Source organism: Arachis hypogaea, chromosome 15 (genome assembly GCF_003086295.3).
Source record: "Arachis hypogaea cultivar Tifrunner chromosome 15, arahy.Tifrunner.gnm2.J5K5, whole genome shotgun sequence".
Taxonomy (NCBI): Eukaryota; Viridiplantae; Streptophyta; class Magnoliopsida; order Fabales; family Fabaceae; genus Arachis; species Arachis hypogaea.
In genome coordinates, this window is record NC_092050.1 from 108,962,733 (window position 1) to 109,034,821 (window position 72,089).

The 72,089-nt window shown below is 38.6% G+C and overlaps 1 pseudogene; it reads left to right on the plus strand.

Moving 5' to 3' along the window:
- The first annotated feature begins 16,052 nt into the window (after nt 1-16,052).
- Nucleotides 16,053-44,928, plus strand: LOC112748692 (uncharacterized; annotated as a pseudogene).
- The last annotated feature ends 27,161 nt before the right edge of the window (nt 44,929-72,089 follow it).

The window sequence follows — 72,089 nt, forward strand, 5'->3', positions numbered from 1 at the left end:
CTTGGGCATCGTGGTGTTTTGACCCATGATCCAAGGAACGGTCGGGTCAAGGGCAATCCTCGCCTTGACTGCATCCCAATCAAACTTCATAAAGCGCATATCTTCCTCAGCTTTCTGATAACCATCCGGCTGATCAGATTTAGGCAGAAGCTTCAGAACATCTTCAACTGCCTCTTCAGTGACCAGAATCTGCTTCCTCCTAAGGTTCACTGCATCTAGGGAAGTCTTGAAGTAATTGCAGTAGAATTCCCTTACCCAAAATGCATTGACCTCAGACAGGTTTCTCTCCAGAAAGAACCAGCCTCTTTGTTTGATCTGATCAGAGGTGTATTGCTGGAGTTCTCCTGGGATCTTCAGAGTCCTCTCCAGGTATAGGTTCCTGGAGTTTGCAAACACCGGATACTTCAGATCATAGTATCGGTTTGCAAACTTCACTGGGTCATTAGCAGGGAGCAGCTGGTCGGCCTTCTCCTGCAGGGTGAAGTTTTTCTCCCGCCGGGAGGCATCATGCATGAGGTCTATGATAGACATAGATGATTCTCCTCTTTTACGTTTGCCAGTGGTAGCCTTTCCTTTTCCCTTTCTCTGGGAATCTGACATCCTGAAAAAGAGAAAACCAGGATATAGTAAAAATAGGAAAACAAATAGGCAAATAGTCAAAAGAAACACAAAGTGGCAAATGAGAATTAGAATGAGGTAAATTAGTTAAGTAAATGTTCATTAAGGATTGTATAGGAGTTAAAAGTTCGAAAGAAAAAATCCACAATCCAAAATGTAATAGAAGTCATGTTAAGTAGGAAAAATTATCAGTATGCCATGGTTAGAGGGTTAAAAGAAAGTGAAAAACCAGAAAAAAGATTTTAAAAGGTTAGTTTAGTTAGAATTAAAAAAAAGATTTTAGGAAATTAGAATTAGTGAGTTAATGAAAAATGGGTTAAGGTAAGTGGCATAAGGATAAGTTTCTAAGTAACAAGCATTCATAATTAGAAGTGATAGGTAACTCATAACCAAACAAGGAAAACAGGTTGATGATGATTCAAATAGATATAGAAATAGCAAAAATTGGAATCAAACATCAAAAATGCAATATATGAACCAGGAAATCAAAGAGAATAAGAATGCGTGCCTGGCATTCATGAATGGGTTTGGGTAAAGCAGAGGAAACTAGATCTCAAAATGCCAAAACCAAAACATGAATGAAAATATTTTACAGAAATTTGGGCAGCATTCCGGCTAAAATTGGATTGTCCCAAAAAATAAACAGCAATCAAATAGTTCATATGAATTAAAATTAAAGCTTGCAATTACATATAAGGAATATAAACATGAAAATTCAGTGTAAAGAGCAGCAAGAAACAAGAAATCACAGCATATGAACATTACACACAGCAACAGTAGAATTGCAAATTTGATAAAATAGAAACATGAACAGTGCAAGTAAACAGGCCTAAATCTACTAACCACATCCTAGGCTACCTAACAACCTAAAATCCACTACAACATGCATATCTAACCAGCCTGAACATGAACATAAATAGAAAATAATGAAATAACGACTAAGGATAGAAGGGTGGCGTTCGTCGGAACCTAGTAGGCCGAATAAGGAGAGTAGGCAGAAAGGTGGCTGGGGGTGGTGGTGACGGCGTCTGGCGCGGCGGATGGCGGTGGTGGGAACGGCTGTTCGGGGCAGGGGGGAAAGAAGGGATGGGTAATGGGGTAGGGGGTAAGAGGGGAAGGGAGGGGGTAGGTGTGTGTGGCGGATGGGGGGGCGCGGCTGGGACGGGCGGCGGCGGTGGGTGGTGGTTGCGAAGGGGGCAGTGGCGGAGAGGGGGGAAGAAGAAGAAAGAAGAAGAAAGATGGGGGAGGAGGAAGGGGGGTAGGTAGCGGCGGCGTCTGGGGGTGGCGGTGATGGTGGCTGGATGGTGGTGGTTGGATTGGAGGGGAAGAGAGGGAGGAGAGGGTTTCAGGAGGGGGGCGTGACTGATAGGGTTCGCGTGGTTGGGGGTTATAAATTTGAATCCACGCGACCGCGTGGGGCACGCGGTCGCGTGGCTTGAGCGAAATGGGGGGTGACGCGATCGCGTGGGTGACGCGATCGCATAGAGGGCAAAAAAGATTGAATGACACGATCGCCTGACGCATGCGATCGCGTCGCTGGGATTTGTGCTAAACGCACAAATCCAGCGTCGTTTCAACGCAACTCTCTGTCTCCTTTAGGGTGTTCGTGCAATCCATGCGACGCGGTTGCGTCGGCACTCACGCGGCCGCGTGGGATTGACATTGTGCAAGTGACGCGATCGCGTGGATGATGCGATCGTGTGGATCATTTATGCGAAACGCACAATGGCCGCACGATTCCAGCCTAACTTTCTGGATCTTGGATCTTTACGCCGATCTCCAGGTCACGCGGTCGCGTGGGTAGTGTTTTTCGCAATATGATGCGATCGCATGAGTGATGCGGTAGCGTCGCGCACCTTTTTTTTTATGCAGTATGCAGAATGCAATGATTAATATGAATGCGATGCAAAATTCCAGGTTCAATAAAATAAAACTTGAAAACAAACAAAACGAAATAAAAATTGAAAAATGAACGATCATACCATGGTGGGTTGTCTCCCAGCTAGCACTTTTAGTTAAAGTCCTTAAGTTGGACATTGGAGGCGCTTCCTGTTATGGCGGCTTATGTTTAAATTTATCCAAAAGTCTCCACCAATGCTTGGAATGCCAATTGCCTCCGGGGTCCCAAACTTGGCATGTAAAGCTCCTGAGCAGCTTCAAACAAATTTTTAGGCTCCCGGAATGACGAATGTCGGAATAGATTCCAGGATCCCAAACTTTACTTTTAAATCCGCCTCCGTCTTGATCTATATTTTTCCATCCGGGCAATTTAGAAAGTAGATTCTCACCATGGTGACCAAACGTTTTCCGAGATCCATTCGATTGAATATGATACCAATTCGTGCACTTCAAGTTGAAGCGTGGAACCTTATTGAACCTTGTGCACCAGCTCTGAGCACGAGCCATTTCCCTCTTACTCTTAAAGCCGCAGAGAGCTCTAAGATGGCCATCTGTTTCAAGCAAACCGTATTCAAGTGAAAAAGTAAAGTTAAAGGTCAAGGATTGTACCCACTTGAAGCTTGTATTGGGTGGTAATGGCCTTGGGGTAGGTGTTTTCGGTGGTTCTGTAAGTTCTACTCCCTTGTGCTCTTCTGTGAATTCCTCCACTTCTTTGCAAGGTTCTTCAAATGCATCTGTGTCCTGGTCAAAGTCTTCTGTGTCTTCCTCATCACTCGAGTCATAGATTGGAGGTTGAGAGAAATCTACCTCTGCATCATCTTCGTATCCATTTGGGGAAGATTCTTCGATCTCAGAGTATTCACTTGCGGATGCAACTTTATTACTAAGAGAACTTGACTTGTGACTATCATCATCAGGGGAATTTGTGTCCTGGGTTATTCCGTCTAGTTCTTCATAAACGACTTGCCTTGGGGATTGTGCACTGTCCTCCTTAGCATCAACTGCAATGTCCTTGACGGAGTTCTCCTCAGCTCTGAATTCCCATGGAGGTTCAGCGTCTCCTAGATCTTCAACCAACTCTTCTTCTTGCGTAATGACAGCTTCTTCTACTTGTTATAGTACGAATTCATTCTCTGTCGTGTCCACTGGAGTTTCTAGTATTTTCTTCATGCTACGCTCTTCGTTATATTGTCCACATAGGGCTGTGGTTGGTCCTTGAATGTTTGAATGTCTAGAAGCTAATTGAATTACTGCTTGCTCCAATTGTTGAATGGTTGTTTGAAGTTTATTTACTGTTTCCTTAAGGCGAACCTCTGATTCTCGGGGTGATGGATTTGGACATGATACATAGGAAAGTGGTGGTGCTTGGGAGTGATTGGATTGGAACTGGAGTAAATAGGGATCATGTGGTGGCGAATGGCGAAGAGAAGCTTGTGAGTGTGGTGGATCGAGGTTATGTTGAGAGGATGGTCTATAGGCACGGGGTGGGGCTTGTTGGTAGTTACAAGGTTGTCCACCATATCTATCAGCTGGGTATGCATTGTAGAATGGTCGTTGCCCATGATATCTTGGAGGGTGTTGTTGCCTAAAGGGTTGATTAGATCCTCTTGGCTCCATCCATCCTTGATTGGTCTGACCTTGATGCAAATTCCTGCTGTGGCTTCTATTTCCTTCAACAAAGTTAGAACCAAACTCAAAGCGAGAGGGGTGAGAGTTCATAGTAGCAAATAAAATTAAAAAGGAAAAAACAGAAATAAATAAACAAGTAAAAGAAAAATATTTACAATAACCAATAATAAGGCACACGTTAGCAGTTCCCCGGCAACGGCGCCATTTTGACGAGAGGAACTTTTACGTGGTCTAGAAAATTGCGGATAAATCCTCGTTGCAAGTATAGTTTCTAAACCTTCAAAAATCCCTTTGTACAAACGTTTTGGTTGTCACAAGTAACAAACCCCTAAATAAATTGTTAACCAAAGTATTCAAACCTCGGGTCGTCTTCTCAAGGAACTGCGGGGAAGTATGTTCTTATTATTGGTTATGGAGATTGTAAATTCGGGGTTTAAAGAATGAGGAACAATATGACAAATAATTTAAATAGCAATTAAAATAAATAAATACTGTAAAGCAAACTTTTCGAAAGGGATGAAAAATTGGAAGTCCAAATTAGTTACCTGATGTGCGGAAAACGATCTGACACAAAACTCACCGGCAAGTGCACCGGGTCGCATCAAGTAATAATAACTCACGGGAGTGAGGTCGATCCCACAGGGATTGAAGGATTGAGCAATTTTAGTTTAGTGGTTGATTTAGTCAAGCGAATCAAGATTTGGTTGAGAGATTTGTGATTTGCAGAATTAAAATTGCATAGAAAGTAAAGGGAATGGGTAAATTGCATGAAATTAAAGAGAACTGAAATTTAAAGTGCTGAATCTTAAAGAACAAGAAATTAAATGGTAGAAACTTAGAACGCAAGAAATGTAAATTGCAGAATCTTAAAGTGCAAGAAATGTAAATGGCTTGAATTGTAAAGGGAATTGGAAACTGGATTTGCAGAAATTAAACAAGGAAAAGTAAAATTGCAACAAGCAGAGAAATATATGATGACTTGGATTGAATCGGATCTAAAAACAGAATTGTAAATGAGCATGAAAAGCGTTAAACAGAGAAAGTAAAATGAGAATTCAGATCTCCGGACTCAAGAGACTAGATAACCAAGTCTAGATCTCAATGCCTTCCTAGATCCAACAAGAACAATTGCAAAGGAATTGTAAATTGTAAATTGCAGAGAAAGTAGAAGACAGAAGCAATTAACCAAAATGGAAATTCAATTATGCAGTAAAATGAAACAGAGAGATCTCAGGATGAGATCGAAACAGATTTCCTTCAATTCTCCAACCCATGATCTAAGACAAGAAAAGTAAAGAGTGCTGGGCAAGAACAAGGAAAAAGAGAAATCAATTCTCCTCCTAAATTCCCTTGAATTAGAACAACAATGCCAAGAAAATGTAAAGTGAGCTCTCTACTAAGTGTACTAATCAAAACCGAAAAGAAAGCTATCAGAAAACTTAAATCCTATGCTATTTATACACTTTCTTCAAATGGTCTTCAAGCCTTCAATTGGGCCTTTGCTCTTGATGGAATTGGGTTGATAGAGGCCTTGGTTGATTGCTCTTGGAGTTTGGAGAAGAACCGAAGTGAACCGGGTTTGGAATCATGTAAGCTTGAGTAAAAGTTTGAGTAAAAGTTTGAGGCAAACTTTTACTCAAACTTTTCATATCAGCCACCCTATTTTGCTGCTACCAACGTTTGAGCCAAAGTTTGGGGTCAAACTTTTGCTCAAACGTTGGCTCCCCCTTGCACACTCATGGCGCCAACGTTTGCCAAAAAGTTTGAGGCAAACGTTGGCGCAAACTTTTGCTCTCCAGGGTGTGTTGTTCATGGCGCCAACGTTTGCCAAAAAGTTTGAGGCAAACTTTTGCTCAAGCTTTTCTCCCAAAAGTTTGCCAAAAAGTTTGATGCAAACTTTTGCTCAAGCTTTTTGCCCAAAAGTTTGCACAAATGTTTGAGGCAAACTTTTGGTCAAGCTTTTTGCTCCCTGGTTCGTTTTCACTTATTCCAAAAGTTTGAGCTAAAGTTTGAGGCAAACTTTTGCTCAAACTTTTTGTCCTCTCTTCCTCCTAGCCATTCCTTCTTGCTTCAACCTTTCTCCAAGCTTTCTTCACCTATCATTAATAAACCAAACATATCAAAGCTATGCTCAAAATCATGAGATATTCATTCTTTCATAATATGTGACAATTATAGCATAAAACCTCATGAAATTGCATTAATTCATCTATGGTTGATTAAATCAAAGGAAGCATGAAAATCTACCAAATTGGCTTGCTTATGGCTCAAGAAAGTGCATAATTCAATTGAAAACAAAAGAAAAAGGCTAGTGAAACTAGGCTAAGATGACTTGTCATCACAACACCAAACTTAAAGCTTGCTTGTCCCCAAGCAAGAAAGGAATTATGCTCAAAGGTTCTTTCAAACAGAATGGATTTGAGAAATTACATGTACTATCCTGTGAGTGAAGTGATCAAGTGACAGTGGGTTGAACTCTAAATCATGTGCTCATGCAAGGGCCTCAGTGCTTACTAGTCCCTACATCTTGGGAGTCTTAGGTCTTAGGACTTTCATCCAAATGGTATCATAGAGATCTCTTTATATGTAATCACCTTGAAGCAGCTTATAGTTTCTTTGCTTTGGCCTTGACTCTTAGTGTCATGTCTCAAAGCGGCTCTTTAGATAAGCTTTCAATCAATACTCCCAAACCAGTTGGTTTTAAGGTATTAGGTGTTAAAGCACCCCTAAGGATTTACTTGCTCAAGCCTCTCTCTTTGACACAGTTCGACCACAAGCATTTACTAGGATAACAACTCTTTGAGTTCTTGTTTCTTTCTTCCTTTTTTTTTGCCTAGTAATTGATGCTCAGAGCCTTGGGCCATGTTCTTTTTGTTTTTGTATTTTCTTTATTTTCTTTTGTTTTGTTTGCTGCTTCTTGGATCAATAAATTTTTGAGAATCTCCACAACACTTCTTTGAACTCTATGTCCCGCCTATGAGCTCCCATGCAAGTTTTCATAAGCATGCAACCTCAATACATAATTATACAACTAGAACCACCACTTCTCCTAATCTTTTGCTTGCCTCAAAATTGTTTAATTCCTCAATCCTTCTTTTCAAAGAACTTTCATGTGATGCATTTTTTTGAAAATTTGAGTGCAAACAAGTTTTGGAGAGTATGATGTTGTAAATGATCAAGCATCTTGCTTATTGAATTACAGAAAAACTATACTATGCAGACAAGCAGGGGTATTATATCACTTTCAATCATAGCAGTATCTGATATAAAACAATCACTGAACAATACAACCTTTTGGAATCTACTTGCTGTCCTCCTCCTCATCATCCTCATTGCTGGTTTTAGCATTCCTCTTTCATTTCTTTGGGTGATGATGCTTAATCCTTCCAAAAGCTTGTATGACACTCTGCAATGATATTGAAAGTTGCTTGTTCCCCAAGAACTTGAAAAATGGTTAGCATGCATGATTTATTTGTGGGCCTTTGAACTTACTTTGGTGTGGGAACACCAAACTTAGTACCTTGCCAATGGTTCTCATGCATCAGATTAACCATGTGTGAAACTCTTTTTCTTTTTCAAAAGTAATAAAACTGAAAACTTAGGAAACAGCAGAATAGTTAACTCGTTTATCTAAATGCTTGAAGCTAGCATTATGCATAAAGTGAGAATGCGTTTCATGATGAAATTTTGGTGGAACACCAAACTTAGAATCCTTCATTCTCCCTTAGATTGTTTTGGTGTGCAACACCAAACTTAGCTTCTTGCAATATAGATAAAATTAATTAACCTTTTTATTAAAATAGCTATGAAAAGAAAACTACCTTAGGTTGGGTTGCCTCCCAACAAGCGCTCTTTTATTGTCACTAGCTTGACATCCTTCATTCTTTGATCATGGAGGCTGAAAATCATAGTGCCTCAGCTTTTCTTTTCTTACTGTGAACTTCCTTCCAGTCTTTTCTTTGATGATCTCTTGGTGTTCATATGGAAGGATCCGGTTCACAGTATAGTACTCAGATAATTGTGGAGGCACCTTCATTGGTTGGGTGTTTAATATCACTTTATCCCCTGGTGAGAAACTCTCAGTGGGGATTTTCTGAACCCCAACATTTCTCCCCTCTATCTCTTGCCTCTTTCCTGAACCTCCAAAATGTTTCAGGATCAAAAGGTGTGGATTTATTGCTCTTTCCTCCTATCACAAAATCAGAAACACAAATAGAACCAGAAACTAAAACAGAGCACTCTGTAACTTGAGTGCAGTTAGAGTTAGTAGAGACAAAGTCTCGAACAGTTAGTGGGTTAGTCAAAATTAGAGAAAAAGTGCTTGATCTAAACTACCACCTCACTTAATCATTGTCAATCTAATCAATCCCCGGCAACGGCGCCAAAAACTTGATGTGCGGAAAACGATCCGACACAAAACTCACCGGCAAGTGCACCGGGTCGCATCAAGTAATAATAACTCACGGGAGTGAGGTCGATCCCACAGGGATTGAAGGATTGAGCAATTTTAGTTTAGTTGTTGATTTAGTCAAGCGAATCAAGATTTGGTTGAGAGATTTGTGATTTGCAGAATTTAAATTGCATAGAAAGTAAAAGGAATGGGTAAATTGCATGAAATTAAAGAGAACTGAAATTTAAAATGCTGAATCTTAAAGAACAAGAAATTAAATGGCAGAAACTTAGAACGCAAGAAATGTAAATTGCAGAATCTTAAAGTGCAAGAAATGTAAATGGCTTGAATTGTAAAGGGAATTGGGAATTGGATTTGCAGAAATTAAACAAGGAAAAGTAAAATTGCAACAAGCAGAGAAATATAAGATGACTTGGATTGAATCGGATCTAAAAACAGAATTGTAAATGAGCATGAAAAGCGTTAAACAGAGAAAGTAAAATGAGAATTCAGATCTCCGGACTCAAGAGACTAGATAACCAAGTCTAGATCTCAATGCCTTCCTAGATCCAACAAGAACAATTGCAAAGGAATTGTAAATTGTAAATTGCAGAGAAAGTAGAAGACAGAAGCAATTAACCAAAATGGAAATTCAATTATGCAGTAAAATGAAACAGAGAGATCTCAGGATGACATCGAAACAGATTTCCTTCAATTCTCCAACCCAAGATCTAAGACAAGAAAAGTAAAGAGTGCTGGGCAAGAACAAGGAAGAAGAGAAATCAATTCTCCTCCCAAATTCCCATGAATTAGAACAACAATGCCAAGAAAATGTAAAGTGAGCTCTCTACTAAGTGTACTAATCAAAACCGAAAAGAAAGCTATCAGAAAACTTAAATCCTATGCTATTTATACACTTTCTTCAAATGGTCTTCAAGCCTTCAATTGGGCCTTTGCTCTTGATGGAATTGGGTTGATAGAGGCCTTGGTTGATTGCTCTTGGAGTTTGGAGAAGAACCGAAGTGAACCGAGTTTGGAATCATGTAAGCTTGAGTAAAAGTTTGAGTAAAAGTTTGAGGCAAACCTTTACTCAAACTTTTCATATCAGCAACCCTATTTTGCTGCTACCAACGTTTGAGCCAAAGTTTGGGGTCAAACTTTTGCTCAAACGTTGGCTCCACTTGCACACTCATGGCGCCAACGTTTGCCAAAAAGTTTGAGGCAAACGTTGGCGCAAACGTTTGCTCTCCAGGGTGTGTTGTTCATGGCGCCAACGTTTGCCAAAAAGTTTGAGGCAAACGTTGGCGCAAACTTTTGCTCTCCAGGGTGTTGATTTGTGATGCCAAAAGTTTGCCAAAAAGTTTGAGGCAAACTTTTGCTCAAGCTTTTTGCCCAAAAGTTTGCACAAAAGTTTGAGGCAAACTTTTGGTCAAGCTTTTTGCTCCCTGGTTCGTTTTCACTTATTCCAAAAGTTTGAGCTAAAGTTTGAGGCAAACTTTTGCTCAAACTTTTTGTCCTCTCTTCCTCCTAGCCATTCCCTCTTGCTTCAACCTTTCTCCAAGCTTTCTTCACCTATCATTAATAAACCAAACATATCAAAGCTATGCTCAAAATCATGAGATATTCATTCTTTCATAATATGTGACAATTATAGCATAAAACCTCATGAAATTGCATTAATTCATCTATGGTTGATTAAATCAAAGGAAGCATGAAAATCTACCAAATTGGCTTGCTTATGGCTCAAGAAAATGCATAATTCAATTGAAAACAAAAGAAAAAGGCTAGTGAAACTAGGCTAAGATGACTTGTCATCATTACCCTTCTCAATAATAAAGAAGATTGAATCTTAATTCCACTTAGTTAACCTTTGCTAAAGCAAAGGAAAGTCAAGGGATTAATTAGTTTGACCTTCGAATCCTTTTTATTTCTTAAGAAAAGATTGGGATTATTGAAAGTCAATTCAATTAGCAAAGATAACAGTTATCAATTATGTTGAGCTAAGATAACTCCTGAGTTACTGATTTCTTAACCAAGACCAAAAGGAAAAAAGTAAATTTGCTGGAATAAAAATGTCTTCAAATTGAAAGCAATGGTGACATAAATAAAAGAAAGCAATAATAAACTGAAATACCTCAAATAACATTAATTCAAATAATCTGGAACATAGAAGAATTCATAAATTAAATGGCAAAAGTAATAATCAACTAAAGTAATGGAATGAATAAAAGTGAAAGGGAAGCTTAAAGTAAAGGAACATTAAACCTGGGATCGAGAGTCACTCCTAAAATTAAGAGAAATCCTAAATCCTAAGAGAGAGAGGAGAGAACCTCTCTCAAAACTAAATCTAAATCATGAGAAGTAACTAAATTGGCAAGCCCTGTTTGAATGGATGCATTCCCTCACTTCATAACCTCTGGTCTATGCCTTCTGGACATGGAATTGGGCCGAAAAGGGCTTCAGAAATCGCTGGGAGCGTTTTCTGCAATTTTTGGTACGTGGCCTCTGTCACGCGTCCGCGAGGGTCACGCGGTCGCGTCATTCGCAGCTTTTCTTGTCACGCGGTTGCGTCAGTCATGCGGCCACGTCATATGTGTTTTGCTTAAGGCGTGCGGACGCGTCAGTCATGCGGACGCGTCAGTCATGCGGCCGCGTCGCTGTTGATTCGCGCTTGGCATGCGCCCGCGTCGCCCATGCGATCGCGTGGATGCCAGTTTCTCCAAAAAACTCCGTTTTGTGCTTTCCTTCCATTTTTGTATGTTTCCTTTCCATCCTTTAAGTCATTCCTGCCTTAGAAGATCTGAAACTACTCAACACACTAATCACGGCATCGAATGATAATAAGGGTAATTAAAATAATTAATTTTAAGCATAGGAAACATGTTTTTCACATACATCACATAATAAGGAAGGAGAAGTAAAATCATGCAATTAATATGAATAAGTGGGTGAAGGATTGAATAAATCACTCAATTTAAGCACAAAATATATGATAAAATATAGGTTTATCATTCCGCAATCGGAAAAAGGGCATACAAATTGGAACGACTCACGTAACAAACTACCGAGATCATGGAATGCCACAAATTTGCGGCGCTACTACTCAGAATCCAACCCCCGAGTTGGTAACCTAGGAAAAGTTATTTTTCAAGTATTTTCGTTCTTCTTATTTTGTTTTAAATTCGAGCACTCTTTCCTACCCAAACCAGAGGGAGGTTTTAATAAGGCCCACATTCTTTTAAACCCTCTAATAAAATTTTTCTCATTTTTTATTTTATTGGATTTATTTATTTTTTTAAGACGAGTAAAATCCAAAAATCAAATAAAATGGAAATTGGGAAAAATAAAGCGACTACCCTGGGGACCAATCACCCCAAAAGCCAATAAAATAAATATCCAAAATAATAAAACATAATAAAAACTACTCTACCACGAGACCCAAATTCTTCATAACGTCCCTAAAAGGCCCCAAAAAACAAAGTGTATATGCCGAATACACGGCTTACAAACTTAGCAAAATATTTTTTCACAAAACACTAACAAATCACTCAAGGTCCACAATCTAACCATCCTTCATGGTTCGGAAGGCCCCCATCACCAACGCATCCACATCGGGAGCCAACACCTGGAATTGAGCTTTTAAAGCCTCTTTGGTTGCTGAAATAGCTTCCTTGGCATCGGCGAGCAGGCCTTCCTTATCCTTCTTCAGTTGGGCGACCTTGGTCTTCATAGAATCCGCCTTGGAATGAGTGGAAGACGCCTCAAACACAACATCAATGGCCTGCTTCTAAGCTCGAGCTTGTTGGGAAATAAGCTTGGTGTCTCATTCAGAAAGATGCAGAATCTCCGAGCCATACTCCTCCGTATCCTTAACAGACTTCTCCCAGGCAGTCTCAGCATCCTCTAGCTACTACTTCAGTTTCTCAACCTTCACTTCAAAATGGCAAAACTTGCCATCCAAAAGGAGCACTTGAGTCAACATCAGCTCTGCCTTCGGCACAGTTGTGGCAAATTAGAGAAGGGCCTGATACACAAACTTAGCCTGTCCCGCAAGGTTGTAATCACAGAAGAACTCCTCAGTTCTTGGCAGGAGATGTTGATCAATAAAGGTCAGAGCATCAAAACCCTTATCCATCATGGAGGTAATACCACATCTTCTTGAAAATTCTCACCGTTACTCCCCTTGACAGGCCTCTTCCACTTCTTACCGAACTGGGGGACGGGGAACTCAACAATTTGACATCGGCACTAGCAGCCCCGATAGTAACCATATCTTGAGACACTATTTGTTAGCCCAAAACTAAAACAACTGGAGGAGTCGATGGCGAGGCCCCGTCACCCCTAACCTATAAATCGAGAAGATAAACAGCCTTCAACCTTGCAAATATCATCTCCTTGCCAACCATCTCAACTATAAAATCAAAGTAAAAATCACAAGTTATCAAACCAAAAATAAAAGCAATGAACCACAAACTCAAAAACTCAGAATAGGGAGAGACCTACCCGCAAAAGATCTACCTGCCTCGGGATCACCCATAACATCACGAGGATTTAGTGGCTTCACTCCAAATATTGCCAATAAATGTCAGCAATATCTTTGTTCGGGGGAGACAAACCCTCACAAGTCACCCTGCTCAGATAGGAAGCCCCTGTGCCAAAATTTTAATAAGTGCCAATTTAACGCTCGCCCTCCAGGGTCAACCAAAACAGGTGATGACCTCGATCGGGGAGAATCTTGAAAGACCCCGCCTTAATACCATGAAACAAATCTTTGAAAATGTCGAAAATCTAATGATTCGGCTGAGCCCAAAAGGAGATATTGCCCTTCCGATGCTTCCCCTCCTTGTGTGAAATAATACAAAGAAAGAAAAATAGAAAAACCTTAACCTGAGCTAGAACCTCCAAAAACTCACACACCAATTTGAAGGTTTGGATGGCCGTCCAACTATTCGGATGCAACTAGGATGGCACTGCAAAAACTTGATTTAGAAGGGCTATGGCAAATTCAGAGAAGGGCAACTGAACCCCTAACATTTTGAATAAAGGATCATGCACCCATATGCAATCGGGAACTCGAGGGGAGTGCAAGTTCAAATAGTATACCCTTGCATTCTCATCAGCGAGCACAAGCTCATACTGCTACTCCGTCACACCACCACCCATACGGCCCTCCGTCCCGAAGCTTTTGAAGATCGCCCTCACCCAATTGAGAGGGCGTACCCAACACATCGGAAGTTACCCAATGGTAATGATCAAGTAAACCCCCAGCCAGAAAAATTGGACCCAGGTTCTCCATAACCGTCTTCCGTTGTGCTACACCTATAGCCAAAGGGGGCATTACTGTTAGCCCACTCCCCAAAAATACAAAATGCATATAAATCCTATCCTATGTCAATCTCACATCAATACCCTACCAACTACTAAATTCTATGCACCAAAAATAGTGGGACCCCCTTGCTTACTAACACAGCCCAAAAGGAATACAGAAGTGCAAAACGTAAAATAGACTACCAGTCAAACCTAAAAATAGTAACCCAGAAGGCATAAAATGAAAATGACCAGAGAAACAAGTAATGGGACAGAAAATGGCGTACTTTTTGCAGAAATGTAAGCGCAAAAAGAAGCACAAAACACAAAGGAAGGAAATGTAGAAATGGAGCAAAAGTAGTGCACGAAATATAGAACGGAGTAAATAGGAAAGAAGGAGAAAAGCCTCTGAAAAATCAAAAGAAAACTCCCGATGAATATATAAGAGATAAGAAATAAAAGGGGAAGGGCAAATGTGGAAAAACACCTGTCTCTCTCACTGCGCATATTTAACACAAATTTAATGCCATCTCAAAAACTGCTAAACGGTCACTTCTCCGAAGAAGCGTAACAGACAGACGCGAAGTCCATTCGCCTACTCAATCCACCAAACTCACAACCTCACAAAGACAGGGGAAGCTCGAAGCATCAGCATCAAGACCTCGGCCCAGGAGTCCCTACACTCTTTGAACCTTTACGTACAGTCTTGTACAATATTATTTTTTGGTTCCATATGTTTGTGTTTGAAAATTAATTTTCTCTTTTTCTTGTAAGGTTATTTTTGTGGTAACTTTTTTATTATCTTACAGTTGTTCATAACATATCCAAAATAATAAGATAACACATAAAATATTTTTGGTACACATCCAAAATTCATTTAAATTCGTGCTTATACTTTGTTAACATAAATAATTTTTTAACAAATTCAAAATAATAAGATAATACATAAAATAGTTTTACCACACAATTAAAATTTGTTCAAATCTATGTTTATATTTTTCTTAACATAAATGATTTTATAACACATCTAAAATAATAAAATTGTATAACAAATAATTTTTTAACACATTTAAAACTCATTAAAAAATATTTATGTTCTTTACTTTCGTTAATTAAAACAAAGAAAAGTCATATATACTCGTCTTAAAATAGAAAAATTAATTTTAATAGTATTATTTTAATTTTAATATCATTGAAATATAATTTTAATTTGTTAGTTTCATTTCATTATGTTAAATATTCTAACTTTCAAGAGATATAATCTAAAATTTTAAATATATAAGAACAAATATTTAAGATATAATATTTAAAATTATTATTACAAGAAATAATATTTAATTAAAAATAAATTATAATAAATATCTAGTTACATCGTAACTTGAGAACTTGTCAATGAAATGTTTGGTCTCATGAAAGCTTCAAGGACCAAATTTGGGTAATTTTTTTTCATATGGAAAAAATTTTTGTGTAGTGCAATAAAATGGACAAAAATCGCAACCTGCATTTTACTCTTTTTTTTTTTTAGTTTATGAAACTAAACAAATGCAGCCTGTGTTTTATCTTTTTCGGAATTTTTGAATTTTTTTATTTTCTTTTGGCCCAAAATGCAGCCTGCATTTATTGTTTTCACTACAATATTTTTGGCCAAAGGTAACCCTTATTCGAAATAACATTTAACAAAAGTTGCCTTAGATAGAAAAAGACAACATTTTTTACAAGTTGCCTTTGAGTAAGGCAAAGATAACAAAATTTTTGGCCACCCATAAAAAGTGTTATCTTTGACATCTAAAACAACACTTAAAAAATGTTACAATATAATTTATTTAAGACAATATTTTTAAATAAAAATATAACTTATTATAAGGGTTATCAAAAAAATTGAATAAATAACATTTATAAAAAATTGCCTAAAATGATTTGTAGTTAAAAATTTTAGAGAAAAATTTTCCATCATATTCCCACCAATTATTTTTCAATTAAATAACTTAGAAAAAAAAAAGAAAAGATATGTTTGCTTTAGTTCATCACTTTCTTCAGTTCATCACTATCGTAAGCCCTAACATTTGAAACGAACCCCAACGGCGACACACCCTCCACGATCGCGGCTCTCCTCCACATACGATAGCAGGTCTCGATCGCGGTGCTGTCCACCCCAAACTGCAACGGTGCGGTGCTCCCTTCCACGGGCGTCGGCGTGTTGCTCTCCTCCATGGGCGTAGGCGCGGTGCTCTCCTCCACGATCGTCGGCGCGGCCATCTTCTCCACGGCTCCTCCTCCTCCTGTCTTGGCTCCACGTATGTGGTCATCTTCAAGAAACCCCTCTCTTTCTCCTTCTTCCTCTTCTTCCCCTGTCTCGCCTCCTCCTCTTCACAAGCTCTGACAACACTACACACAGCTATAACCCCCTCCTCCTCCTCTGCATATTAGTAAGAAGCTTCTGAATTTTACTATGGAATGGAATTTTTGAATGCATTGATTCTGAATGAAGAATGAGAATGTTCTGAATTTTAGCATGAAAATAGAATTTCTGAATGCGTTGATTCTGAATTTTACTATGGGAATGAAATTTCTGAATGCATTGAATCTGAATTTTTGGGGTTCTTTGATAGTTCTGATTTTGGGGGTTTTATTTCAATTTTTCTGATTTTTTTATGGTTCTGATTGTTGCTTCTTAGGGTTTTCTTTTTTATTTTGCATTTTGATTATGATTTTGCATCATTTTTTATAAGCATACGTTCGACATGATTTCTTTTATTGCTTAATGCCTCTAAATATAAAATCATCATTTCTAGGGTTTTTGCTTTCATTGTTGTAATACTTGTCCTTTTAGAAGATTCTGAATACGTGGCATACATAATTTGATTCAGCGGAGTGAAATTGATACATTGTTGATGTGTTTTTATGTAGAAGATGGAACATATGCTATGAAAAAGGTCCTCATCAAGAGCAATGAGCAACTGGAGTTGGTCAGGGAGGAGATCCGTGTTTCATCACTGTTCAACCACCCAAATCTGCTCCTGCTTCTCAATCATGCAATCATTTCTGTCAAGGAAAGTAGTTAGAGCAGTAGTCAATACCCGCTCCTCTCTGAATCATATCAAAAACATAAATTCATCAAAACAAGAAAATGATCTGTTTATTCAACCTCCATATTTGTTCTTTAGCATTGGCTATGTAATTGGATTTATGTCCTGAAGTTTTAAACATGCTATCTGCTGGGTTTAGAATTCAGCAGTTTTCAGATACTATGTATGAAGGCTGTAGAATCCAATGCCTTCCACGGGATACCTTCTACGGGCGCTTGAACTATGCCTTGACAAAAAAAGCATTCAACAGTCAGTATTTGGTGTTTTATTTTAACCGGTTTAAATTGAAAGTAATTCATCTATCCTATGTGCACTTTGAATGGAAAAAGGATGGGTATCTAGTTTTTCTTATGGATGCTCAACAAAAATTCTTTTGAGATATGTGATTACGAAGGGATTAGAATGAGACTCTCAAAGCTTGTCAATGTAATGGGATAGTGATATGTACCAAGTGAAATCCTGCATATCATGGCAAAGTTGATTTTAGTTTATTATTCAACCTTTTAAATTTGGATTATTTCGATAAGAATAGCTTCTTGTTTATGGTATTATGTCTTTGAAAACATAATATCACTACTAATGGTGCTATTTTACAAGGACCTCAATCTATTGCTGCTACAAGATCTGGTTTTCCAAACTTGGTTGGAATTATGTATAAATTGTGTGGTATGATGTGGCATTGCTAGTGTAGTTTCTTAATTGTTCTAGGTTGATAAGTGATAATTTCACTACATGGGAATGAAAATGATGTGTGAATTGCAACTTAATTGTTCCTTCCTTTGTTACAGTTGTTATGCTTTTATATTTATGTTGAACATGGCCCTGTTGTTGGCAGCCTACTCCACAAAAATCTTGGAACCACGAGACATACTTGTTATTTCCATTTCATTTGGATGGAATACTGCTAGATAATACCAAGACAATGTAAGCTAGGAAGGAATCCTTTCCTACCTCCGATGTTCTTCAAATCTTTCAACAGCTAAAAGAACTTTCTTCTATCATGTAATTAGCTTATTAACCAGAGATCAGGTATCTGATGAATCCATATTTTACGATATATTTTGGTTTGATTTGAGTGGATTCCATCACATAAACCCACATTTATTCACCTAAATAGTATGCTTTTGAGATTTCTTCCTAAATTGTGCTTGAAAGTAAAAACATGCTCTTTTCTGCTTAATTTAGTCAATTTTATTCACTTTAATCCCATTTGGTGCCTTGATATATTTGTTAAGTGATTTTCAGGTTTTCAAGGTAAGTATGGGTTGAAGAAGTGAGGAAAAGAGCATGCAAAAGGGAAGAATTCAAGAAATGAAGGATTTGGAAAGCTACCAGCCCTAATTTCTTTGTACTAAATTGGTCATAACTTGAGCTACAGAGGTCCAAATGAGGCGTTTCCAACGGCATTGGAAAGCTAACATTCAGGGCTTCAAAATGATATACAATTTGCTATAGTGAACATAAGTCTAAGTGTGCGTATGCACAGGTACTTTTGCGTATGCACAAGTCAGGATTTAACATCTGTGCGGACGCACACATCTATGCGTCCGCACAGGTCCCTCCACGTGACGTCATTAATTGCAACTCACTGGCAGCGATTTTTGGGCCCTCAAAACCCAATCCAACTCATTTTTTGAAGCTATTTGAGGCCAAATTGAAGAAGGATGAAGGGGGGAGCAATTAGGGAGATTTTAGTCATGTAGTTCATTTTTTAGAGAGAGAAGCTCCCCATTCTCTCTAGAACCTAGGGTTTTTAGTTTAATTTCCTTGTAATTTCTATGTTTAATTCTTATTTTGATCTAGTTTCTTCTACCTTTCTTTACTTTATTGTCTTAATCTCTTTAGTTTATCATGTTAATTTCTCATTTTGTTGCTTTTTATGCTTATGAACACTCTTATCATTTTAATTTTACATTTAATGCAATTTATATTTTCATGTCATTTATTGCTTTATTGAGTTGCTATCTTTATCTTTCTTGCTTAGTAATTGTAGCATTTATTATTTCTTGTCATTTTACCATGCTTTCTTTACATGCCCACCAAGTATTTGACAAAATGCTTAGTTGGGATTTTGCTTAGTTTTTCTCACTCTTGGTTGAGAAATTGTGTAGTTTAGGTGAACTTGAGTGGTGGATGTCCATTCCACATTGTGTGAGGGTTGTTAATTAATTTGGTTTTTCTTGACTCTATTTGACCCACTAGTGTTGACTTAGGACTTAGGGATTGAGATTAATTATGCCTAGTTGACTTATCCTCGATGTAGGGTTCACTAATTGGAATTAATCCACACACAATTACCATGTTTGTGGTCCACAACTAGGATAGGAATCCTTAATTACCCACTTCTTTCCAAGAGTCTTTTTTAGCACTTAATTTCCATTTTCATTGCCTTTACTTGCCTTCATTTAATTTCTTGCATGTTAAGCTACCTTCTTGCATTTTAATTTCTTGTCAATTGCTATCATCCAACCCCCATTTCTCCCATAATCAATAAATTGTACACTTAATTACAACTCCTAGGGAAGATGATCCGAGGTTGAATTACTCTTGATCTCGGCTATTATATTTTGAATTTAAAATATTTTATCTAGAGAATTCATTGTTGGTTTAGACTATACTACTAACGAACTAATGCTTGTTTTTTGATTGATTTTAAACTGGCAATAATTCTCTTTATCAAATTTGGCGCCGTTGCCGGGGATTGCAATGGTGTAAAGTTATGGGCTATTGTAAATATGTGATGAGTATTTTGGTGAAAAATAAATTAACCACCAAAACACACAAATCTAACCGGCAAGTGTACCGGGTCGCATCAAGTAATAATAACTCACATGAGTGAGGTCGATCCCACAGGGATTGAAGGATTGAGCAATTTTAGTTTAGTGGTTGATTTAGTCAAGCGAATCAAGTATTGGTTGAGTGTTTGTGATTAACAGAAACTAAACTGCTTAGAATGTAAAAGGGAAAGGGAAAATTGCAGTAAACTAAAGAGCAGGAAAATAAAGATACTGAATCTTAAAGAACATGTAAAATAAGGTGCAGAAACTTAACTTGCAAGAAATGTAAATAACAGAAGCTTAAAGTGCAAGAAATGTAAATTGCTTGAATCATAAAAGAGATTGGGACGTGGACTTGCAGGAATTAGACAAGAAACAAGTAAATGGCATTAAACATAAAAGAGAAAATTGAAGCGCAGTGAAGTAGATCTTAACAGAAAAGTAAAATGACTTGAGAATTTAAAGAACTAGGAAGCAGTGCTTAAGTGCAGCAAATTAAAAGGGGTTGAGATCTCAGGAGTGGAAGAGACTAGATAACAAGTCTAGATCTCAAATCCTTCCTTGATCCAACAAGAGCAATTGCAAAAGAAACAAAGAAAAGTAAATTGCAGAAACAAAGTAGATGAAGAAGCAGTAGACAGAAATTCAAATTCAATTATGCAGAAAGAAAATAAACAAGGGATCTCAAGGTGAGATTGAAACAGAATTTCTTCAATTCTCCACCAAAGATCCAAAGCAAGAAAATTAAAGAGTGTTCAAGCAAGAACCAAGAAGAAGAGAGATCAATTCTCCTCCCAAGTTCTCTGAAATCTAAATTCAAAACTAAAAGCTCAAAATGAAAATGAAAGGAAAATTCAAAAGTAAAATTCAGCTCTCCTAATTACATCAAACTAACTCCTATTTATACACTTTCTATTCTTGGATATTGGAATTTGGATGGGCTTTTGATTTGGTGAAGATTTGAATTAAATTGGACTTTTGGTTGAATTTTCAGCCCATGGGTAATATGCTTCCAGGGGAGTGCTCAGCTCACAAAGTGAGCTGAGCTTCGACACTTAGTGTGGGGAAGCATTGATAGCGTGCTGCTGTCTTGGGGTGCATCAGGGGAGAGCTCAGCTCACTTTGTGAGCTGAGCATTGGTGCCTTAGTGCCAATTTGTTGTGCTGCCCCTTGGACCGTGTCATGCGCTCCACTCCTTTCCTGGCCGTGTCAAGATGTGCCCCCATGCATCAAGAAGTAGCGCTCAGCTCACTTTGTGAGCTGAGTTTTGGTGTATCCAAGGAAGGGTCCTTGGTTCGAAACCCATGGGAAGCATGCGCTACCCCTTTTCTTGGTTGCCTTGCTTCCTTGCTTCCTCAAGGTGTGGGGTTCGAAGCTTGGGGAGTGCATTTGGCCAATTTTGGCTTATTTTCCATGAGAGTAGCGCCTCCACCCTTTCCCTTTGGTCATGGGTTCAAGTCTTCGAGCATGCATTTGGAAATCATTTTTCTTGAATTTCTCCTCTAGCGCTCTCGATAATGCTCACTTTGTGAGCTGAGCTTGGTTCCTCATTTCCTTATTTCTTGGCCTTGTGTTGTGCTCAGCTCACAAAGTGAGCTGAGCTTTGTGCCTTGGTCCCTTGGAAGTGAGTGTAGCGCTCTCTTAGTGCTTGGTGCTCTTGGAATGGGTTCCATGGTTTGTTGCACTACACTTTCTCCTTTGATGGCCACACTTTCTATTCCTTGAACCACGCTTCTTAGGTCACGCTTTTCTTCTTTTCTTCTTTTCTTCACCTACAATTAATCAAAACAACCAATCAAAGTATCACCAAATTCACAAGGTTTATAAATCATTAAAAATCAATTAAATTTGGCCTAAACCTCATGATTTAGTATCAATTATATGGTGGTTGTTTGATTAAGAGAAGTTATGCAATTCCATTCCAAATTGCTTTCTTAGGATGCAAGAAAGTGCATAAAACCAAATAAAAACAAAGAAAAAGACTATTAAAAAGGGTATATGATGGCTTGTCATCACAACACCAAACTTAAAACTTGCTTGTCCCCAAGCAAGCATTAAACATAAGAGAAGATAGAATGAAATAGATAAGTGTATGTGTTCTTATTAGGCAGATAGTTGAATTTGGTCTATGGGGTTTTATGCAGATCAAAAGTAGCTCATTTATTACTTGCTGTTGAAACAAACAATGTTCCTTTAAGAGTTCACTAAGATTGCTGCTATGAATCCTCACTTTTTGTTCATTCCCTTGTTAGCTTTTTCTCTTTCTTTTGCATTACAGAGCTTATTTCTTATTGAAGACTTGGTGTCAAATGTTGCAGTGACCTTTGGCCTTATTTTACTCAACATTTCTTCACCACAGACACATGGCTCATTTTGTTCTTCCTAGGATCATTGATGCCTAGCATCTCTTTGGATCACTAAATGTTTTGTAGCTAGGCTGCTCTTTATTGTGGACTTTCAGTTGGCAATCCCAGATCAGTTGATCTAAGTTGTCAAGTTTCAAAATACTCCTTAGAACTTACTTGTCCAAGCATATCCTAGTACACAAACACCACAGGCATATGTCCTAGGGTCCAAGCTATTGGTGTCTAGCCTTATTGTTTTTTTTTTCTTTGCTAACTTTTGGCTTTTCTTCTTTCTTTTTCTTCTTCTATTTTGGTTTACTTTCAAGGTACTTTCATTGATTGAGACATCATAGCAGCAAACTAGCTTAGGCTTTAAGAAACATGTCATTTTGCAGCTTTTATTCTTTGAGCTAACAATTAATCAAACACACACCACCACTAACTTTCATTCTAACTTCTGTGACATTGAACAATTACTTTTCTAAACCAAACATCTCTCTTTTATTCAAACAGCAAGGGGGAACAAAACAAAGTATTCAAGTTAATGAGTGATGACAATTATTGTGCAGATAACTTTCAAGCAAAAATTATGCAGATAGCTTTCTTTTTCAACATGTACTTCCACTTGCAACTAAATAATCATTCCAGCCAGACATAAAGGAATCTCTGAATTAAATCATTATATAACAACAAGGATCAAGTATAAATACAACCTGTTGGGTTGCAGCTTTTCATTCTTCCTTCTGTTTGCTCCTTCTGAGTCATAATGCAAGTGTTCTTTAATTTGTTGGCTATTTCCTGCATAATCCTCAAAAGTGGCTTGCCTCTCAAGCCCTTAATGTACCCGGTTAATATGCAAAGCTTATTTGTGGGCTTTTGAACTTACTTTGGTGTGTGAACACCAAACTTAGTTCCTTGCCAATGTCTCTCATGCAGCAAATTAATTATCTGTGAAATCTTTTTTTTTTTTTTTTTCATGCTAAAGGTAATAAAACTAAAAACTATGAAACAGTAAATAGTTAACTAGTTTATCTAAATGCTTGAAGCTAGCATTATGTAGAAAGTGAGAATGCGTTTTATGATGAGACTTTGGTGGGACACCAAACTTAGAATCCTTCACTCTCCCTTAGATTGTTTTGGTGTGCAACACCAAACTTAGCTTCTTGCAATACAGAGGAATATACTCAACTCTTTTATTAAATTAGCTATGAAGAGAAAATTACCTCAGGTTGGGTTGCCTCCCAACAAGCGCTTCTTTATTGTCACTAGCTTGACATCTTGTTCTTTGATCATGGAGGCTGATAAGCATAGTGCCTTAGCTTTTCTCCTCTTACTGTGAACTTCCTTCCGGTCTTCTCTTTGATGATCTCTAGGTGTTCAAGTGAAAGGATCCAGTTCACAGTATAGTACTCAGATAATTGTGGACACACCTTCATTGGTTGGGTGTTTAACACTACTTTATCCCCTGGTGAAAAGCCTTCAGTAGGGATCTTCTTGTTTCTCCACCCTCTTGGCCTCTTCTTCTTTTCTTTCTCAAAAGATACCCCCTGCCTTGGTGGTTCCTTTTCTGAGATGTTGAATTTCTCATCTGGAGGTTTTGGATCTAGTTCCTCTTTGATTTCTTTGGTTTGTTGCACCATCTCTACTGCTTTCAAGCATGGATTTAGAAGTCTTGGAGCTGACTCATTGACTACCTCCTTCAAACTTTGATCTCTGCCCTTATTCTTCATAGAATCTTTTTCTTGAATTGGCTCATGCAAGGTTTTAAAAACATGGAATGCTAGGTGCTCATCATGCATTCTTAGCAACAATTCCCCCTTTTCAACATCTATCAATGCTCTGCCTGTAGCTAGGAAAGGCCTCCCCAGGATGATAGGAGTGTTAGGGTCCTCTTCTATATCTGAGATAACAAAGTCAGCTGGGAGAAAGAATTTTTCCACTTTTACCAACACATTCTCCACAACTCCCAGTGCTTGCTTAATGGATTTGTCAGCCATTTGGAGAACTATTCGTGTGGACTTCAGCTCAGAAATTTGAAGTTTTCTCATTAGGGACAAAGGCATCAAGTTTATGCTTGCACCGAGGTCACAGAATGACTTTTCAATTGTTATGTTTCCTATGGTGCAAGGTATATAAAAACTCCCAGGATCATCTTTCTTCTCTGGCAACTCTCTTTGGAGGATAGCACTACATTCCTTTGTCATCTCAACAATCTGTCCTTCCTTCAGGGATCTTTTCTTTGTGAGTACTTCTTTCATAAATTTGGCATATAATGGCATCTGTTCAAGTGCTTCTAAGAAAGGAATATTGATGCTGAGTGTCTTGAATATGTCCAGGAACTTTGAGTATTGCTTATCCTCGTTTTCTTTTTTGAACCTCTGAGGGTATGGAAGTGTGGGGATATGTGGCTTCACCCCTTCCTTTTTCTCTTGTAACTGTGTTTCAAGGATGTTCTTATCTCTCTTTGGGCTTTTTACATTCTTGGTCTTTCTCTCCTCTTCACTTCTCTCTTCTGTCTCTTCTTGTGGAACTTCTCTGTTGTGTTCTTCTTGATTGATGGCTTCCTTCTCCCTAGTCTTCTCACTCCCCACTATGATTGCCTTGCACTCCTCCCACTTTGTAGCTTTTCCTTTTTCTTTTTCAGCGACATTGGGGAAGGTAATTGCTCTCTTCTCACCCATTTCTGAAATTTGCTTAGCCATTTGCTCCATATGCCTCGCAAGGTTTCTGATTGATGCTTCTTGGTCTTTGCTTGCCATCTCTTGATCTTTTCTTGCTGCTTCTTGATTTCTTATGAGTTTCTCCATTAAATTCTCTAAACTAGAGATTCTTTGGGAGTCTGGATTTGGTTGTGGTTGTGTGAGATGAGATGGTTGTTGCTGAAGGTTGTTTGAATCATCTACGGGAATATTTTGTGGGTGGAATGTGGATGTAGAAGAGTTATTCTGATGGTTTTGTGAGTTGTTATGGGGTTGGTGGTGTGTGTTCTGTGGGTTTTTGAATTGGTTAGTGTTATTGAATGAATAGCTTTGGTTGTTTGTGTTACTGAGGCTGCCAGAGTTGGAGTCCCTTTGTCCTTGATTCTGATGCTCACCCCACCTTGAATTAGAATGAGTCCTCCAGGGTGCTTTGTGTGCATCACCATGGAAGTTGTGTTGGAATGAACTTGAGGTGTTGTTCATGTATTGCACCTGCTCAGGGCGTTGTTTCTCATAATTGAATGTCCCAAGACTTTCTTCAGATTGATTCCACCTATGTGCGGTTTGAGGTTGGCTTTGTATGTTTACTGCAGCACTTTGCAGTCCATCAATTTTCTTAGCCATACTCTCCATTTGTTGCTGAAGTTGTTGGTGCATCTGTTTGGTTTGTGCAAAAATAGTGTCAACACCTTCAAATTCCAATACTCCTTTCCTTTGGGATGGCTGGCGTTGTCTTTGATGAGCAAAGAAATATTGATTGTTTGCCACCATATCTATGAGGTTTTGGGCCTCTTCAGCTGTCTTCATGAGTTGCATTGAGCCTCCTGCTGAATAGTCTAGTGCCTCTTGAGCCTTCAGAGTAAGTCCTTCATAGAAGTTCTGCAGCTTGTCCCACTCAGTAAACATTTCTGGTGGACATTTCCTCAGCAGAGCCTTATATCTTTCCCATGCTTCATATAGATTTTCAGCATCCAATTGTGTGAATGTCTGGACCTCTGTTTTGAGCTTGATGATCCTTTGAGGAGGATAAAACTTGGCTAAGAACTTGCTCACTAGATCCTCCCAGTTGTTGATGCTTTCTCTTGGAAATGACTCCAACCATTGAGTGGCTTTGTCCTTCAGGGAAAATGGAAACAACAATAATTTGTAACTGTCAGGATGCACACCATTGGTCTTCACTGTGTTACATATCCTCAGGAAGGTGGATAGGTGCTGGTTTGGATCTTCTAAGGGGTCTCCTCCATAAGAACAGTTGTTCTGCACCAAGGTGATTAGTTGAGGCTTCAACTCAAAGTCATTTGCCTGAATATTTGGGGTGAGGATGCTGCTCCCATAATGTTTGGGATTGGGGATAGTGTAAGAGGCCAACACTCTTCTTGCAGGTTGAGCATTGTTGTTGGCCATTCTCACTGGTGGATTTGTTGAGTGTTCCTCCAATTCATGATATTCTTCATCTGATTCTTCCTCTCCAGAAACATTTTTTTCTCTTGCTTCCCTTCTTAGCCTTCGGAGGATTCCTTCGTCAGTTTCACAGAAGGTGGGTATAATTCTCCTTGTACCTGACATACAACCAAAGCATAAAAATCACAGCACCAGAAAGCAATAATACTTCAATCCATGGCTGAAGTGAAATGTTAATTGGCTTAAGCAAAAATTCAAACAGTTAGTGTGTTAGTCAAAAACAGAAAAATAAAAAGTGCTTGATCTAGATCTCCACTTCACTTAATCATTGTCAATCTAATCAATCCCCGGCAACGGCGCCAAAAACTTGATGAGTATTTTGGTGAAAAATAAATTAACCACCAAAACACACAAATCTAACCGGCAAGTGTACCGGGTCGCATCAAGTAATAATAACTCACATGAGTGAGGTCGATCCCACAGGGATTGAAGGATTGAGCAATTTTAGTTTAGTGGTTGATTTAGTCAAGCGAATCAAGTATTGGTTGAGTGTTTGTGATTAACAGAAACTAAACTGCTTAGAATGTAAAAGGGAAAGGGAAAATTGCAGTAAACTAAAGAGCAGGAAAATAAAGATACTGAATCTTAAAGAACATGTAAAATAAGGTGCAGAAACTTAACTTGCAAGAAATGTAAATAACAGAAGCTTAAAGTGCAAGAAATGTAAATTGCTTGAATCATAAAAGAGATTGGGACGTGGACTTGCAGGAATTAGACAAGAAACAAGTAAATGGCATTAAACATAAAAGAGAAAATTGAAGCGCAGTGAAGTAGATCTTAACAGAAAAGTAAAATGACTTGAGAATTTAAAGAACTAGGAAGCAGTGCTTAAGTGCAGCAAATTAAAAGGGGTTGAGATCTCAGGAGTGGAAGAGACTAGATAACAAGTCTAGATCTCAAATCCTTCCTTGATCCAACAAGAGCAATTGCAAAAGAAACAAAGAAAAGTAAATTGCAGAAACAAAGTAGATGAAGAAGCAGTAGACAGAAATTCAAATTCAATTATGCAGAAAGAAAATAAACAAGGGATCTCAAGGTGAGATTGAAACAGAATTTCTTCAATTCTCCACCAAAGATCCAAAGCAAGAAAATTAAAGAGTGTTCAAGCAAGAACCAAGAAGAAGAGAGATCAATTCTCCTCCCAAGTTCTCTGAAATCTAAATTCAAAACTAAAAGCTCAAAATGAAAATGAAAGGAAAATTCAAAAGTAAAATTCAGCTCTCCTAATTACATCAAACTAACTCCTATTTATACACTTTCTATTCTTGGATATTGGAATTTGGATGGGCTTTTGATTTGGTGAAGATTTGAATTAAATTGGACTTTTGGTTGAATTTTCAGCCCATGGGTAATATGCTTCCAGGGGAGTGCTCAGCTCACAAAGTGAGCTGAGCTTCGACACTTAGTGTGGGGAAGCATTGATAGCGTGCTGCTATCTTGGGGTGCATCAGGGGAGAGCTCAGCTCACTTTGTGAGCTGAGCATTGGTGCCTTAGTGCCAATTTGTTGTGCTGCCCCTTGGACCGTGTCATGCGCTCCACTCCTTTCCTGGCCGTGTCAAGATGTGCCCCCATGCATCAAGAAGTAGCGCTCAGCTCACTTTGTGAGCTGAGCTTTGGTGTATCCAAGGAAGGGTCCTTGGTTCGAAACCCATGGGAAGCATGCGCTACCCCTTTTCTTGGTTGCCTTGCTTCCTTGCTTCCTCAAGGTGTGGGGTTCGAAGCTTGGGGAGTGCATTTGGCCAATTTTGGCTTATTTTCCATGAGAGTAGCGCCTCCACCCTTTCCCTTTGGTCATGGGTTCAAGTCTTGGAGCATGCATTTGGAAATCATTTTTCTTGAATTTCTCCTCTAGCGCTCTCGATAATGCTCACTTTGTGAGCTGAGCTTGGTTCCTCATTTTCTTATTTCTTGGCCTTGTGTTGTGCTCAGCTCACAAAGTGAGCTGAGCTTTGTGCCTTGGTCCCTTGGAAGTGAGTGTAGCGCTCTCTTAGTGCTTGGTGCTCTTGGAATGGGTTCCATGGTTTGTTGCACTACACTTTCTCCTTTGATGGCCACACTTTCTATTCCTTGAACCACGCTTCTTAGGTCACGCTTTTCTTCTTTTCTTCTTTTCTTCACCTACAATTAATCAAAACAACCAATCAAAGTATCACCAAATTCACAAGGTTTATAAATCATTAAAAATCAATTAAATTTGGCCTAAACCTCATGATTTAGTATCAATTATATGGTGGTTGTTTGATTAAGAGAAGTTATGCAATTCCATTCCAAATTGCTTTCTTAGGATGCAAGAAAGTGCATAAAACCAAATAAAAACAAAGAAAAAGACTATTAAAAAGGGTATATGATGGCTTGTCATCAATATGTTAATATGTAAATAGCTTGCTTTTTGGTTGTCTTTTGTTAGGATTGAGAAGCCAAAATATATACAAAAAGAGAAGAGTTAGAACAATATTACCAAGAACTTTTATTTAATGTTTTTAAGTTAGACAATTGGGAGAGCCCTTGCTAAGGTGGCTTGTGCTTGACTTTTCCACCAAATGCTTGAATCTCCAATGTCCTCTGGGGTCCCAATCCTAACCATTGACAAAGACAAAGATAACCACAAAATAAGCTATTTACATATTAACATATTTACAATAGCCCACAACTTTATACCATTGCAACTCCCTGGCAACGGCGCCAAATTTGATAAGAGAATTTTTGTATGGTTTGGAATCAATGACCCAAATTTGGCGCCGTTGCCGGGGAGTTGTAATGGTGTACGTTATTGACTATTGTGCATATGTGAATATTGTAAATAGCTTGCTTTTTGGTTGATTGTACATATGTTGCTTGATTGTTTCTTGCTATTGTAAATATGCATCTCTTGTTTGCTTTGTTTTTCTTGTTGGGAGCTAATAGCTTGTTGGACACTCCATCCAAGCTTGGTGCAATCAATTGGGAATTGTCGAGAATCTAGCATTGTTGGGAGCTCCGTGATGGATACAAGCACAAGATTAAAGCTCTCCATAAGTCTAACTTAAAGACAATAAATGAAAGTACTAGGTGGGAGACACCCCATCATGGTAACACCTTTCTATCCCTCTCTTTGTACATAGTTTCAATTTATTGCATTTTGTCTCTTGTAGATAGCTTAGTTTAGTTTAATTTCAAGCTTAATTTGATTAGATTTTAGTTTAGATTATGTGTTTTTGATGAATAATATGTTTTGGGGTTGAAAAGCTATTTTGGATGTCAAGTTTGGTGCTTTAGAGAACTAAAATTTTTTGAGAAAAACAGAGCATGTGCATGCGCACACACCTGTGCGTACACACACAATCCCAATTTTTGCGTTCTGTGCGCGTGCACCCACCTGTGCGTACGCACACCAGCTTATGCACCTTCTGTTGGGAGCGTTAGCAGACCTTGTACCGCACCCTCCTCATTTTGCCTCTGTGCGTCCGCACGGACCTGTGTGCGTACGCACAGATGGCGTGAAAGCTGGCCATTTTGATGTTTCATTAAAAAAAAACCCTACCTGTGCGTGCGCATAGCTTTGTGCGCCGCACAACCTTTGGAACCCCCTCTGCTCACAGCACACGCACCCCTTGTGCATGGGGACACCCCCCTCTTCTCCCTTCTGTGCGTCCGTACATGCCTCTGTGCGTGCGCACAGACCCTTATGCCCCTTCTGTTCGCAACAACCGTACGTTGGTGTGAGCGCGCACAACCACATTTTCCACCTAGTGTGCGTACGCACACATACCTGTGCGTACGCACGCCTCTGTTTTCTCACTTTTATGCTTCTTTTTCCTCTCTTCACTCTACTTCTTCTCTTCTTTTCTCTTCTCCTCTCTTCTTTCCCTTCTTCGACCATCATTCACCACATACCATGCTCATCTTGGGTTAGTTAGTTAGTTATTTGCTTAGTTAGTTAGTTTAATTCTCAGTTTTTTATGCTAAGTGTTGGATGATTGAGTTGATTTATTGATTGTGTTGAGATATTGTTTCTGAATCATTGATATTGTTATTGCTGTCACTGTTGGATATCTTTGTTGAGGTTATAAATTGTTGCTTGGTATTGAGTTCTTCATCTTTAATTTTATGCATACCAAGAACTCATAATATTGCCCTTGGGAACGCTTGTTAGATTTCTAAATTGCATGTTTGATCACCATGTTTGATTTCATTATCTAAGTTAGGCAATTTGTTCTTTCTTGATGTATTTTTTGTTAGGTGATGATTGCTATGATTGATTTTTCTTTAAGTCACCTAGTTCATGCATTGGAATTAAGTGATGAGTATTTTGGTGAAAAATAAATTTCCTCCAAAACACACAAATCTAACCGGCAAGTGTACCGGGTCGTATCAAGTAATAAAAACTCACGGGAGTGAGGTCGATCCCACAGGGATTGAAGGATTGAGCAATTTTAGCGTAGTGGTTAATTTAGTCATGCGAATCAAGATTTGGTTGAGTGATTTGTGATTTGCAGAACTTAAATTGCATGAAATTAAAGAGAGCAGGAAATTAAATTGCTGAATCTTAAAAAACAAGAAATTAAATGGCAGAAACTTAGAGTGCAAGAAATGTAAATTGCGGAATCTTAAAGTGCAAGAAATGTAAATAGCTCGAAATGTAAAGGGGATTAGGAGTTGGATTTGCAGAAATTAAACAAAGAAAAGTAACTTGCATCAAACAAAAGAGTAAAAGAAGGTTTGGGTTGAATCGGATCTTGAAGCAGTAAAGTAAATGAACATTAAAAGCAAGAAACAAAATGTAAATTAGGAATTCAGATCTCAGGACCCAGAGACTAGAAAGCCAAGTCTAGATCTCAATGCCTTCCTAGATCCAACAAGAACAATTGCAAGGGAATTGTAAATTGTAAGGAAAGTAGATGAGAAACAAGTAACAGAAACGGAAATTAAATTGCAGTAAACAAAGCAGAGAGATCCAAGGATGAGATTGAAATAGAATTCCTTCAATTCTCCAACCCAAGATCCAAGACAATTGCAATTGAAATAGAAAGCAATAAAATGAAGAGGAAGAGAAGTGAATTCTCCTTCTCCAAGACAAAGAAATTAAAGATCACTCAATATCCAAAGCTCTCCGAAAACTATTATGAAAATTCAAAAGGAAAGCTCCCCGAAGAACTTGAATTCTATCCTATTTATGCACTTTCTTCAAATGATCTTCAAGCCTTGAGTTGGGCCTTTGCTCTTGGTGGAATTGGGTTGAAAGAGACCTTGGTTGATTGCTCTTGAAGTTTGGAGAAGAACCAAAGTGAACCAATTGAACCGGGTTTGAGTTTTGCAAAAGTTGGACCAAAAGTTGGAGCAAAAGTTAGGGGTCTAACTTTTGCTCCAACTTTTCATATCAGCTAACACCATCTTGCTGATATGAACATTGGTGCCAACGTTAGGGGTCTAACTTTGACCCTAACGTTGGCCTTACTTTGTGTACTTGTGGCGCCAACGTTAGCCACAGAGTTAGGGGGCTAACGTTGGTGCAAACTTTTGCTCCTCCTTGTGATTTTCATGTGCTAACGTTAGCCACCAAGTTAGGGGGCTAACGTTGGCGCAAACTTTTGGTGCCCAGGGAGGATTTCTTCATGCCAACGTTAGCCTCAAAGTTAGGGGGCTAACGTTGGCGCAAACTTTTGGTGCCCAGGGGTAAATTTCATGTGCCAACGTTAGCCTCAAAGTTAGGGGCTAACGTTGGCGCAAACTTTTGGTACCCAGGGAGTGATTTTCAAGTTCCAACGTTAGCCTCCAAGTTAGGGGGCTAACGTTGGGGCTAACTTTTCAACCAAAAGTTTGTGCAAAAGTTTGATGCTAACTTTAGGTCCAGCTTTTTGCTTCCTGGTTCAATTTCACTTATTCCATTGTCTTCTCTTTACTCCTAGCTATTCCTTCTTACTTCAACCTTTCTCCACGCTTTCTTCACCTATAATTAATCAACCAAACTCATCAAAGCTATGCTCATAATCATGAGATATTCATTCTATCATAATATGCAACAATTTTAGCATAAAACCTCATGAAATGGCATGAATTTATACATGATTGATTCAATCAAGGGAAACATGAAAATCTACTCAATTAGCTTGCTTATGGTTCAAGAAAGTGCATAATTCTAATGAAAATGAAAGAAAAAGACTAGTTAAAATAGGCTAAGATGACTTGTCATCACAACACCAAACTTAAAGCTTGCTTGTCCTCAAGCAAGAAAAGATTTATTGAGAAGAAAGAATGAAATGGAAGAGGATGTTCATGCTAACAAAGTATTATTGATAGTTCATGGGATTTTGTGTGGATATGCAAATACTCACTTCTTATTGACTCTTAGGCCTAGAAAGTCTCCTTCAAGCTTCAAGTGACATACTGCTATGACCTCTCATTATTCCTTTATCCTTGGCTATTACTTTGTTCATAAGCTTTATTTGAGTGTCATGTGTAGCAAGTTCATTTTCTTTTCTTTATACTTGACACATTATTCACCATAGACACTTGGCTCACATTCCTTCTTAAAACATTGATGCCCAGCACCTCTTTGGGTTACTAAATGCCTTGTAGTTAGGTTGCTCTTGATAGTGGACTTTCAGCTGATGATCCCGGATTAGTTAACCCAAGTCACCGAGTGTTGATGCACTCCTAAGAGCTTACTAATCCAAGCAGATCCTAGCACAAAGACATCACAGGCATATATTTTAAAGTTCAAGCTATTGGTGTCCAGCTTTGTTTCTTTTTGTTTCCTTTTGTTCTGATCTCTTTTCTTTCCTCCTTTTTGTTTTTTTTCTTTCTAACCAAGGAATTTAATTGGGATTCATAGACAGTAGGCTACTCTCTACTTAGGAGGAGATATCCTGGCTCTTTATTCACTAAAAGTGAGCTATTATACAATCACACACATACCACCACTTACTTTTATTCTACTTTTATCTAACAGAGATCATCTTGCTTCACATTCAAACTGTTCTTTTATTGAACTTAAAGATGCAGGGGACAACACATGCTTCTTGTCAAGTGAAAGTAAATACACAAGCACACACATAAACTAGCCTACTTATTTTAAAAGAAACAAACATAATGCAAAGACTTTTAAAGAACTACTTAAAGATGCAAAGACAACTTAGAACAGATAGAATGCATGCTTCTTTTTTTTTTTTTTTGTAGTGATGAATAAGGAGCAAGTCCACCTTTCATTTGTCATGCTTTTTCTTTCTCCTTTCATACACTTGGCTGTTAGTGTTCCCACCATCCGTGTTTGGTGCCTGTTGACCTTGCCAAAAGCCAGCCTTATTCATAGCCTCCTCCACTCTATCTTCAAGTCTCATAGCCCTGCTTACTTCTACCTCACTTCTCTTTTTGAAGAATTCATCAAAAGTTGGGAACGCCGGATCCATGTTGTGCAAATGTTCTCCAATATAGTTCAGTTTGATTTGGCTATTGATGTTGTAATCGGCTTGTACTTCATACCTTGCATCTTGGAGTGTTGTGAACTCTTTGAGAGCCTTCAAATTTTCAGCTTGCATTTGTTCCAACTTCCCAAAAGATTCATGAGATTGAAAAGCATGTTCTTCTTGCATCATAAGGAATCTTGACTCGAATTCACTTTGTTTGTTCATTATTCTTAGCTCTCTTTCTTCTTGTGCTTGTTGGTTCTTCATGTACAGTGAATGGTATTCCTCTTGCCTTTCTTGGATTCTCGTGTACTGTTGTGACAATCTTCCTATTGCTTCTTGCATTTGAGTCATATCCATATTGCCATGTGGGAAAAAATGTGGCTGTTCCTCCTCCTCTTGTGGCTCTTCTTCTATGTGTGGCTCATCTTCTTCCATTGGTTCTTCTCTTTCCCTTCCCCCATGTGGTCTTCGGCCTTGATGTGCTTCAAGGGGCATCATCATTCGTTCAATGGTTATGGGCATGCCTTGGCTTAACCACATTGGATTCTCCTCTTCCATTGGAACCTTAGCCTTTGCGCACAACCTCCAAATGGTACTCGGATAGTACAACCAGGATCCGGCCGAATTCTTTTCAGCCAGCTTTTGAATGTCTTTTGCAAGGATTTCATGAACTCTTATTTCTCCTCCCACAATGATGCAATGCAGCATCACGGCTCTCTCCCTGTTAACTTCTGAGGTGTTCACTGTGCCCAGAATTGATCTTTTCATCAACTCATACCATCCTTTTGCTTCCGGAGTGAGGTTACATCTCTTCAGGAACTTGTATCTGTTCTTGTTATCTCCTTCCCACTCTGAGTTCTCAAAACAAATGTCTCTTGCAATCTCCTCATAATCCTGATCCTCATTCAATCTTTGTTGGTATCCCGGTTCATCAAAGCGGACTGACTTTAGTTTCAAGACTTTCTTGATTGCATCCGGGCTAAAGTCTACTTCCACCCCCCGCACATAGCTCTTGTACGTTGGGGGCTCACGCATGTCAAGCCTTGGGACATTTGCATAGAACTCTCTTATGATATTGGCATTGATTCGGGTGGCTGGTGATGCAAGTTCCTCCCATCTCCTCTTCCGAATTTTGTCCTTCATTTCTTGACATCCATCATCCGGCAACAAGAATGGAATTTTAGGATAGATTCTTTTCTCGTTCATCCATTGAATTTGCATTTGATGAAACCAAGACTTGAATCTCCGTTGGTCATATTCATGTGTGTCTTCCTCCACTATGGGATCTTTTCCTTTTCTTCATTTGGTTCTTGAGGAGGAGGCCATGGTTACTTGGTTGGTAGAGAAGGAGTGTGAAGAATGTTGGAGAGTTTGATGTGTGTTTGGAGCAAAAAGAAATTGAGACTGAACTTGCTATGACAAGAATTGATGAAGAGAAGTTTAAGTGGTTGGATTTTAAAGTAAGAGAAATGTTGCACAAAGCTTGTTATGTTGAGGAGTGATGAAGGGAGTAAAGTTTCCAAGGTTGGAGTGATTTGGTCATGTGCATGGCTTGAAGGTGGTATGCTTTTAAATGAGCAATGAAGGGTTGGGATGCAATTAGACTTATGGAGATCAAAGGTATGCATGTAAGGATGAATGAAGACAAAGTTTGCTCCTTCCCCTGCCTTTGCCGTGATCATTCTCAAGGAGTGGCAGATTTCTTTTTCGAGGCATGTGATGGAATTTTGTCTTCATGCTATGCTTTCCTTTGTCTTGTCTTTTTCTTTGAAGATTCTTTGACCTCCTAGTCACCACAACAAGACAACATACATTAGTCTTATCCAACCGTAGCAAGAGTGTTCTTTTTATTAATACTATGTGAACCATCAATTCTTATATCATTTGAACCGTGACACTCTCTCTTGAAGACACCAAACTTAATGTTTGGTCATATATAAAGAAAATGAGTATCTTCCTCCAATTAGTGAGATTCAAATGTTAAATGTTCATAAGAATTGTTTTCATCATACTTTCTTTTTCTCTTTTTTTCTCATGAAGGATCAATTGTATCCCTAAATCGGTGCATCAAGGTTTGATGAACACCAAACTTGTTTCTTGTCAAAGGGTACATCACAATTAATGCCTTCATTACCGGAAAAGAATTTTTTTTTTTATTTATAAGATTTTGAAAAACAACAATTGTATGATTATTGATGCATGAGTTTCTACTTTTCATGAAGCTATGTGGACATCAAACTTAGTGTTCGGTCATATGCTTTGTCAAGATACTCCAAGCATGCAAAATAGAATTATTTGTAACAATGGTTTAGTGTGCTTGAAGGCACACCAAACTTAGCATATGTTTCAAAATAGTGCATGCAGTCAATGGACATGTTCATGAAAAGAGAAAAAAAATTCATGCTCAATCGATCATAATTTATTGAATTTAAAATTACATGAATCTTAAAGCATGGGTTGCCTCCCATAGAGTGCTCTTTTATTGTCATTAGCTTGATATTGAGGCTTTCTTTTATGGTGGTTGGTGCTTGTAGGGCCTCAATTTGTCTCCTCTGACCGTGATCCTCTTCTTTGTTCTCTGGTGTTCAATTTCAGCATGCTCTAATGATAGTATGTTGCTGACAGTGTAGTAATCCTCGGTTTGTTGATTTGCCCCCAGCTGTTGATATATCAGTTGCACTTTGTCACCTTTGGAAAGCCCCTCTGTTGGAATTTTTCTGTTCTTCCAACCCCTTTTTGCTTTGTTTCTGTGTTTCATCTTTCCTTTTGTTGTTCTTTCTTTTCTGGCCGTAGGTTTTCCTTGGGGATCTCTCTTTTTAGTGGCCAATACTCTAATATCCTCTTGGGCTTTTTCATCAGTCTGCACAATCCTTAGCATTGGGATGTTGCTGTGACTTTCCTGGTCATTTTTCATATAGTCTTTCTTTTCCTTGCTAAATTGTGCCTCTGGTAATACCTTCAGAGTGACACTCTGGTCATGCATCCTGAGAGTTAATTCCCCTTCCTCTACGTCTATGATGGCTCTAGCAGTGGCCAAGAATGGCCTTCCCAGTATAACAGAGTCACCATCATCATCGTTTGATTCTAGAACCACAAAATCAGCAGGGTATATAAAACTGTTCACCTTGACCAAAAGATTTTCAATTACACCCCTGGGGTATACCATTGACTTGTCTACGAGCTCCAGAGACATTTGTACTGGTTTGACCTCCTCTATATGCAGCTTTTTCATCAAGGAGGATGGTATTAAGTTAATACTTGCTCCGAGATCGCATATTGCTTTAGTGATGGTCAATTCCCCAATGGTGCAAGGTAACAGGAAGCTCCCTGGGTCCTCAAGCTTGGGAGGAAGCCCCTTTTGAATCAAGGCCCTGCATTCCTCAGTAATCATTATGGTTTCTTTCTCATCCCAGCTTCTTTTCTTGTTGATAAGATCCTTCAGAAACTTGGAATATAGAGGCATTTGCTCAAGTGCTTCAGCCAAGGGAATATTGATTTCCAGCTTCTTAAAAATCTCAAGGAATTTGTGAAAATGCTGGTCTTTAACCTCTTTGTTGAACCTCTGGGGATATGGCAGTGGAGGTGTGATGCCCTTTCCTATTTGCTGCTGTCCTTGAGCTACTTCCTTTGAGCTATGTGGCTGGTTGTCCTTCTCTTTAAGTTTCTCAATGCCTTTGTTTGGCATCACAACTTGCTCCTTAGCCTCATCTGCCTTTGTTTGATTCTCATCCTCCGTTGGTTCTTTGATGTTCTCTGCTTGCTTCTTTGTAGTGTCATTGTTGCTTATCAATGTTCTCCCACTCCTTAATTGTATTGCCTTGCATTCCTCCTTGGGATTTGGAATTGTGTCACTGGGCAGTGAGTTTAAAGGTCTCTCAACAGATACTTGCTTGGAGAGTTGCCCCATCTGTCTCTCTAGGCTCTTCAGGGAGGCTTCCTGATTCTTGGTTACCATTTCCTGGTGTTTCAACATTTTGTCTATCATGGCCTCCAAGTGAGTGATTCTTTGGGCTTCAGGTGATACTTGAGGTGGGTTATGAGATGTGGGTGGTGGATGGTAGGCATTTTGGTTGGTGGGTTGGTTATTAGATTGGTATTGGTTGAGGTTGGGGTAGTTGTTTTGAGGTTTTCTGTAGGGGTTTTGGTTAGTTTGCTGCTGGTTGTGGTTTTGGTTGCTTCTTGGGTTGTGTTGGTTTGGGTTCCTCTGCCATGGTTGTTGGTTTTGGGTATGGTTATCTCCCCATCTGAGGTTTGGGTGGTTTTTCCAGGATGGATTGTATGTATCACCATACACTTCATTTGGTCCTTGGTTGTGCATATACTGTACTTGCTCTTGTTGTTGTTCTTCTTGAGTTTCTTCACTCTGTCCCCATGTGGTTGATGGTTGGCTGGTGTTAACTGCTGCTACTTGGAGACTATCAATCCTCTTGGCCATTTGCTCAAATTGTTGTTGAATTTGCTGCTGCATCATCTTATTTTGAGCCAGGATTGAATCCACTCCTCCTAGCTCCATTACTCCTCTCCTTTGTGATGGTTGGCGGCCTCTTTGATAAGCAAAGAAATATTGGTTGTTGGACACCATATCAATGAGTTCTTGAGCCTCTTCTGTAGTTTTCATGAGTTGCAAGGAACCTCTAGCTGAATGATCCAAAGCTTCCTGGGATTTCAGTGTTAAGCCTTCATAGAAGTTTTGAAGCTTCTCCCACTCATTAAACATGGCAGGGGGACATTTCCTGATCAGAGCCTTGTACCTCTCCCATGCCTCATAGATGGGTTCGGCCTCCATTTGTGTAAATGTTTGTACCTCAGCCTTCAACCTTATAATCCTCTGAGGTGGGTAAAACTTGGCAAGAAACTTGGTTACCAAATCATCCCAGTTGTTGATGCTGTCCCTTGGAAAAGATTCTAACCATTGAGTGGCCTTGTCCCTGAGAGAAAATGGGAATAGCATCAGCTTGTAACTGTCAGGGGGCACTCCATTACTTTTGACAGTGTTGCATATCCTCAAGAAAGTGGATAAATGTTGGTGTGGGTCCTCAAGTAGTCCTCCACCAAAAGAGCAATTGTTCTGAACCAAGGTGATGAGTTGTGGTTTGAGTTCAAAATTGTTAGCATTGACATTTGGAGCCAAGATGCTGCTCCCACAATGTCTAGGATTTGCAAAGGTATAGGAAGCCAAAACTCTCCTCTGGGGTGGGTTGTCATTGTTGTTGTGTTCTCCACCTGGTGGATTGGTTAAATGTTCCTCCATCTCTTGGAATTCTTCGTCTGATTCCTCTTCTCCAACAATATTTTTCCCTCTTTCAGCTCTTCTTAACCTCCTGAGAGTTCTTTCGTCTTGTTCATGAAAATTGGGTATGGTTCTTCTTGTACCTGACATACAAGCAGAGCATGAGAAATGCACAAAACCAGTGACACTTCAATTTACTGCCAGATTGAAGTGTTAGTTAGATTAAGCAAAAAATCAAACAGTTAGTGGGTTAGTCGAAAAATAAAGAAAAAGTGCTTGATCTAGATCACCACTTCACTTAATCATTGTCAATCTAATCAATCCCCGACAACGGCGCCAAAAACTTGATGAGTATTTTGGTGAAAAATAAATTTCCTCCAAAACACACAAATATAACCGGCAAGTGTACCGGGTCGTATCAAGTAATAAAAACTCACGGGAGTGAGGTCGATCCCACAGGGATTGAAGGATTGAGCAATTTTAGCGTAGTGGTTAATTTAGTCAAGCGAATCAAGATTTGGTTGAGTGATTTGTGATTTGCAGAACTTAAATTGCATGAAATTAAAGAGAGCAGGAAATTAAATTGCTGAATCTTAAAGAACAAGAAATTAAATGGCAGAAACTTAGAGTGCAAGAAATGTAAATTACGGAATCTTAAAGTGCAAGAAATGTAAATAGCTCGAAATGTAAAGGGGATTAGGAGTTGGATTTGCAGAAATTAAACAAAGAAAAGTAACTTGCATCAAACAAAAGAGTAAAAGAAGGTTTGGGTTGAATCGGATCTTGAAGCAGTAAAGTAAATGAACATTAAAAGCAAGAAACAAAATGTAAATTAGGAATTCAGATCTCAGGACCCAGAGACTAGAAAGCCAAGTCTAGATCTCAATGCCTTCCTAGATCCAACAAGAACAATTGCAAGGGAATTGTAAATTGTAAGGAAAGTAGATGAGAAACAAGTAATAGAAACGGAAATTAAATTGCAGTAAACAAAGCAGAGAGATCCAAGGATGAGATTGAAACAGAATTCCTTCAATTCTCCAACCCAAGATCCAAGACAATTGCAATTGAAATAGAAAGCAATAAAATGAAGAGGAAGAGAAGTGAATTCTCCTTCTCCAAGACAAAGAAATTAAAGATCACTCAATATCCAAAGCTCTCCGAAAACTATTATGAAAATTCAAAAGGAAAGCTCCCCGAAGAACTTGAATTCTATCCTATTTATGCACTTTCTTCAAATGATCTTCAAGCCTTGAGTTGGGCCTTTGCTCTTGGTGGAATTGGGTTGAAAGAGGCCTTGGTTGATTGCTCTTGAAGTTTGGAGAAGAACCAAAGTGAACCAATTGAACCGGGTTTGAGTTTTGCAAAAGTTGGACCAAAAGTTGGGGCAAAAGTTAGGGGTCTAACTTTTGCTCCAACTTTTCATATCAGCTAACACCATCTTGCTGATATGAACGTTGGTGCCAACGTTAGGGGGTCTAACTTTGACCCTAACGTTGGCCTTACTTTGTGTACTTGTGGCGCCAACGTTAGCCACCAAGTTAGGGGGCTAACGTTGGCGCAAACTTTTGCTCCTCCTTGTGATTTTCATGTGCTAACGTTAGCCACCAAGTTAGGGGGCTAACGTTGGCGCAAACTTTTGGTGCCCAGGGAGGATTTCTTCATGCCAACGTTAGCCTCAAAGTTAGGGGGTTAACGTTGGCGCAAACTTTTGGTGCCCAGGGGTAAATTTCATGTGCCAACGTTAGCCTCAAAGTTAGGGGGCTAACGTTGGTGCAAACTTTTGGTACCCAGGGAGTGATTTTCAAGTTCCAACGTTAGCCTCCAAGTTAGGGGGCTAACGTTGGGGCTAACTTTTCAACCAAAAGTTTGTGCAAAAGTTTGATGCTAACTTTAGGTCCAGCTTTTTGCTTCCTGGTTCAATTTCACTTATTCCATTGTCTTCTCTTTACTCCTAGCTATTCCTTCTTACTTCAACCTTTCTCCAAGCTTTCTTCACCTATAATTAATCAACCAAACTCATCAAAGCTATGCTCATAATCATGAGATATTCATTCTATCATAATATGCAACAATTTTAGCATAAAACCTCATGAAATGGCATGAATTTATACATGGTTGATTCAATCAAGGGAAACATGAAAATCTACTCAATTAGCTTGCTTATGGTTCAAGAAAGTGCATAATTCTAATGAAAACGAAAGAAAAAGACTAGTTAAAATAGGCTAAGATGACTTGTCATCATTAAGCAAGGGTGAAATTGGATCCTAAACTTGCCTAATGACACTTTTTGAGCTTTTTAAGCTTTGTGGACTATGCTTGTCATATTTTCCACTTCATGTCAATTAGGTTTGCTTCATTATCCATTTTGCAGTTCCTTAATTCTTGCTTGAATACTTTCATGCCTCTTTATTGCTTGTTTGTTTATCTTGGCATACAAGTTCCTTTAAAGTATTTCAAGCACTCTAGGATGAGTGAAGTGCATGTTGTTTTATACTTGTGACCTAGTATCCATGCTAGTGTGTGTGTGTTCTAAATCGTGCACAACTTAGAATTCATACACTTGTTTTCTTCATGTCACAAATTTATTCATTCACCTCATCCTAATGCTTCTCACCTCACTACAACACTCTTTGCTTCCTCGTTTTTGCATTCACTCATCTTATTATCTTATCTTTTATTTCTCATGGATGGGTCACTATGTACAACAAGGAAAGCGGGAGAAAAAGCATGCAGTAGTTGATTGATCCACCAGCTGATGCAATTAGAAGTCACTTCAGCCCCCTAGCTCACCTTTGAGTGCACAGACGACCGTGCAAACCTTTAAGTGTGGGGAGGTCGTCACTGATCGACCATCTTTGGTGACATACTCTAATCCTAACAATTTCATCTTCTTTTTGAATTCTTAGTTTCATTTTCTCTTCTTAGGATGTATATATTTTGGTACCGTAATTGCATACTTCTTAGTTATTGCATCTCTTTGCATACGTATAATAAGCTTAGTTAATTTAATGAAATTTTCTAAGAAAAAAAAAGAAAAAAGAAAAAGAAAAAGAAAAGAAAAAGAAAAGATAATAATAATGAAAATAAGATATGCATATGTGGTTAAATTGAAAAGAAGCATGCATGAGTGAATGTGAGAAAGGGATAAATGGGTAGCTAGGATTGTTTTGTTATGTATATAGGATGATATATAGGATTAGGTGAGATGCTTGAGCTAATCAAAGATCCAATCTAATAGCCCACTTAACCATATTAATCCTACCCTTACCTAAGCCCCATTACAACCCACAAAAGCCCTCATGATATTTGTATTCATTCATCAAATATTAGTTGATTGTTAGACGACTTGCAAATCTTTGAGAAACATGATTAAAGGAGGAATCGAGTGATTGACCCTAAACACTATTGAGCGATTAGAGTGTAAACACATCCAGTGAGGGTTTCAATTGCTCAATTCTATGTTTCCATTGCTTATTTTGTATCTTTTTGCAAGTTGTTGAACTTAATTTTGAAAATTTCAAATCAATCTTTGGACATTGATCATATTGCTATATTTTCCTTGTCTTCGCCCTAAGTTCCTACTTTGGATTGACTGAGATTCTTTTGTTTGTTTTTGCCAAACTCAATAGGAATCATAGTGTAGATATATATAGATAGCATTTAGTATAGTTACATGCATGTAGGTAGTTGCATTAATAATTACCCCTTCATTCATCTCCTTTGGTTGGTTTAGCATGAGGTCATGCTTGGCTTAAGGGTGGGGGAATGGATGAATCCATATTTTACGATATATTTTGGTTTGATTTGACTGGATTCCATTACTTAAACCCACATTTATTCACCTAAATATCATGCTTTTGAGATTTCTTCCTAAATTGTGCTTGAAAGTGAAAACATGCTCTTTTGTGCTTAATTTAGTCAATTTTATTCAGTTTAATCCCATTTGGTGCCTTGATGTATTTGTTAAGTGATTTTCAGGTTTCCAAGGCAAGTGTGGGTTGAAGAAGTGAGGAAAAGAGCATGCAAAAGGGAAGAATTCAAGAAATGAAGGATTTGGAAAGCTGCCAGCCCTGACCTCTCTGAACTAAATTGGTAATAACTTGAGCTACAAAGGTCCAAATGAAGCATTTTCAGCGGCATTGGAAAGCTAACGTCTGGGGCTTCAAAATGATATGCAATTTGCTATAGTGGACATAAGTCTATGTGTGCATACGCACAGGTCCTTGCACGTGACCTCATTAATTGCAACTCACTGGCAGCGATTTTTGGGCCCCCAAAATCCAATCCAACTCATTTTTTGAAGCTATTTAAGGCCAAATTGAAGAAGGATGAAGGGGAGAGCAATTACGGTTAGATTTTAGTCATGTAGTTCATTTTCTAGAGAGAGAAGCTCCCCCTTCTCTCTAGAACCTAGGGTTTTTAGTTTAATTTTCTTGTAATTTCTATGTTTAATTCTTGTTTTGATCTAGTTTCTTCTACCTTTCTTTACTTTATTGTCTTAATCTCTTTAGTTTATCTTGTTAATTTCTCATTTTGTTGCTTTTCATGCCTATGAACACTCTTGTCATTTTAATTTTACATTTAATTCAATTTATGTTTTCATGTCATTTATTGCTTTATTGAGTTGCTATCTTTATCTTGCTTAGTAGTTGTAGCATTTATTATTTCTTGTCATTTTACCATGCTTTCTTTACATGCCCACCAAGTATTTGACAAAATGCTTGGTTGAGATTTCGCTTAGTTGTTCTCACTCTTGGTTGAGAAATTGTGTGGTTTGGGTGAACTTGAGTGGTGGATGTCCATTCCACATTGTGTGAGGGTTGTTAATTAATTTAGTTTCCCTTGACTCTTTTTGACCCACTAGTGTTGACTTAGGACTTAGGGATTGAGATTAATTATGCCTAGTTGACTTATCCTCGATGTAGGGTTGACTAATTGGGATTAATCCACACACAATTACCATGTTTGTGGTCCACAACTAGGATAGGAATTCTTAATTACCCACTTCTTGCCAAGAGTCTTTTTTAGCATTTAATTTCCATTTTCATTGCCTTTACTTACCTTCATTTAATTTCTTGCATGTTAAGCTACCTTCTTGCATTTTAATTTCTTGTAAATTGCTATCATCCAACCCCCATTTCTCCCATAGCCAATAAATTGTACACTTAATTGCAACTCCTAGGGAAGACGACCCGAGGTTGAATTACTCTTGATCTCGGCTATTATGTTTTGAATTTAAAATATTTTATCTTGAGAATTCATTCTTGGTTTGGACTATGCTACTAACGAACTGATGCTTGTTTTTTGATTGATTCTAAACCGGCAATAATTTTCTTTATCAGTATCTCAAGCATCATAGTTGCAATTCAAGATTTTCATCACATGATACTATTTTTTTTTTCGGATAAAAACATATGTTACTTGTTTGGCATCTATTGTATCCTTTTCTTGTTGTCATGAATTTCGTATATGTATTTACCTAGTAATTCTTTGGAATATGTTATTTTCTCTGTTAAGAATCAAATTGAAGGATAAATATGGACATCTCTGGTCTATACTACTTTTACGTTTAGAATCTAAGAAGCAACCTTTCTTTTTTAAAATATAAAAAATAAAAATATTAGTTTGATTCGATATACACTTCTTTATATTTTAGAGTTCTTTAGTACTCTAACCTTACAAAAGTTTGATTTCTTCTGAAATCCTTTTAGCCCTGATAAATCAACTCAACAACTTTGTTCAGGACTCAAGCATATGCATGGTTTAGATACTCCATATGCTCATAATGATGTCAAACCTGGTAATGTTCTTATAACACGTAGAAAAGAACAACTGCCTCTTGCTATACTCATGGATTTTGGTAGTGCTCGTCCTTCCAGGAAGCACATTGGTTCCAGATCAGAGGCACTCCAATTGCAGGTGCTTTGTTCAACCCCTTTTTTTTCTCTCAATTTTTTTATAAATGAAATTCATGCATTGCGCTAGCCACATATTATATTTATTGATTTATTAATTTATTGTTGCTTTTGCCCCAACTGTAGTTTGTGAGCTTGTATTTCCTAATATTGTAGAAAGTAGGCTTATATGCATCAGCAGGCTAGTGTGAGATCATTTTGATTTTGTTACTCCACATAATAGCTTCTGTTCCATTTGTAAATACTCAACTGCTTATGTACATTCTCATTCGGGTTTTACATGTATGGGAGGATTGTGTTTCAATTTCAGTCATCTGACCTTCTCTTTTCCTATTTTTTGTCTTCCTATACAGGGTTGGATGAAGTTTTCTGAAGAGATAAAGGCGACTCTTGGCACAATGGTGAAGCACAAAGTCTTTTTGGTTTCAAATGGAAAGACTAGTTTTTTTTGTTCAATTTCATCATGAAAAAATATGTATTTTGTTTACTTATGTTTATTATTTAGTTGACTTGATAACTTAACAAGTATGTTAATTGACACTTGGAAGACCTTTCTATATATATGCAATATATATTATTAGCTTATTCTCCCTATATTGATTAATTGAGTTTAAATATTTAAATATTTAAATATTGTTAGTGTGTGCTATATATTCTTTAAATATCATATAAATATAACAAAGATGAAAAATATATTGCTTTAGAGATAAAAAAAAAAAAGAAAACCTAAAAAAAAACTCAACGAGGTGTTGCATTAGGTATTAGAAAAAGAAAATTGCAAATAAACTTAGATAAGTGTTGTTTTAGGTCTATGAAAAAGGCAACTTAACAAAATTTGGACAAGTGTTGCTTTAGGTATATAAAAAAACAGCCAAAAAAATCTTATACAAGTGTTCCTTTAGGTATATGAAAAGCCAACTAAAAAAAATCTGGACAAGTATTGCTTTATGTATTAGAAAATACAACTCGTATAAAGTGTTGCTATAAAGTTTTATCTAAAGTGTTGTGTTTGGGTGCTCTAAGGCAATGGTGCACGGAATTGTGATCACACTTTTCACAACTCCGGTACAACTAACCAGCAAGTGCACTGGGTCGTCCAAGTAATACCTTACGTGAGTAAGGGTCGATCCCACAGAGATTGCTGGCTTGAAGGAAGCTATGGTTATCTTGTAAACCTTAGTCTGGAGATTCAAGTGATATAAATGATTTTGTTCATGAAAAGTAAATAACATGATATGAATGATATTTGTGATTCAGTAATGAAGAAAAGGTTGAGGTTCCGGAGATGCTCTGTGGTCTGAATCTCTGCTTTCCTACTGTCTTCTTCTCCAAACACGCATGGATTCTTTTCATGGCAAGTTGTATGTTGGTGGATCACCATTGTCAATGGCTACCATCCATCCTCTCAGTGAAAATGGTCCAAGTACAGTTTCTATATGGCTAATCAACTGTCGGATCTCTCGTCTGGGATGAAAAATACCAAGCACATCTACCGCACGGCTAATCATCTGTCGGTTCTCACTTGTGTCGGAATAGGATCTCTCTATCCTTTTGCACACTGTCACTGCGCCCAACATTCGCGAGTTTGAAGCTCGTCATAGTCACCCCATACCAGATCCTACTCAGAATACCACAAACAAGGTTTAGACTTTCCAGATCTCAGGAATGCTGCCAATTGGTTCTAGCCTCTACCACGAAGGTTCTAATCCCACAGATTCAAATGCTCTATTGTCAGGAAAGACAAGTCAAATCCGTGGATTAGAGACCCAAGAGATACGCATTCAAGCTGTCGCCCAATGACTACGTTGAGCTCAGATAGAATGGGAGTGGTTGTCAAGCACGCGTTCATAAAGTTGAGAATGATGATGAGTGTCACGGATCATCATATTCTTTATATTGAAGTACGAGTGAGTATCTTAGAACAGAATCAAGCGTGATAAAAAAGAAAACAATAGTAATTGCATCAATCCATTGAGACACAGCAGAGCTCCTCACCCCCACCTATGGGGTTTAGAGACTCATGATGTAGAAGATACAATATGAGATATAAAAATGTCAAAGGTTCCAAAATGAATCTCTAAAAGTAGTTTTTATACTAAACTAGTAACTTAGGTTTACAGAAAATGAGTAACTAGGTGCAGATAGTGCAGAAATCCACTTCGGGGACCACTTGGTGTGTGCTTGGACTGAGCATTGAGCTTTACACGTGCATAGGCTTTTTCTAGAGTTAAATGCCAGCTTGGATGCCAGTTTGGGCGTTCAACTCCATTTCTGGTGCCAGTTTCGGCGTTTTACGCCAGAAAAGAGTCTCTGGCTGGCATTTAAACGCTAGTTTGGGCCATCAAATCTCGAGCAAAATATGAACTATTATACATTGCTGGAAAGCCCAAGATGTCTACTTTCCAAAACAATTGAGATCGCGCCAATTGGGCTTCTGAAGCTCTAGAAAATCCACTTCGAGTGCAGGACGGTCAGAATCCAACAGCATCTGCAGTCCTTTCTCAGCCACTGAATCAGATTTTTGCTCAGGTCCCTCAATTTCAGCTAGAGAATACCTGAAATTACAGAAAAACAAACAAACTCATAGTAAAGTCCAGAAATGTGATTTTTTCATAAAACCTAATAAAAATATAATAAAAAGTAACTGAAACATGCTAAAAACTACCTAAAAATAATGCCAAAAAAGCGTATAAAATATCCGCTCAGCACAACACCAAACTTAAACTGTTGCTTGTCCCCAAGCAACTAGATAAATAAAATAGGATAAAAAGAAGATAATGATGCAATAACATCTCAGAGTCTTCAATAAAGCTCACAATTCAAATTAAATGAGCGGGGCTTATAGCTTTTTGCTTCTAAACAGTCTTGGCATCTTAATTATCCTCTAAAGCTCAGAATGATTGGATTCTTTAGGAATTCAGAATTCATATAGTGTTGACTCTCCTAGTTTTAGTTTTTTTGATTCTTGAACACAACTACTTTATGAGTCTTGGCCGTGACCCTAAGCATTTTGTTTTCCAGTATTACCACCGGATACATAAATGCCACGGACACATAACTGGGTGAACCTTTTCAGATTGTGACTCAGGTTTGCTAGAGTCCCCAGTTAGAGGTGCCTAGAGTTATTAAGCACACTCTTTTGCTTTGGATCACGACTTTAACCACTCAGTCCCAAGCTTTTCACTTGGACCTTCATGACACAAGCACATGGTTAGGAACAGCTTGATTTAGCCGCTTAGGACAGGATTTTATTCCTTTTGGCCTCTCCTTCCACTGATGCTCAAAGCCTTGGATCCTCTTTACCCTTGTCTTTTAGTTTAAAGGGTTACTGGCTTTTTTTTTTCACAAGCTTTTGCTTTTTCACTGCTTTTTCTTGCTTCAAGAATCAATTTTATGATTTTTCAGATTATCAATAACATGTCTCTTTTTTATCATTCCTTCAAGAGTGATGACAAGTCATCTTAGCCTAGTTTCACTAGCCTTTTTCTTTGTTTTTATTAGGTTTTATGCACTTTCTTGCATTCTAAGAAAGTAATTTGGATTAAAAATGCATGACTTCTTTGAATCAATCAACCACCATGTAATTGATGTTAAATCATGAGGTTTAAGCTAAATTTAATTGAATTTTAATGATTTATAAACCTTGTGAATTTAGTGATACTTTGATTGGTTGTTTTGATTGCTTGTAGGTGAAGAAAGAAGAAAATAAGAAAAGCGTGGCCTAAGGAATGTGCCCAAAGGAAGCCACAAGCGTGCCCAAGGGAAGCAAAAACGTGGCCAACATCAAGGAAGAAAGGGAAGCTAAGTTGAAAAAGCTAACTGAGCTTCACAAGGGATGGAAGGAGAAGGCAAGCTACAAAGCTAAGTTCAAATAGTTAACTTAGCACTAAAGAAAGCAAGGAATTGGTGCAAAGCTAAGTTAACTAAGTTAACTTTATCGGGACCTCTCCAAATTAATTCAAAGCAAAATTCCAAGGAATGAAGCTACCAAGTTTCGAACTCATGACCCAAGGGAAGCAAGGAACGCTCCTTGCAAGGAAAATAAGAAAAATTGGCCAAAAAGCATTCACCAAGGCTTGAACCTTGCACCTGAAGGATGAAACGAAGGTGTTACTCCAAGGAGGCAAAGGCGCTCAATTGCTTTACTTAACTGAGCGCTACATTATATTGCTAAGCATAAGGAAAATCATGAAAAAAAAGCCAAAACGCTTCCTCTAGGATTCGAACTTGGGAATTCTTTGAAACACAAGGGATGAGCGCCATTCAGCTTGCAAAGAAATGAACTAAAATGCTTCCTCCAGGATTCGAACTTGGGAATTCCTTGAAACATAAGGAGGAGCACCCACTCAACCAAGGAAATTAGCTCCAAGGCTTCCTCCACCAAGTGTTGAACCTGGGACCTTGAAGTCTCAAGCAAAGGCGCTACAAGGAAAGCTAAGTTGGAAATTCCAACTGAGCATTGCCTCTCCCCCAAGCCTCCACACTTTGGCGCACACTCCTAGCACACCAAGGCATCATGACACGGTCTAAAGCTAAGTTGGATTTTCCAACTTAGCTCTAAGGCAATTGGCACTCAAACAAGGCTGGGCACACCACACTTGACACGGATGGAGCATGCTTGAAAGCTAAGTTGGATTTTCCAACTAAGCTTTCCCCTGGAGGTGTAATTTGGGCTAGGAATTAGATTAAAAATCCAATTTAATCCATTTCCTCACCAAATCAAAAGCCCACCCAAATTCCAAAATCCAAGAATAGAAAGTGTATAAATAGGAGTTAGTTTGATGTAATGAGGACCCTTTTTTAACACTTGGAGATTTTACTTTGAATTTTCCTTTTTATTGTCATTTTCATTTTTGAGCTCTTAACTTTTGAATTTAGATTTCTGAGAACTTGGGAGGAGAATTGATCTCTCTTCTTCTTGGTTCTTGCTTGAGCACTCTTTTATTTTCTTGCTTTGGATCTTGGGTAGAGAATTGAAGAACTTCTGTTTCAATCTCACCTTGAAATCTCTTGTTTACTTTCTCTGCATAATTGAATTTCCATTTCTGTTTACTTCACTGCTTCATCTTTAATTTACTTCTGCAATTTACTTTTCTTTATTTCTTTTGCAATTGTTCTTGTTAGATCAAGGAAGGATTTGAGATCTAGACTTGTTATCTAGTCTCTTCCACTCCTGAGATCCCCAATCAATTTTACATTGCTGCAAATTAAGCACTGCCTTTCTGTCTTTATAATTCTCAAAGCACTTTTACTCTTCTGTTTGAGATCCATTCCAATTTAATTCATCTTTTACTTTGCTGTTTGATGCAATTTAATTCTGCTTGTTTAATTTCTGCAATTCCAACTCCCAATCCCTTTTACAATTCAAGCAATTTACATTTCTTGCACTTTAAGATTCAGTCATTTACATTTCTTGCAATCTAAGTTTCTGCAATTTACTTTACTTGTTCTTTAAGATTCAGCACATTTACTTTCCTGCTCTTTCATTTACTGCAATTCACCCTTCCCCTTTACTTTCCATGCAATTTCGCTTCTGCAAATCACAAATCACTCAACCAAATCTTGATTCGCTTGACTAAATCAACCACTAAACTAAAATTGCTCAATCCTTCAATCCCTGTGGGATCGACCTCACTCATGTGAGTTATTATACTTGATGCGACCTGGTACACTTGCCGGTGAGATTTGTGTTGGATCGTTTTCCACACATCAAGTTTTTGGCGCCGTTGCCGGGGATTGATTAGATTGACAATGATTAAGTAAGGTGGTGGTCTAGATTAAGCACTTTTTTCTTTTTCTTTTTACTAATCATACTAACTGTTTGAATTTTTGCTTAAGCTAACACTAACTTCACTCTAGCAATAGAGTGTTTAATTCTGGTTCTTGGTTCTGTGTTTATGTCAGGAGGAAGAAGCGATGAATCCACACCTTTTGATCCTGAAACACTTTGGAGGTTGAGAAGAAAACCAAGAAATGGAGGAAAATCCAACAAATCCACAAGTGGGAGTGGCCAACGACAATGGTCAGCCCCAAAGGAGAGTATTGGCTTCATATACACTTGCTAATCCAAGGCATTGTGGGAGTAGCATCCTTACCTCAAATGTCGATGCAAATAACTTTGAATTGAAGCCCCAACCCATCACCTTGGTGCAGAACAATTGTTCCTATGGAGGAGGCCCCTTGGAAGATCCAAACCAGCACCTATCCACCTTCTTGAGGATTTGTGACACTGTCAAAACTAATGGAGTGCATCCTGACAGTTACAAGCTACTGCTGTTTCCATTTTCCCTGAGGGACAAAGCCACTCAATGGTTGGAGTCATTTCCAAGAGAAAGCATCAACAATTGGGAGGATCTAGTGAGCAAGTTCTTAGCAAAGTTTTATCCTCCTCAAAGGATCATCAGGCTCAAAACAGAGGTTCAAACATTTACTATGGAGAGTCATTGTATGAAGCATGGGAGAGATACAAAGCTTTACTCAGGAAATGTCCACCAGAGATGTTTAATGAATGGGATAAACTCCAAAATTTCTATGAAGGACTGACAATGAAAGCTCAAGAGGCACTTGACTATTCAGCAGGAGGCTCAATGCAACTCATGAAGACAGCTGAAGAAGCTCAGAACCTCATTGACATGGTGGCTAACAATCAATACTTCTTTGCTCATCAGAGACCACGCCAACCATCACTAAGGAAAGGAGTGTTAGAAATAGAAGGGGTGGACACCATCCTAGCTCAAAACAAGATAATGCAGCAGCAGATTCAAGAACAATTTGAGCAGATGGCTAAAAAGATTGATAGTTTACAAGTTGCAGCAGTGAATACAAGCCAACCATCAACCACATGGGGACAAAATGAAGAAAACCAAGAAAATCAGTAGCAGGAACAACCTCAATATGTGCACAACCAAGGCTCAGGCCAAAATGAGGTTTATGGTGACACCTACAATCCATCCTGGAAGAACCATCCAAATCTCAGATGGGGAGATAACCACACCCATAGCCAACAACCTTGGCAGAAAAACTCAAACCAAAACAACTCAAGAAACACAACTTACTCAAACCACGACCAGCAAAACACTAATAATAATCAATACAAGAAACCACAAAATACATATCAACCACCCCACCACAATCCACAAACTCATCAAAATAGCATTTCCGCACCAACATCTAACCCCCAAAACTACCACACTACCCCTACAAATAACTTCCAGCAACCACATTCCACAACCATCATACCACCAATAGACCATCATGAAAGTAGAATTTCAAGTCTTGAGGCAGCCATACAAGCAATTGCTCAGTCCACTCAAAGCTTGGTCAAAGTGCAAGAGAGAAATGAAGCTACCATGAAGAGCCTTGAACGACAAGTGGGACAATTGGCCAAACAAGCTGAACGGCCAACCAATGTTCTCCCAAGTGATACAATCTCCAATCCAAAGGACAAAGGAAAAGCTACAAAGTGGGAGGAGTGCAAAGCAATTATAGTGGAAAGTGAGAAGAAAGCCATCAATCAGGAAGAACACAACAGAGAAGTTCTACAAAAAGAGACAGAAGAGAGAAGTGAAGAGGATAGAAAGACCGAGAATGCAAAAAGCTCAAAGAGAGATAAGAACATCCTTGAAACAAAGCTACAAGAGAAGAAGGAAAGGGTGAAGCCAGATGTCCCCAAACTTCCGTACCCTCAGAGGTTCAAAAAAGAAAACGAGGATAAGCATTACTCAAAGTTCCTGGACATATTCAAGACACTCAGCATCAATATTCCTTTCTTAGAAGCACTTGAACAGATGCCATTATATGCTAAATTTATGAAAGAAGTCTAACAAAGAAAAGACCCTTGAAGGAAGGACAGATTGTTGAAATGACAATGGAGTGTAGTGCTATTCTCCAAAGAGGTCTACCAGAGAAGAAGGATGATCCTGGAAGGTTTTATATACCTTGTACCATAGGAGACATAACTATTGAGAAATCATTCTGTGACCTTGGTGCGAGCATAAACTTGATGCCTCTATCTCTTATGAGGAAGCTTCAAATTTTTGAACTGAAACCCACTCGAATAGCTCTTCAAATGGCTGACAAGTCCATTCAGCAAGCACTTGGAGTTGTAGAGAATGTGCTGGTGAAAGTGGGAAAATTCCTTCTCCCAGCTGATTTTGTCATCCTGGATATGGAGGAAGACCCTAACACTCCCATCATCCTGGGGAGGCCTTTTCTGGCTACGGGCAGAGCATTGATAGATGTTGAAAAAGGGGAATTATTGCTGAGAGTGCATGATGAGCACCTAGCATTCCATGTTTTTAAAACCCTGCATGAGCCCACTCAAGAAGAAGATTGTATGGAGGATAAAGCCAGGGATCAAAGCTTCAAAGAGGCATTCAATGAGTTAACTCCAAGACTTCCAAATCCATGCTTGAAAGAAGTAGAGATGGTGCAACAGACCAAAGAAATCAAGGAAGAACTAGATCCAAAACCTCCAGATGAGAAATTCAACATCTCAGATAAGGAACCACCAAGGCACGGAGTATCTTTTGAGAAAGAAGAGAAGAAGAAGAGGCCAAAAGGGTGGAAAAACAAGAAAATCCCCACTGAAGGCTTCTCACCAGGGGATAAAGTGATGATGAACACTCAACCAATGAAGGTGTGTCCACAATTATCTGAGTACTATACTGTGAATCGGATCATTTCACTTGAACACCTAGAAATTATCAAAGAGGAGACCGGAAGGAAGTTCACAGTAAGAGGAGAAAAGCTAAGGCACTATGCTTATCAGCCTCCATGATCAAAGAACAAGATGTCAAGCTAGTGACAATAAAGAAGCGCTTGTTGGGAGGCAACCCAACCTGAGGTAATTTTCTCTTCATAGCTAATTTAATAAAAGACTTGAGTAGATTCCTCTGTATTGCAAAGAGCTAAGTTTGGTGTTGCACACCAAAATAATTAAGGGGTGAATGTTGGATGCTAAGTTTGGTGTTCCACCAAAAATTTCATTAAGAACACATTGCACCCTCAACATGATCAGTATCGGCTCCAAACCATCAGAGAAACTGCTTAACAATTGTCATATTTCTAGTTTTTAGTTGTTTTCTAGTTCATAGTTTGTTTTCTAGTCCATAGTTTATCTCCTTAATAAGCGTACTTGATGTTTCATGCATGTATTTATTCTGCTACATATAGAAGTAGGCAAGGAACTAAGTTTGGTGTTCCCACACCAACTTAGGTTCACAGAATCACAAGCATACATGCATGCTAACTGCTTCTCAAGTGCTTGGGGAACAAGCAACTTTCAATATCTTTTGTAGGAAGTCATTCAATCTCTTGGAGGAAAAAGTACATCATCATGGACAGAGGAAGGACATGGAACCCAACAATGATGATGACACAGATGAAACAAATAGACTCCAAGAGGTTGTATTGCTCTCTGACTGATTCTAGTTCAAATATGTTAATTGAAAGTGCAAATGTCCCCTGTTGATTAGTATCTTTCTAGATTCATTTACTGTCTGCAAGTTTGTTTGTTTTCATGTTGTTATGGCTTACTAGTCTAAGTGCTTGATTCACTTTCATCTTACTTGAATTATATGCTTTGTTCCTCATGCTTGAATAAAAGAAAAATAACTGTGAAATAGAGAAAGAGTAAAAGTCTGGTATGATATGAGACAAAATAAGATTATGTGGTGGTATGTGCTGGTTCATTAGGTGATTTATAAATAAGGCTGAATGCTGGCATGACTTTGTGATATAAACTTGAGTTACATTTCATGAGACTTGACAAATGAAAAAGGTCCAAAATGAAAGAGAAAAATGCAAAAGAAAGAAGCAAAAAGAAATACACAAGGCTAGGCACCAATGGCTGCAAATTTGGATAAATGCCTGTGATGTTCTTGTACAAAGATAAGCTTGGATAACTAGGTTCTAAGGGGTGCTTCATCACCCGGTAACTTGGGTTAACTAACCCGGGATTGCCAACCGAAAGTCCACCATCAAGAGCTACTTTGAGACAAAGCATTTAGTAACCCAAAGAGGTGTTGGGCATCAATTTCCAAAGAACAAATAGAGATGAACAAAATAAGCTAAATGCCTGTGATGTGTGTGTGCTAAGGAGAGGCTTGATCAAGTAAGCCCATAGGGGTGTTTCAACACCTAGCATCTTGAACCAACTGGGGCGGGAATGTTGGCTGAAAGCTTACTCTAAAAAGTTGCCTTACCACATAGCATTAAGCCTCAGCCAAGAAAAAAAAAATCCCAAGCAATAACAAGTCTCATTTTTTGTGTAATTCAAGTAAGGATCCAAAGGAATGTTGATGTCTCAGCCCCAGAATAAAAATCTCTAAGATACCATGCATAAAAATCCCATTTACCAGTATTCAATGTCTTCTAATAAAAGGCTTATACACTTCTCTGCTTCTAGTAATTTTCCTTATGTTTTACTACTTGCTTGGGGACAAGCAAGGTTTAAGTTTGGTGTTGTGATGACAAGTCATCTTAGCCTAGTTTCACTAGCCTTTTTCTTTGTTTTTATTAGGTTTTATGCACTTTCTTGCATTCTAAGAAAGTAATTTGGATTAAAAATGCATGACTTCTTTGAATCAATCAACCACCATGTAATTGATGTTAAATCATGAGGTTTAAGCTAAATTTAATTGAATTTTAATGATTTATAAACCTTGTGAATTTAGTGATACTTTGATTGGTTGTTTTGATTGCTTGTAGGTGAAGAAAGAAGAAAATAAGATAAGCGTGGCCTAAGGAATGTGCCCAAAGGAAGCCACAAGCGTGCTCAAGGGAAGCAAAAACGTGGCCAACATCAAGGAAGAAAGGGAAGCTAAGTTGAAAAAGCTAACTGAGCTTCACAAGGGATGGAAGGAGAAGGCAAGCTACAAAGCTAAGTTCAAATAGTTAACTTAGCACTAAAGAAAGCAAGGAATTGGTGCAAAGCTAAGTTAACTAAGTTAACTTTATCGGGACCTCTCCAAATTAATTCAAAGCAAAATTCCAAGGAATGAAGCCACCAAGTTTCGAACTCATGACCCAAGGGAAGCAAGGAACGCTCCTTGCAAGGAAAATAAGAAAAATTGGCCAAAAAGCATTCACCCAAGGCTTGAACCTTGCACCTGAAGGATGAAAGGAAGGTGCTACTCCAAGGAGGCAAAGGCGCTCAATTGCTTTACTTAACTGAGCGCTACATTATATTGCTAAGCATAAGGAAAATCATGAAAAAAAAGCCAAAACGCTTCCTCTAGGATTCGAACTTGGGAATTCTTTGAAACACAAGGGATGAGCGCCATTCAGCTTGCAAAGAAATGAACTAAAATGCTTCCTCCAGGATTCGAACTTGGGAATTCCTTGAAACATAAGGAGGAGCACCCACTCAACCAAGGAAATTAGCTCCAAGGCTTCCTCCACCAAGTGTTGAACCTGGGACCTTGAAGTCTCAAGCAAAGGCGCTACAAGGAAAGCTAAGTTGGAAATTCCAACTGAGCATTGCCTCTCCCCCAAGCCTCCACACTTTGGCGCACACTCCTAGCACACCAAGGCATCATGACACGGTCTAAAGCTAAGTTGGATTTTCCAACTTAGCTCTAAGGCAATTGGCACTCAAACAAGGCTGGGCACACCACACTTGACACGGATGGAGCATGCTTGAAAGCTAAGTTGGATTTTCCAACTGAGCTTTCCCCTGGAGGTGTAATTTGGGCTAGGAATTGGATTAAAAATCCAATTTAATCCATTTTCTCACCAAATCAAAAGCCCACCCAAATTCCAAAATCCAAGAATAGAAAGTGTATAAATAGGAGTTAGTTTGATGTAATGAGGACCCTTTTTTAACACTTGGAGATTTTACTTTGAATTTTCCTTTTTATTGTCATTTTCATTTTTGAGCTCTTAACTTTTGAATTTAGATTTCTGAGAACATGGGAGGAGAATTGATCTCTCTTCTTCTTGGTTATTGCTTGAGCACTCTTTTATTTTCTTGCTTTGGATCTTGGGTAGAGAATTGAAGAATTTCTGTTTCAATCTCACCTTGAAATCTCTTGTTTACTTTCTCTGCATAATTGAATTTCCATTTCTGTTTACTTCACTGCTTCATCTTTAATTTACTTCTGCAATTTACTTTTCTTTATTTCTTTTGCAACTGTTCTTGTTAGATCAAGGAAGGATTTGAGATCTAGACTTGTTATCTAGTCTCTTCCACTCCTGAGATCCCCAATCTCTTTTACATTGCTGCAAATTAAGCACTGCCTTTCTGTCTTTATAATTCTCAAAGCACTTTTACTCTTCTGTTTGAGATCCATTCCAATTTAATTCATCTTTTACTTTGCTGTTTGATGCAATTTAATTTTGCTTGTTTAATTTCTGCAATTCCAACTCCCAATCCCTTTTACAATTCAAGCAATTTACATTTCTTGCACTTTAAGATTCAGTCATTTACTGCAATTCACCCTTCCCCTTTACTTTCCATGCAATTTAGCTTCTGCAAATCACAAATCAATCAACCAAATCTTGATTCGCTTGACTAAATCAACCACTAAACTAAAATTGCTCAATCCTTCAATCCCTGTGGGATCGACCTCACTCATGTGAGTTATTATTACTTGATGCGACCCGGTACACTTGCCGGTGAGATTTGTGTTGGATCGTTTTCCACACATCAAAGAGCCAATTGAAAGAACTGTAGATTGATGGTTTAGAAGTTATAGTAAATTCTCGTTGCATTTATATTTACTAAACCAAGCAATCAACCTTTCTTACAAACGTTTTGGTTGTCACAAGTAACAAACCCCTAAATAAATTGATAACTGAAGTATTTAAACCTCGGGTCGTCTTCTCAAGAAACTACAGGGAAGTATGTTCTTATTATTGGCTATGAAGATTGTAAATTGGGGTTTTTAAGATGAGGAACAAGTAATTTAAATTGCAATTGAAATAAGTAAAAGACTGTAAAGTAAATAAATAACTGTAAAATAAACTTTTGGCAAGGTATGAGAAATTAGAAGTCCTATTCTAGTTATCCTTATCAATGATGATGAAGATTGAATCTTAATTCCACTCAGTTAGTCTTTACTTAAAGTAAAGAAAGATCAAGTGACTAATTAGTTTGATCTTCAATCTTAGTTAATCCCTAAGGAAAGATTGGGATTATTGAAGTTCAATTCAATTAGCGAAGATAATAATTATCAATCATGTTTGAGTTTGATAACTCCTGAGTTACTAATTTCTTAGCCAAGACCAAAAGGGGAAAGATAAATCTACTGGAATAAAAATGTTTTTAGATTGGAAACAACAGTAATATAAATAAAATAAAGCAATCATAAACTGAAATGCCTCAATTAACATTAAATTCAAAGAGTAATCTGTAACATAGAGGAATTCATAAACTAAATTGAGAGGACAAATAATTAAAAAGGAATGTTGAACCTGGTAAAAAGAGATAATCCTGAAAGCGAATAAAATCCTAAATCTAAATCCTAAAAGAGAGAGGAGAGAACCTCTCCCTCAAAACTACATCTAAATCATGAAAAGTAACTAATTGGAGATTCTCTTCTGAATGGATGTATTCACCCACTTCATAACCTCTGATCTGTGCCTTCTGGACTTGGATTTGGGCCAAAAAGGGCTTCAGAAATTGCTGGGGGCGTTTTTTGTAATTTTTGGTGCGTGGCCTCTGTCACGCGTCCGCGTGGTCACGCGGTCGCGTCAATTGGAGTTTTCCTTGTCACGCGGTCGCTTCAGTCAGGCGTCCGCGTCATATGCGTTTCTCTTAAGGCACGCGGTCGCGTCACTGCTATTTTGCGTTGGCACGCAGCCGCGTCGTCCAAGCGATCGCATCACTACCAGTTTCTTCAAAAACTCAATTTTGTGCTTTCCTTCCATTTTTGTATGTTTCCTTTCCATCCTTTAAATCATTCCTGCCTTAGAGGATCTGAAACTACTCAACACACGAATCACGGCATCGAATGGAAATAAAAAGGTAATTAAAATAATTACTTTTAAAGCATAGGAAACATGTTTTTCACATACATCACATAATAAGGAAGGGAAAGTAAAACCATGCAATTAACATGAATAAGTGGGTGAAGGACTGAATAAATCACTTAAATTAGGCACAAAATATATCATAAAATATGGGTTTATCAACCTCCCCACACTTAAACAATAGCATGTCCTCATGCTAAATCCAAGATAAAGAGTAAGGTAAGGTTGAAGTGGTGGAATCTCATGCAATGCAATTTATCCTAAATGCAACTACCTAAATGAACCATGGAATTCTAATTTTTATTCACTTGTATATAAAACTTACATGTAGTCAAATTAATTCACATTCCCAAGGAATCATATATGCATAGCCAAACTTGCAAGACAATTAATAATTTAAGCATAGATATATGTTGATGAGCTATTGAACCCTTACTGGATTTTGTGTTTACTCTCTAGTCACTCAGTGTTTATTGGGTTAATCACTCTATTCTTCTTTTTATTCTTATTTTCTATAACTTTGTTCTTCATCTAACCAATCAACAATTATAGAATATAGGCATACAAAAATCATGAGGTCTTTAATCAAGGTTGTAATGGGGCCAAGGTAAAGTTAAGGGTATATGTATAAGGCTAAGTGAGCTAATAAGTGAATCCTGGATTAGTCTAAGATCTCACCTAACACACATATTTTGTAAAGCAAAGCTTCTTTACCTATTTTCCCATATTTTTCCCACTTTGTATGTTACATGCTCATGCATTAGTTTTAATTTTGTCCTATGTGCATTTGCTTTATCTTGCATTTGGGGAGTTCTTTTGTATCCCCTTTATTCAAATACTGAAATTTTTTTTATGCACATGGTAATTCAATTATTTTGATTTCACATGAGCATGCTTCCCAAAATTTTTATTTTGAATTATTTTATTCTTTTTAACTTTCTACCCTTTGTTTTTATCATCCATGTTCCCAATAGGTTTTCCACACTTTAAACAATACACTTTCTATCTTAAGCTAACCAAGGATTCAACTTGGGATTTTTATTTTATTTTTCTGCTTAAGGCTAGTAATGTGGTTATAAAATAAGAGGGGAATTAAAGGCTCAAGGGGGCTAACAAGGGTGATGTAAAAGGTAAGTTAATTTGGGAATAGTGAGCTAGAATCAAACAATGGCCTCAATCACTTTCTTGGTATGTATCTATATTCTATAATCGGACATATAGATTAAAACAAAGTAAAGAACAACAGAATAAAAAAGAAGGACGGAACACACAGGAATAAAATATTATGGTTTAAATGTAACCATACAATTAAGCTCAAAACTCACAGGCTGTGTGTTCTCTAACTCAAAAATCATATATCAGTTATATATGTCATGCAAGTAAAAGTTAAGAGTTCCCATTATTCTCAATGTAATTCTTAAAGTGGCTCTAAAGTTTTAGTGTTTCTCCTTGATGAAATGTTGTTAACTAACTAACATGCAATGCTATATATACAAGGTGTGGGTTGTTTTTATTCTGTTCAAGTCTCTAGTTTACTTCCTTTTTATTTTTTTCAATTTAAACTAAGTTATCTTATGCTAAAAAGGGTAAACTATACTAATTAATCCACATTTTCTATAACTAATAAGTTAGAATTGCAACTAAACTAACTAGATAAAATATGAACTAAGGTGCAAAATGCAGAAATAGAGTAAAAATACATAAAAATAGCAATGTATAAGTACTGAGAAAATAAAAATAAAAATAAAAGAGAAAAATACAGAAAAATAGCAAAATAAAATAAAAAGAGTCTGTAGTGGTTCACCAAAAAATACGCCAGAGATGGCGACCTCCCCACACTTAAAATAAAGCATCGTCCCTGATGCTCACTCAAGCAGGGTGTGAAGGGGTGTCATCACTGGAAGGGTGGGTAGCTGGAGTCTCTGTGGTGGTGGTCTGAGGATCTGCCTGCTGCAGAGGAGGTGCTGACTGAATAGGGATCTCTGGGTCGGAAGCCTGAATCTGATGTGGGGCCTCCTGCTGTGATGCAGCCTGCTCTGTACCTGCCTGCGCAGCCTCTCTCTGTGGATGGGTTTCTGCCTCGTGGTCATCCGCCTCCTCCTTAGATGGCTTGGATGGGGTGTCAGGCTCGGAGGGGATGTCGCTGCCAGAACGGATCATCAGCTTCAGGTGCTCATAGCGTCGCCTGCTGCGATGCTCAGATCTCTCGTATCGCCGCTGGTTGCGGTGCTCCATCTAGTCTAGCTGCCGAAACAGGCGGTGCACTAAGTGATAAACTGGCTCTGAGGCAGGTAGAGGTGCAGTGGTGGTAGCAGGGGTAGCTGTAGAGGAAGAGGGGCCGGCAAATGGTGTGGCTGTCTCATCAATAGGAGTGAGGAATAGAGGTCTGTAGCCCAAAGCCAGAAAGTTCCTGCTGTGAGGTATAATTTTCTTGCATTCTGCAGCAAGTGGCTTTTCATCAGCATCCTCCCAAGGCACGTCAGCTCGACGGCCAAGCTATGTAATCAGATATGGAAAGGGGAGAGTGCCTCAGACATGGACCCTGGCCATGTAGTACCAAATGAAGCGTGGCAGGTACAGGTCCTTACCCTCCGTCACACACCACAGGAGGGTGATCATAGCGGCAGGTAGCTCCGTCTCGTGAGTACTCGGCATAATAAAGTTGCTTAGGATCTGATGTCATAGTCGAGCCTCAACGTTCAAGTAGATCCGCTTAATTCCCTTTGGCATGGTGGTGTTCTGACCCATGATCCATGGAACGGTCGGGTCAAGGGCTATCATGGTCTTGACTGCATCCCAATCAAACTTCACAAAGCGCATGTCCTCCTTAGCCTGTTGATAACCATCTGGCTGATCGGATTTAGGCAGGAGCTTCAGAACATCCTCTATGGCCTCTTCAGTGACCAGTATCTGCTTCCCTCTTAGGTTTACTGGATCTAGGGAAGTTTTGAAGTAATTTTAGTAAAATTTCCTTACCCAAGATGCATTGACCTCAGTCAGATTTCTCTCCAGGAAGAACCATCCTCTTTGTTTGATCTGATCAGAGGTGTATTGCTGGAGTTCTTCTGGGATCTTCAGAGTCCTCTCCAGGTACAGGTTCCTGGAGGTTGCAAACACTAGATACTTTAGCTCGTAGTATCGATTTACAAACTTAATCGGATCAGTAGCAGGGAGTAGCTGGTCAGCCTTCTCCTGCGGGGTAAAGTGTTTCTCCTGCCAGGAGTCGTCATGCATGATGTCCAGGATGGACATGGAAGATTCACCTCTTTTCCATTTGCCAGTTGTTGCCTTTCCTTTTCCCTTTCTTTGGGTGTTAGACATCCTGAAAAACAGAAAACCAGGATATAATAAAAACAGGAAAACAGGTAGACAATTAATCAAAAGAAGCACATAATGGCAAAGGAGCAGTAGAAAAATGAGTTAAGTAAATGTGCATTAAGGATTGTATAGGAGTTAGAAAACTGAGAAGAGAAATCCACAATCCAAAATGTAATAGAATTCATGTTAATTAGGAAAAATTATCATCATGCCTTGGTTAGAAAGTGAAAGAGAATAGTGAAAAAAAAAACAAGAAGATATATGTTGAAAGTTAGGTTGGTTAGGAATGAAAAAGAGTTTAGGAAGTTAAAATTAGTGAATTAGTAAAAAGTGGATTAGATTAAGTGGCATGATGATCATTCTCTAAGTAACAAAAATTCACAAATTAAAGCCACAGATAACTCATATTTAAACAAGGAAGGTAAGGATGATTCATATGGAAATAGCAAAAAAGTGGAATTGAATCATCCAAGATGCATCTTATAAACCAGGAAATTGAAAAGAATAAGAAAGCGTGCCTTGGCATTCATGAATTGGTTTGGTAAAAGCAGAGTAAAGCAGAGTTAAAAGTGCCAAAACCAAGACATGAATGGAAAGAAAACAGTTTACGGAAAATTGGGCAGCATTCCGGCTAAAATTGGATGTTCCCGAAAAATAATCAACAATCAGAATAATTCATATGAATTAAAAAGATAGTTGCAATTACATATGAGGAGTATGAACATGAAAAAGCAGTGTAAAGAGTAGCATGAAACAAGAAATTATAGCATATGAACAATACTAACATCACAGCAACAACAGAATTGCAAAATTAAGAAATCAAGAAACACGAATAGCGCAATTAATCAGGCCTAAATCCACTAACCACATCCTAGGCTACCTAACAACCTAGAATCCACTACAACATGCATATCTAACTATCCTAATTATGAAGATACACAGAAAAATATGTAATTATCTACGAATTGATAGAAGGGTGGCGTTCGGCGGAACCTGGTAGGCATAGGAATGAAAGTGGGGCAGAGAGGTGGCTGGGGGATGGTGGTGGTGGCGGCTGACGCGGCGGTGGAGGGTTGTTCGGAGGCAGGGGGGTTTGGAAAGGTAATGGGGGAGGGGTTAAGGGGGAAGGAAGGGAAGGGGGGTGTGGGTGGTGGTGGGTGGTGTGCCTGGGACGGAGCGGTGGCAGTGGGTATGGCGGTCATGGAGGCGGGCAGTGGTGGTGGAGGGAAGAGGAGGAAAGAAGAAGAAGAAAGAGGGGGAAGGGGGTGGCGTGGCGGTAGGTTCTGGGTGGTCGACGGGGCGGCGGTGGTTGGTGGTGGTGGCTGGAAGTTGGTGGTGGTTGGTTGGAGAGGGAGAGGAAGGAGAAGGGCTAGGGGAGGGCGCGAATGGGTAGTGTTCGCGTGACTGGGGGGTTAGTAAATTTAAATCCACGCGATCGCATGGGGCATGCGGTCCCGTAGCTGGGGTGAAATGAGGGTTGACGCGATCGCGTGGGTGGCGCGATCGCATGGAATGGGTAAAAGAGGGAATGACACGGTCGCATGAGGCATGCGACCGCGTCGCTGGAAATTGTGCTAAACGCACAATTCCAGCATCGTTTCAGCGTAATTCTCTGTCTCCTTTGGGGTGTTGTGCAATCCATGCGACGCGATCGCGTCGCTCACGCTGTTGCGTGGGATTAGTGTTGTGCAAGTGACGCGATCGCGTGGATGGCGCGATCGCGTGGGTCGTTTTGTGCGAAACGCACAATGGCCGCACGATTCCAGTCTAACTCTCTGGACGTTGAGGATTTACGCCGATCTCCAGATCACGCGGCTGCGTGAATGACGCGGACCCGTGGGGAGTGTTTTTCGCAACTGACATGATCGCATGAGTTATGCGGTCGCGTCGCGCACCCTTTCTACTTTTTTTTTATGCAGTATGCAATGCGAATGAATAATATTCAGGTTCAATTGAAAAGGATAATAAAAATAAATAACATGAAATAAAACTGGAAAAAGGAACGACCATACCATGGTGGGTTGACTCCGACCTAGCACTTTTAGTTAAAGTCCTTAAGTTGGACATTGGATGAGCTTCCTGTTATGGCAGCTTATGCTTAAATTCATCCAGGAATCTCCACCAATGCTTGGAATGCCAACAGCCTCCGGGGTCCCAAACTAGGCATGTAAAGCTTCTGAGCAGCTTCAAACAAATTCTCAGGCTCTCGGGGTGACGAATGTCAGAACAGATTCCAAGATCCCAAACCTTGCTTATAAATCCGCCCTCGTCTTGATCTATATTTTTCCATCCGGGCGGTTTAGAAAGTAGATTTTCACCAAGATGACCAAACATTTTCCGAGATCCATTGATTGATCATGATGCCAATCCGTGCACTTCGAATTGAAGCGTAGAACCTTATTGAACCTTGTGCACCAGCTCTGAGTGCGAGCCATTTCCCTCTTACTCTTAAAGCCGCAAAGAGTTCTAAGCTGGCCATCTGTTTCAAGAAAACCATATTCAAGTGGGAAAATAAAGTTAAAGGCTAAGGATTGTACCCATTTGAAGCTTGTATTAGGTGGTAATGGCCTTGGGATAGGTGTTTCCAGTGGCTCTGTGAGTTCTACTCCCTTGTGCTCTTATGTGAATTTCTTCACTTCTTTGCAGACTTCCTCAATTGCATCCATGTCCTAATCAAAGCCTTCTATGTCTTCCTCGTCACTTAAGTAAAAAATGGGAGGTTGAGAGAAATCTACCTCCGCATCATCTTCGTATTCACTTGGGGATGATTCTTCGATCTCAGAGAATTCACTTGCTGATGCAAGTTCACTACTGGGAGAACTTGACTTGAGATTATCATCATCAAGGAAACTTGCTTCTTAGTTTATTCCATTTAGTTCTTCATAAAAGATTTGCTGTGGGAGTTGTGCACTATCCTCCTTAGCATCAATTGTAACGTTCTTAACAGAATTCTCCACAACTTCGGATTCCCATGGAAGTTCATTGTCTCCTAAGTCTTCAACCAACTCCTCTTCTTTCATAATGACAGCTTCCTCTACTTGTTCTAATACGAAGTCATGCTCTGTCTTGTCCACTAGAGTTTCTAGTATCTCCTTCATGCTACGCTCTTCATTAGATTGTCCACATGAGGCTCTGAGACGCCCTTGAATGTTCGAACGTCTAGAAGATAATAGACTTACTGCTTGCTTCAGTTGATGAAGGGTTGTTTGAAGTTGATCTACTGTTTCCTTGAGGCGAACCTCTGATTCTTGGGGTGATAGATTTGGACGTGGTACATGGGGAAGTAGTGGTGTTTGGGAGTAATTGGATTGGAATTTGGGTAGATGAGGATCATACGGTAGTGAATGGTGAAAATGAGCTTGTGAGTGTGGTGGTGCAAAGTTATGTTGAGAGGATGGCCTATAGGTGCAGGGTGGGGCTTGTTGGTAACCACAAGGTTGTCCACCATGTCTATTTGCTTGGTATGCATTGTAGAATGGTCTTTGTCCATGATATCTTGGAGGGTGTTGTTGCCTAAAGGGTTGATCAGATCCTCTTGGCTCCATCCATCTTTGATTGCTCTGACCTTGATGCATGTTCCTGTTATAACTTTCACTCCTTTCAACAATATTAGAACCAAACTCGAAGCGAGAGGGGTGAGAATTCATAGTAGCTAATGGAAATAAAAGGGGAAAATAAAGACAAATAAACAAGTAAAAGAAAAGTATTTACAATAACCAATAATAAGGCACACAATTGCAGCTCCCCGGCAACGGCGCCATTTTGAAAAAACTGTAGATTGATGGTTTAGAAGTTATAGTAAACTCTCGTTGCAAGTATAGTTACTAAACCAAGCAATCAACCTTTCTTACAAACGTTTTGGTTGTCACAAGTAACAAACCCCTAAATAAATTGATAACCGAAGTATTTAAACCTCGGGTCATCTTCTCAAGGAACTGCAGGGAAGTATGTTCTTATTATTGGTTATGAAGATTGTAAATTGGGTTTTTTAAGATGAGGAACAAGTAATTTAAATTGCAATTGAAATAAGTAAAAGACTATAAAGTAAATAAATAACTGTTAAATAAACTTTTGGCAAGGTATGAGAAATTAGAAGTCCTATCCTAGTTATCCTTATCAATGATGATGAAGATTGAATCTTAATTCCACTCAGTTAGTCTTTACTTAAAGTAAAGAAAGATCAAGTGACTAATTAGTTTGATCTTCAAATCCTAGTTAATCCCTAAGGAAAGATTGGGATTATTGAAGTTCAATTCAATTAGCGAAGATAACAATTATCAATCATGTTTGAGTTTGATAACTCCTGAGTTACTGATTTCTTAGCCAAGACCAAAAGGGGAAAGATAAATCTACTGGAATAAAAATGTCTTCAGATTGGAAACAACAGTAATATAAAAAAAAGAAAGCAATCATAAACTGAAATACCTCAATTAACATTAAATTCAAAGAGTAATCTATAACATAGAGGAATTCATAAACTAAATTGAGAGGATAAGTAATTAAAAAGGAATGTTGAACCTGGTAAAAAGAGATAATCCTGAAAGCGAATAAAATCCTAAATCTAAATCCTAAAAGAGAGAGGAGAGAACCTCTCCCTCAAAACTACATCTAAATCATGAAAAGTAACTAATTGGAGATTCTCTTCTGAATGGATGCGTTCCCCCACTTCATAACCTCTGATCTGTGCCTTCTGTACTTGGATTTGGGCCAAAAAGGGCTTCAGAAATCCCTGGGGGCATTTTCTGTAATTTCTGGTGCCTGGCCTCTGTCACGCGTCCGCGTGGATCACGCGGTCGCGTCAATTGGAGTTTTCCTTGTCACGTGGTCGCTTCAGTCAGGCGTCCGCGTCATATGCGTTTCGCGTTGGCACACGGCCGCGTCGTCCAAGCGATCGCGTCACTGCCAGTTTCTTCAAAAACTCCATTTTGTGCTTTCCTTCTATTTTTGTATGTTTCCTTTCCATCCTTTAAGTCATTCCTGCCTTAGAGGATCTGAAACTACTCAACACATGAATCACGGCATCGAATGGAAATAAAAGGGTAATTAAAATAATTACTTTTAAACCATAGGAAACATGTTTTTCACATACATCACATAATAAGGTAGGGAAAGTAAAACCATGCAATTAACATGAATAAGTGGGTGAAGGACTGAATAAATCACTTAAATTAGGCACAAAATATATCATAAAATATTTGTTTATCACCAATACATACTTGCATCTTTAGTATCAAAACATGCTCTATTCATGCATTCATTCAGAAAGCTAAAGTAATGCCACCACATATAAATAATTTGAATTTTCTTATTAATACATTCAAAATGGTTGCACCCTTATTCCTAAAAATCTACTATTTTATTCATGTTTAATGATGATAAGAGGAATAAATTATAGCCAATTCGGAAAATAAAAAATAAAATACTACTCATGCAATTTGAATTTTATTAATTAAAATAATAGAGAATTAAAATGGAAATTTAAATACTACTAATACTTATGGAATAATAATTAAAGACATAAAAATAAACAACTCTAATACTAATGCTCGTGTAATTCTTAAAATAGGTTTCTAATAACAAAAGTTATCACAGAGTTTGGACTCAACAACCTTTATTTTGAGAGATAAGTGCTCCTTGAATCTATGGGACGTCTGGCGCTTCAGCTCCTGTAGATCACGTCCCTGCTTCTCCTGTTCCTTGAGCAGTTTGCAGAACATGCTATTTTGATTTTGTTGCTCTTCTTTGAGTTGATCCATAGCTTGTTGCAGCTTGGTGACAGCAGCTTCTAAATGGGCCCAGAATTCAAATTGAGAAATTTCTGGGAGGAGCTTGTGCGCCCTCCTCTTAATGGGGTTGTCTTGAACTTGAGTTCCATCCATCACCTTTTTGGTGATTGGGCGTTCAACTGGGATATATTCATCCACACCCATCTTTACCCCCGCATCTTTACATAATAGACTAATCAAGCTTGGGTAAGCCAATTTGGCATCAGTAGATTCCTTGTTTGCAAATATGTAAATTTCACCAGGGATCAGCTGATGAATCTCTACCTCTTTCCCCAGCATAATATAGTGAATCATCACTGTTCTCTTGACAGTGACTTCAGAGTGGTTGCTGGTTAGGAGTATAGAACGCCCAATAAAATCCAGCAAACTCTAGCAACTAGTTTGAGATCTCCTCTCTTTAGCTGGTTTGGGACACCTTTTATATTAGTAATTCACTTGGTTCCAGGGAGGCATATGTCCTCTAGAACTTGATCTAGCCTTTTATCTTTGGCCATTCTCCTATTAAAGGACTCTGGATCATCTTGTAGTTGAGAAAGCTTGAGAACTTCTCTCACTTTGTCAAAGTGGAAGTAAATAATCTTCCCTCTGACCATCGTCCGAAAGGAGTGGAAAACAGTTCCCTCTAATCTTTGCTTATCTGCCATCCACAGATTTGCATAGAATTCATGGATCATGTTTCTTCCAACATGTATCTCAGGATTAGCCAGGACTTCCCAGCCCCTATTTCGAATATGCTCTTGGATCTCCGGGTATTCGTCTTCTTTTAGATTGAACTTAACTTTCGGGATCACTGATCTTCTACACACAATTTTGAAGTAATGGTCTGCATGTTCTTTAGTGCAGAAATTCTCATGCATCCAAAGTGGTTTTGGATTGCTTTCCTTCTTGCCTCTTGAAGTGGTTTGTCTTTTATTGGGAGCCATGAGATTAGTTTGTTTTAGCTCAGGGATAACGGAAATCACACCAAACTTAGAGATTTGCTTGTCCTCAAGCAAAAATAAAAAAAAGAAGATGAATAGATTAAGAGAAAGATTCGAATGATGGGTGAAAAGAGTTGGCCGAATGTATATTTAAAAGGGAGGGAGGGAATGGGTTTCGAATTTTTAGAAAAAGATAAGATAGAAAGATATGATTGATAAGAGATAAACATGATATGAAAAAGATAAGATTTTTAAAATTTGAAAGAGATGAAAAAGATATGAGGAAGTTAAATATGAATTTTTGTTAATGCATCTAAGAAATAAAAGATAATATGGATGAGTTTAAAAGGTTTGGAAAGAAATTGGAAAGATAAATGAGTTTTTTTTAAAACGTTTTGAAAAAGAATTGAAAAGAATTGAAAAAGACTTAAAAAATAATTTATAAGATTATTAATTTTTTTAAATGGAAATTGAAAGATGAATATTTGTAACATTTTTATGCAGAAAATTATGAATTAAAACATGAAAATTCAAAAAAAAAATGAATTGGAAACAAAATTACCTCCCCCTTGCTGTTATGGCGTTAAACGCCCAGAATGATAGCCATTCTGGCGTTTAACACCCATCTGGTAGCCACTTTGGGCATTTAACACCCAGCCAGGTATCCTAGCTGGCGTTAAACGCCAAAAATCCTTTGTTACTGGACTTTTTCTGAACGTCCAGGATGCTGGTGTTTCTGGCATTAAACGCCCAGAATGCTGCCCATTCTGGCATTTAACGCCCAGAATGATACCTTCTCTGGCATTAAACGCCCAGAATGCCCCTTTACTGGCGCTTTGACGCCAGTGAGCTCCTTTTCTCTGTGATTCCTCTGCTTTATGTCCTGGACCTCCATTTTCGTGAATTATTCACTGAAATGCATTGACTAACATGAATAACAAAATTAAATAGACTCATATAATTGTTATAAACATCTAATTTTTTATAATGGCTGGGTTGCCTCCCAGCAAGCACTTCTTTACTGTCGTTAGCTGGACTTTACTGAGATTTTTAATTTAGTCTTAGTTTTGAGCATTCTTTCTCAACATTGCCTTCAAGATAATGCTTGACTCTCTATCCATTAACAATGAACTTTTTGTCAGAGTAAATATCATGAAGCTCTACATATCCATATGGTGACACACTTGTAATCACATATGGTCCTTTACACTGGGATTTCAATTTCCCAGGGAACAATCTAAGCCTAGAGTTAAATAGCAGAACCTTCTGTCCTGTCTCAAAGACTCTAGATGACAGTTTTCCGTCATGCCACCTTTTTGCTTTCTCCTTATAAATTTTAGCATTCTCGAAAGCATTGAGTCTAAACTCTTCCAGCTCATTCAACTGGAGTAATCATTTCTCTCTAGCTACCTTAGAATGAAGGTTTAGAAACCTGGTTGCCCAGTAGGCCTTGTGTTCCAGTTCCACTGGCAGATGATAGGCTTTTCCATACACAAGCTGGTATGGAGAGGTCCTTATAGGAGTCTTGAATGCGGTTCTGTATGCCCACAGAGCATCATCCAGACTTCTTGCCCAATCCCTTCTACGGGTACTTACAGTCCGTTCTAGGATTCGTTTTAGTTCTCTATTTGAGACTTCAGCCTGCCCATTTGTCTGTGGATGATATGGAGTTGCCATTTTGTGGTTAATTCCATATCGGATCAAAGCAGAGTCAAGCTATTTATTGCAGAAATGAGTTCCTCCATCACTGATCAGTACCCTAGGGACACCGAACCTGCTTAAGATGTGCTTCTAGAGGAACTTCATCACTGTCTTAGTATCATTAGAGGGTGTTACAATTGCCTCTACCCATTTAGATACATAGTCTACTGCCACTAGAATATAAGTGTTTGAATATGATGGTGGGAAAGGCCCCATGAAGTCAATAACCCATACATCAAACAACTCAATCTCTAAGATCCCTTGCTAAGGCATGGCATAACCATGAGGCAGATTACCAGCTCTCTGGCAACTGTCACAGTTACGTACAAACTCTCGGGAGTCTCTATAGAGAGTAGGCCAGTAGAAACCACATTGGATAACCTTTGTGGCTGTTCGCTCACCTCCGAAATGTCCTCCATATTGTGATCCATGGCAATGCCATAGGATCTTCTGTGCCTCTTCTCTAGGCACACATCTACGGATTATTCTGTCTGCACATCTCTTAAACAGATATGGTTCATCCCATAAGTAGTACTTTGCATCAGAAACCAATTTTTTTGTTTGCTGCTTACTGTACTCTTTGGGTATGAATCTCATAGCTTTATAGTTTGCAATGTCTGCAAACCACGGTACTTCCTGAATGGCAAAGAGTTGCTCATTCAGAAAGGTTTCAGAGATCTCAGTAGGAAGGAGGGACGCTCCTGCTACTGGTTCTATCCGGGATAGGTGATCAGCTACTTGGTTCTCTATCACTTTTCTGTCTCTTATTTCTATATCAAACTCTTGCAAAAGCAACACCCTAGCATAAACCACTGCAAGCAACTCCTTTTCTGTGGTTGTGTAATTCTTCTGCACGTCATTTAAAGCACCACTAGCATAATAAATGACATGCAGAAGCTTGTCATGCCTCTGTCCCAATACTGCACCAATGGCATGGTCACTGGCATCACACATTAGTTTGAATGGTAATGTCCAGTCTGGTGTAGAAATGACGGGTGCTGTGACCAGCTTAGCTTTTAGAGTCTCAAAGGCCTGCAAACACTCTGTGTCAAAGACAAATAGTGTATCAGCGGCTAGCAGATTGCTCAGAGGTTTTGCAATTTTTGAAAAATCCTTTATAAACCTCCTATAGAATCTTGCATGCCCCAGAAAGCTTCTGATTGCCTTAACATTGGCAGGTGGTGGTAATTTTTCGATTACCTCTATGATGAGCGGATAATTTATACGCTTTTTGGCATTGTTTTTAGTATATTTTTAGAATTTTTTTGTTAGTTTTTATTATATTTTTATTAGTTTTTATTTAAAATTCATTTTTCTGGACTTTACTATGAGTTTGTGTATTTTTCTGTGATTTCAGGAATTTTCTAACTGAAATTGAGGGACCTGAGCAAAAATCTGATTCAGAGGCTGAAAAAGGACTGCAGATGCTGTTGGATTCTGACCTCCCTGCACTCGAAGTGGATTTTCTGGAGCTACAAAAGCCCAATTGGCACGCTCTCAATTGGGTTGGAAAGTAGACATCCTGGGCTTTCCGGAAATATATAATAGTCCATACTTTGCCCAAGATTTGATGGCCCAAACCGGCATTCCAAGTCAGCATAGAAATTCTGGCATCAAAACGCCAAAACTGGCATAAAAGCTGGAGTTA